Source organism: Hibiscus syriacus, unplaced genomic scaffold (assembly GCF_006381635.1).
Source record: "Hibiscus syriacus cultivar Baekdansim isolate YM2019G1 unplaced genomic scaffold, ASM638163v2 tig00110592_pilon, whole genome shotgun sequence".
Lineage (NCBI taxonomy): Eukaryota > Viridiplantae > Streptophyta > Magnoliopsida > Malvales > Malvaceae > Hibiscus > Hibiscus syriacus.
The window spans coordinates 1-72089 of record NW_024062793.1 but is presented as its reverse complement, the minus strand read 5'-3'; the positions used below and the strand labels follow the sequence as shown (position 1 = coordinate 72089).

The window sequence follows — 72089 nt, the reverse complement described above, 5'->3', positions numbered from 1 at the left end:
AATTTGTGAACTAATCTAGCTATCAATCTCCCCAATAATTAAAGCATTACCTTTCACAATTATTAAAGTAAAAAATAATATATATATATATGTGTCGGCCTATCAGATTTATAAACTTTTTTAATAAACTTAAGCATGTTTTATTTAATTTAATAAACTTTTAAAAAAGTCTAAATCTAATTATTTATTAAATAAGTCAGTCTTTATGTAGGTCAAGCCGTAAGCTCATATGGCCTATTCCAACCCTTATGTCACTATAGTCTTGATGAAATGCTTGCTTCTCACTTTGGCTTCAACTCTCCCAAATCCTCTTCAAACTTAGAATATCGTTCAGCTTGATAGTGGCGGGTACAAAACTAGATAGCTCTGACACATACTGCGCTGGTAGAATACCTCCTTGCCTTTTTTGCTTTGCCTGGGACCATTCACGCACATCTGCGGTTTACTTCTTTATTTATGAAACTTTTCTCCATCTTAAAAGTTTTTCAATAAGATGTACAATTCTAAATCAATCACATTTTAATACTATGAAGATGTAACATGAACCAAAACAAACATATCATTTAGTTCAGGATATTAATAAAAGGCGTAAAAATTAATTAATTAATTAATCCTGCCTTCTCGCGATCTACCCGAAACATAATTTATTAAAATAGGTTAGAGTAAATAAAACATAACCGCATATTATCCAATTCACATGCTTTCTACCTCCATGCATTTATTTGAGTAAATAAAATTTAATCACATGTTATCTAATTCACATACTTCTATTATAAAAGAAAAATAATAATTTATTCTATAACTTTAAAGCAACAAGAAAAGGTTAGAGTACGCTCCTCATTTGTGTTTACATATTTCGGTACCTACTAACGAATAGAGGTTCGACATGGCTCTACCTAAGGTAACCATTATATGGTTCACTATATGCATGGTTTTGGCTCAAAGGGAAAGAGACTTGAATTGTCATTGATGTTGGTGCCCCATTGGGCTACCAAACCCTCGATCCCCACCCATTACAGGTTTAAACAAATCAAGTTCAATTTGACGGGATCCACTTGCCTCTACTCATACGAGAAAATAAATTCCCACAGATTTATAAGTTGTGTATCCCACAAATAAATCGCTATAGCTCATAGGGAATAAATTCACCACGAAAACATATCGTTCTCCCTTACTTAATTGGGACGGGGCTTGGGTATATAGCTTATGTAATGAAATGTGCATGGTGTGTGAGGAGAAACATACAAAACTTTTACCCTACGTAATGATAAACACACAAGTACTTTGAAATAATAATCGATGAATCTGAAAACAAAAAAATAAAACATTATTACAATTATTGATAAATAATCTAAAATAAATTATTCAATATTGAACAATAAGGATTATAAGTTAATTAAGGACTCGAGCTTATAATTTTCACAACCACGACAACGTATAAGCGATTAACAATCTGACTCTCAAAATTAGAATCCCATTAGAGTCGCCAAGCTGTCATAACATTTTTTTTGTAAATATTAAATTTAAAAATATTATGACTTTATTTTAAAATTTTTGGATTTTCATTTAATTTGAAATTTAACGTCGCTATCGACCTTTAGATTAGGTAGATCGAATAACTAAAAAAGTCTTTTTAAAACGATTTTAAGAAAAATCATTTTCAGAGAAAAATTGGTCTGCATTTTCCAAAGACTAGTTTTTTAAAAGTTCATTACGCGTGGAAAAGGGTAAGCACCCTCAGTGCCCAAAATTGATACTTAGTCGCTTATGCATTGTTGTGACATCGAAAACCATAGATTCGAGTTAATAATAAAAGTACAATCCTTAATATTAATCAATTTCACTTTTCATTTGAATGTCATCGAATTGCACCACTTCGATCAAGTTGTGTTTTTCACGTCCATTCTACGACAAGTGTTCTTGAAATACATCAGGGTAAAAATGTATTTATAACATTAATAAATAATTAGATAATGAAAACTAAAATAATAAACACGACATAGTAAAATAAAATAAAATATATGTGTACATATTGTAAATACATAAAAAGTATAATATATAGATATATCACTAAAGTAAAAAACTTCTCTTTAACATATAATTTTAAAAGTGTGCTTCTTTATATATATACATAGTTTATAATTAATAAAAAAACTAAAAATTTATGTTATAGGTACAAATACATTTAAAGCATAAGAGATAACATAAGACTTAATCAAAATAAATAAAGAAAATAAAGAATCATTAAGTTATAATTCATGTTATTTCCTAGAGATTAAAAAAGTTTAACCATAATGAATTCACAGCAAAATTTTAGGGACTAAAAAGCATCAATTAATCAATCTCTAATTTAAAATAAACGGAGGACTAAAATGAAATGCAACTTCGAAATTATTGGGTGCGATCAAATATTAAACCTAAATGCCATTGTAAACGAGATCATGATTAAAATGTAAGCGTAAGGAAATTTAAAGCTCAAAGAAAAATAATTATAATTCGATTTAGTGGCTAAAATGTGAAGACAAAAATGATTGACTCCACGCGCAAATAACCCAAAAAAACTTAGAATTCCTCCCATTCTAAACTGTGCATTTAATGACCCAAATATAAACTTTGTTTTAGGTTTATGAAAACCCTAGTCCCATGTTATTCCTTCTCCGCCGCATACCACAATAAGAAATAAAAATCTCTCAACTTTCTTCTTTAGCAACCAAAAGAACCACCATGGGGCGCTGTTGTTTACGGCCACGAACAGTGGTCGGAGTTTACACTAGACCCTTCACACATTCATCGAAAGTCCTAAAGCTCAAAACCAAAATCTTTTTTTTAATCCAAAAACAAAACCTAGATCAAGAAACGTAAGAATACCTTCTGATGATCCTTCTCATTTTCGACGACCGTGACTATGCTTCCAATGAGATTCTCAGTCTGAAAAAGTAAGATTTTCTCAATTTTATTTTTTTTCCTTTTGAGCTTCTTCCCTTTTTTTTGGTCTTGCATGTCATATTTGATGAAGTTCTTGGTCTGAAATATTTGGTGTAACAGGAAGCCTTCGTAGGGAAATGATTTCCCTAAATCAAACAGTTGGACGTCCCAGATTTCTCGGATTTTTTGATTTTGCAATGGGTTTTTTGAATTTATTTTGTTTTTTTCTTTTGTTTGACTGATTGATCTTTGTTTTTGCTTATGTCACGGGTTAGACTTCTGCTAGTCGATTCGTGCGGCACTTAGACGATTTCCAGGTCGAAATGGCGCCTAAGTCAGCTTTATCCACGTCCTTGTGAGTCTCTGGCTCACTAAGCGACGAACAAACCCTCAAGGGTTAAACAACAATGTGGAAATGACACTTAATCGGGGCTAATCTAAGCCACTTGGGTTGAAGCGGATCTCCGAAGCACGAGCACTGTGGGAACTTCCTAAGTCACCAAGACTTGATTAACTTTGACACTTTGAAAGAACTCGGAAAAGAACACTCTCGAGGCTATCTCAGCCCTCACGATCGGTAACACAAGCCACAAAGGCTTAAGCACAAAGGAGAACAAGCCGACAAGGCTAGAAAGCTAGCAAGCTAGAAAGAATGAACTCAGAGGGAGTAAGAGTAAATGCCTGATTTTTATTACTCTGAAGAGAATAAATGAAGTGAATTGATTACAAATGAGGGGAGGAGCTCTCTATTTATAGTTGAGGCCCTCAAGATCCAACGGTCTAGATCAAAGTATATCGACGACTTACATTGAATCCTACCTTAACCAGAACTCTATCTCTAAGGTATTTGAATTCAAATAAAACATTATCCATAATTAAATCCTTAATTATTGGATAACAATATCCTTTCTAGAATCTTCCAAGGAACGGGCCAGGTCTGATGGTTCTGGGCAAGCCCAACACTCTGTATTATTCTTCTACAGAAATCTGCGCACACATGTCTCGGACCGAATCCACGAGCCTCGACAAAATTGCCCCCATCGAACATGTAACACCCTCGTCGCTTCTCTCGGACGCCTCGGACTTGATCCTTCATGAACCCAAGCCTTTACGGACTCGTAAGCATTCTCCAAGAACCAGGCCAACTCGCCATACCCAACAAGCCCAAAGTCTGCGCAACAGAACCCCTTCTATGAACCTTTACGCCAATTTCCATGGACCCAAAAGTTTAGTCCGTGACAATCTCCCCCACTTGATCTAGCGACGCCCTCGTCGCTAGGTGAGAACAATTGGTCTTGATCACCTTGGACGCTTTATCAAAACACTTTGGCTTCCTCGCCTTGGTTAACACCGTCATGTCTTATCACCATCTAGCACACCGTGGCATTCATCTCAAACGTAGGAAATCCATCATACCCATTTGCATTCACCCCGAACAAGGATACTTTTGATCTAGCGGCAAAGAATTGGATACTCCGGAAACATACAACACGACAACTCAGATTCGTCGGCAACACTCACTTATCCCTAAGAACTCTGAAAGTCTCATATGTCCCTTCCAACCTTTGATAACTCCGCAAAAAGATGGCTAGGTCCTCAACCTATCCTCATCAACGATGGTGAATCAAACTCAACACTTGGAATGTGTTTGAGATGTCCCTCGATTTCCCTCAGCACATTTACTCTATATGTCAGCCCTTCTTACTCCACGAAGTCTGGCACTCCACACACCAACACTTATATCCATAAGTCTGGTGTTTCTACTCGCATCGGCACTTCCTCTCTTGAAGTCCGGTGCGACTTCCACCCTCTTACATGGGTGGCAAGCTCTCGCTCATCATGTCTCTGGAAAGCTTGGACTCCATCAACCTCTTCTCAGTTGTCTGTTCAATGGTAGTCCCCAAAACAATATTCCTCTCACTTGGAACCTCTTCGAAATTGACAGTCTTGCTTGCCCCCTTCGATGGTTTGGCTTTCAACCCAAGATTGTCGGCATCCTTCTTCGACATGAATAGATCAGTTGCCCCCGTGTCTATTAAGGCAACTCCCGATGGTTCGGAAACGTTGATGTTCGCACACATCAACCCATTCTGCTTACGGCCTCCACTTGCCTTGGCAGAACTCGAAATAATTGAGCCAAGTCTCGCATCCTCTTTGACCTTGCCTTTACCCTTGTCCTTGGGTAAATCGATCCTAGGCTTGTCCATCTTCTCGGACCACTCGGCTTTATCCAGGCAAGCTTGCAACTCTTGTGGCCCCTTACTTCGGTGACCATTCGTCTGCTCCTTTCTTACCCTCGGTGTAAGGCACTTATTCGCTTTACTTGTGCCAACATCGTACATGTCTTTTCTAGACATGTGTTCACCACTTGAACGATCAGTGCTCAAATGTTCATCATTCGAACAAACTTCACTCGAACAAGCACTACTCGAAGAGCCTTGCTCCTCATCATTGTTGGACTGACCCTCATCTCGGATACTTTTACCATTACCCTCGGCTTTCAACTTTGGCTTGGACGTCTTCTTGACTCCAAGTTCTATGATGGACTCGACGGCTATCAAGGTTTTAGACAACTCCTTGATTCCCCTTCTCTCCATCGTCGCCTTTGCCCATGGCTTCAATCCATCTGTGAAGGTGAAGAATGCATCTTCTTCAGTCACCTCTGGGACTTTGAGCATGAGTTCCTCGAACTCTCTTGCATACTCCTTTAACGTCCCATCTTGTCTAAGATTCATCAACTTAGACCATGCCTCACTCTCGGCATGCACTGAGCTCAATTGCTCTTGTAACGTCTCGGACTCTCTTGGTCCTTTGCCAACACCAGCTTCCACAACAACGGCTACCTCCTCGGCATCCTTGGCAAGCTCCTTGGCAACGTTGGGTTTGGGTAACCCGTTCTGCTTCTGGTTTTGACTAACTTGGCAGTTGTAAAGATCATCGAACCAAGCCTGGCTGGCTCACTACTCTCGCCCTCGTCCTCTCCCTTGGACTGCTTGATTCGGTTTGGGTATTCTCCACTATGTGTGGACCTTTGCACCGGAAACACTCCAGACGCGCTCGATTATTTATCCTCGGTCTCCAGCTTGGCCCTTGACTTTCGCACCGACCTTTACTTCGTTGGTGCAATCTCGCACCTTGTGTTGTCCACTGCATTGGAAATACTTCAATGGCTCTCGCTTCTTTACCCTCGGCTTAGTTGCTTCGCCACTCGCATTGGCACCGAGCTTTGCTTTGTTTGGGCAACTCTTTGCCCTATGTGCTCCTCGACATAGGAAGAACTTCAGTGGGTCTCGCTTATTTACCCTCGGTTTTCCTGCACCACTAGCATTCGTGCCGAGCCTCGCTCTTGGCTTGACCGCTTTAACTCCCACAGTCGCACCATCTTTGGCTATTTCCCCTCCTGACTCATCTTCTCCTTTGACAATGGCAGCAAGATGATTCTTCTCGGGGCATCCTCTTATCAAGTGAGGACCATCACAGAAATAGTATTTAAGTGGCTTACTACGTACCTTCTTCTTTGACGCGGACTTGGCCTTGCCATGATTCCCTGATGGCTTTGTCTGACCACGATCAGTCGATGTCACTCCTTGGCTACTCGAAGAGCATTTGTTTCCATCTATCCACTGTCCCTTGCCATGGTCTCCCCCATTTTCACCACTATCTTCGGGCATAGGTCTGGATGACTCATCTTTGGTTGGCTTGGCTCATGCAAGCTCGCACCTTGACTCGGCTACAACTCCGGCTTCCGAACAACTCTGGGTATCACCTTGCTCACTGGCAAGCATCACCCCTGGTCTAAGTCCTTCGATGAAGGTATTGCACGCACCACCATCACTCATTGTTGTTTTGCACATGAGTATCTCACTCTTGAGCCCATCCATCTCTTCTCTCAAGGCCATCAACTCGACCCTGAGCGCATTACTCATCTCTATCAACAACCAACCGTGGAGACTCTGTTGTGCCATATCCTTGAACCCATCCCTCATGGATTCTAACTGTTCAAGACGGGACTCCACAACTCTTTGGACCTTCTTGGCTTCTTCCGCAAAGCTCTCAAGGTTCTTAATCCTCGACTCCAACGATCCTGGGATAACACTCACACTTTGTTTCTCTAGCTCAATCCCAACATCACGGCTCTCCGCGCCATTCTCTGTGGGAACAACTCGTTTTTGTTGTACCATCTCGTTTCCTTTCCACAACCTGCCTGGAACACTCGTTGAATCCACAACGGCTTCCATCAACTTGCTAAAATGCTTCTTGTCACAAGACAAGCTTGGATCACTGTTGAATCCACAACACCTACACTCCGACTTGCTTTGACTCGCTTCTACTAACCACGTACGCAGTGGTCGTTGTCTGCCTCCAACGATTCACTCGGTTACTTCTAGTAGCGGGGATATGTTATCCGGTAATGTAACACGCTCTGATACCACCTGTCACGGGGCTAGACTTCTGCTAGTCGATTCGTGCGGCACTTAGACGATTTCCAGGTCGAAATGGCGCCTAAGTCAGCCTTATCCACGTCCTTGTGAGTCTCTGGCTCATTAAGCGACAAACAAACCCTCAAGGGTTAAACAATAATGCGGAAACGACACTTAATCGGGGCTAATCCAAGTCACTTGGGTTGAAGCGGATCTCCGAAGCACGAGCACTGTGGGAACTTCTTGAGTCACCAAGACTTGATTCACTTTGGCACTTTGAAAGAACTCGGAAAAGAACACTCTCGAGGTTATCTCAGCCCTCACGATCGGTAACACAAGCCACAAAGGCTTAAGCACAAAGGAGAACAAGCCGACAAGGCTAGAAAGCTAGCAAGCTAGAAAGAATGAACTCAGAGAGAGTAAGAGTAAATGCCTGAGTTTTATTACTCTGAAGAGAATGAATTAAGTGAATTGATTACAAATGAGGGGAGGAGCTCTCTATTTATAGTTGAGGCCCTCAAGATCCAACGGTTTAGATCAAAGTACATCGACGACTTACATTGAATCCTACCTTAACCAGAACTCTATCTCTAAGGTATTTTAATTCAAATAAAACATTATCCATAATTAAATCCTTAATTATTGGATAATAATATCCTTTCTAGAATCTTCCAAGGAACGGGCCAGTTCTGATGGTTCTGGGCAAGCCCAACACTCTGTATTATTCTTCTATAGAAATCTGCGCACACATGTCTCAGATCGAATCCACGAGCCTCGACAAAATTGCCCCCATCGAACATGTAACACCCTCGTCGCTTCTCTCGGACGCCTCGGACTTGATCTTCATGAACCCGAGCCTTTACGGACTCGTAAGCATTCTCCAAGAACCAGGCCAACTCGCCATGCCCAACAACCCCAAAGTCTGTGCAACAGAACCCCTTCTGTGAACCTTTGCGCCAATGTCCATGGACCCAAAAGTTTAGTCCGTGACACTTAGGTAAGAATGGTGAGTGGTTGAAACAATTGAAACCATCAATATTGGTGCTCACGAACTCCGGCAGTGGGGGATCACACGATGGGGAAACCGAGGGGTCAAGCGCGTGCATTGCACGCGTGAATAGCACAATCTGATTTCTTGTATGACACTGACGGGTAGAACTGAACAACGAAACCAAGAAAACCGAAATGAACTGAGTAAAATGGTTTATTTTGGATTTACCTTTAAACTATTTGGTTTTGGGTTGATTTAAAGAATTAATTCTATTGATTCGGTTCGGGTTTTTCATATGGTATCTACTTGTTTCATATTGAACCGAATAGATAATATTTTGTTGAATTTTATAGTTTCAAGTGAATTTTTCATTGAAAACCCGACTAATCGAAAAATTGCATTATTGAACCGAATTGAAAAAATCGATTTCACATAATTCGATTTTTTAATCATTCGGTTTCGGTTTAAATTTTAAAAAATTGTTTATTTCGGTTCGATTCAATTTTTAGTAAAAAATTGAACCGAACCGAACTGAATATACCGTTAGCGACGGGTCTTGGTTGATTAGGGTGAAACCCTAATTTTGAGATGCATATGGATCATTGGACCAAGCACCGATCCAACGACTGATATTAGACAACAACTACGGGAATATGACAAAACCCTAATATGCGTGGGCTTAGTATAAACAGGCTTTTCTCATTGGACCTGTTGGGTCACTTGAATTTTGGGTTGTGATTGAGTTTTGTACTTTATTTTTTAATCTTTGTTAGGGATGTAAATGAATCGAGCTTGAACAAATAATATTAAGTTCATGTTTGTTTATTTATTTTTGAAGGTGTTCGTGTTCGATTCGTGTTTGTTTAAATCTTCAATATCGTGTTCATGTTCGTTTATTTATTTTTAAAGGTGTTTGTGTTTGTTTATTTATTGTTCACGAATATGTTCATTAAATGTTCGCGAATTTGTTTGTTTATATGATCATGAACATGTTCGTTTAACGTTCATTTTAGTGGTCGTTTAGATTGTTTTAGTGTTTGTTTATCGTTTGTTTATATATTCGATTTTTAATTTCATTTGCAAGCTAAAAAATGTTAACATGACATCATTAGTGCTTAAACTTTTTTTTAAAATTCATAGCTTAAAATACAACTTTTATTATGTGTTCTATTTAATCCTTATCTTCACCAATATTTAAAGCATAAAAAATAAAAGGAAAAAGAGAATCGGGTAAACGAGTTTGTTCATAAACATAAATGAACGAGTTGATAAACGAGCTCATAAATGAGTTTGTTCGTGAACATAAATGAACCGAATACACCTTTGTTCGTATTCGTTCGTTTATTAAATGAACATAAAAAAAATTCATGTTCGTTTATTTAACTTAACAAACGAACATATACGAACGCTATACAAACGATTCACAAGAGAATGGCTGAGAGACTGAAAGATGATTTGAATATCATTTCTCCTTTTCCCTGTAATGGTAAATAATTTCATATAAGGTGTGTTGCCCGTATTTAGAACTTTATAGTTCAAAAAGATTTGAAGGTAATTGATTCTTTTGTTATTAAATTACGTCAGATTGTTAAGTTTATTGATTCTTCTGACTCTCGACTTTGTGCCTTTGAATTAGCTATTAAAGACTGTGATTCTTCTTTTTCTGGTAAGTTAGTATTGGATGTTCATACTCGTTGGAATTCTACTTACTTGATGATTCATAGGGAACTTGAGACTATATTAGCAATTAACTTGTTTGTTAATATAGAAAATGAGTTAGATATCATTACTGATCATGAATGGGAAACAGTTCAAACAATTTATGATTTTCTTGAGCCTTTTTATGAAATTACTACTTTGTTCTCTGGTTCTAAGTATCCCACTTCTAACTTGTATTTAGCTAACGTTGTTGCAATTGAGAAATTGTTGTGTGATGCTCATAATGATCCTTGTGAAGATATTTCTACAATGGCAAGACTCATGCTTGAACTATATGAGAAATATTGGTATGATCACTCTATGATTCTGTCTTTTGCTGTTTTACTTGATCTTCGATATAAATTACAACTTCTGAAGGAGTTGTACAATGTTCTTTATGTTGAGGATGAGGTTCAACGGAGGGTAAGTCTCATTTATGATGAGCTTCTTGAGTAATATGTGTTTTATTCAAAAAAAAACTCTGCCTTGTGGTTCTTCCTCTTCTTCTTCTATCCAAAGTAGCACATCATTGGATAGAAGTGGCTCAAGTTCCAATTGGACTCGAACATTTAGAAAATTAGATTTATTTCAGGTTAGTATAATTTCTAGTTGAATTTTAACTTATTTATTTCTTGTTTTCATTTACTAATTTATTGTCTTTTGTTTTTCAGAATTTTGATGTCAATTTAGCTGCTTCAAGGAGTGGACGGTCTGATGTTGACTCTTACATCAGTTTGTCTCTTATCCCTCGTACTGAAGAATCTGACTTTGATATTTTGGAGTATTGAAAAAATCAAAGTGTTTCATATCTTGTACTTTCTCGCATGGCGAGAGATATATTGACTATTTCAATTACTTCAGTTGCTTCTGAATCGTCCTTTAGTATGGGGTAGAATTTTAAACAAATTAAGAGCTTCACTCTTACCAAAAAATGTTGAGATTTTTGTAACAACCCATAATTGGTTGTATGGTTTTGAGTCGGAGGATAAGGATGAAGACTACCTTACTGTGGTTAATGAATCTGCTATGTAAAGGTATGATAGAACTGTTTTATTTTTTATGTTAATCTCAATATTTTAAATTGTTTATTAATTATTTTAAATTTAATTTTAATTTTTCAGGTGTTGAACGTTAAGTGAAACCATTGGAATTAGGGATTATGTCTTGTTTCTTCCCTTTACAAGTAACTTCTATTTATTAATGATTTATTATATTTATTATGTTTAACAATAATTCAAACCAATTTTTATTAATGCTTCTGTTTTTTGTAGGATGCTTATGTCTATAGTAACACATCCTGATTATGCTTGATATTATTTCTGTTATTATAAATAATGTTGAATGCTTGATTCTGTAAGGGTTTGGTAAAGTGGGAAATGTTTGACGCTGTTAGCCATCATATTTCCTTTGGCTTTACCGCTGACTGCATGTTTGTTTAAATGCATTTGAAATGGATGCCTCGGTTATTATATAGATCATGAACAATACAGAAATGGATCGAGTAATCTTCTTCTTTATCCAAGAAAAAGTATTTCTAGTTTGCACTGTCTAATCATTGATCCCGAAAATTTCTATAATAAAATTAGGTAGGTCACTAGTATAGTTTCCTATCCACGATTCTGCTATTTACTTTTACTAGAAAAAAATGACTGAAATAGAGGAGACTCCTGATGGGTAGAAAGAATAAAGTAAGTACGACTTTGCATGCTTTGCTTATATAGAAAGTAATTAAAGATTATAATTGAAGCCTTGTAATTTATTTTGTTGGGTTGGCTTAAATAGATTGTTGTAATTTGTCATTTTTTTTCTAAATAGCTACTCATGTTAAATTATGTTGGTGGTTTTAAAAGTTGCCCGTAATTTAACAATGTTGGCAGCTATTCCGATACAAAAATTCGATGAAGAAATTTCTGGTAACAAAGTTAGGCTTTTAGCCTTATAAAAATTTTGTTATAAGATTTTAGAGCTTAAAAAAACATTATTTTTGTTCATTTTATTGTATTCAACTGTAATAACTCAAATGTTATTCAAATTTTAGATTAAATTACATTATCAATATCAATTAAATTTATCTTTTATATTATGTTTTATGTATGTTATAATTGTTAGATAATTTTTCTTTACAAAAATTAAACTTTATAGTTTACATTTATATTTTGGAGAATTAATCATGTTCAATCCTAATAATCATTTATTATCAAATTAATTATCATTTCAATACCAAACTTATTTGTATTAATCATGTTAAACTATAATATAAATTACATAATAAATGCTTACATTATTAATATTTTTTCTCTTTACATAAATTAAATTATATAATTTACATAAATTAAATTATATTAATTTACATTTAATCATTGTTTAATGATAATAAGTCTATTTATTAATTTAATTATCATAATAAATATTTTAATATAACATTTAAAAATTAATCATATTAATTTATTAATTATATCATAAACTCAAAAACTCATAATTTTATTAAGAGAAAATCGCCTCAGTGACCAAAAAAAAGTTATAATATACGATTTTAACCAACTTTTTTTGGATTTGCCAAAATGACCAACAAAATCGCAACGCGAAATAAAAATCGCAACGCGATCCCCAGAATCGCAAATCAGTTTCCAGAATCGCAAATCAGTTTCCAAAATCGCAACGCGATTCTTGAAAATCGCGATGCGATAGTACAAATTCGCATTGCGATTTTCCATAATCGCAACGCGAATATGAAAATCGCAACGCGAACACATAAATCGCAACGCGTATCCGTAAATCGCAACGTGTATCCGTAAATCGCAACGCGTATGGGTAAATCGCAATGCGTATCCGTATATCGCAACGCGTATCCGTAAATCGCAACGATAATACATAAAATCGCAACGCGTATCCGTAAATCGCAACGCGATATTTAAAGCGCCATTATAATCGCTACGCGTATTTTATTTTCAAATTACAAAAAGAATATTAAGACAAAATCCCGTAATCGCAACTCATAACCTAAAACCTAAAATCACAACTCAGTCCCATCTCCATCTCTCACTCTCTACGGCGAAGAAATCCGTCCCCATCTCCGAAGATTTCCGTCCCCATCTCCGGCGAAATCCCTCACAACCATTCACGGTCAGAAATCCCTCACAATATTCAGAAATGGAAAATCAACCTCCGAGGGTTAGTTTTTTTAATTATTTTTATTTTGAAATGTTTGCATTATTGTAGGTTTTTCATATTGAAACTGATGATAAGTTTACTGGTCATTTCAATAATAGATTAACCATTTCACTTAGATTTCATTTCGCGTTACGATTCTGTCGTTGCGATTTTCATTTCGCGTTGCTATTCTCTCGTTGCGATTTTCAAGTTAGTATTTGTCTTTGTCTTTGTTCTGTCTTTTGGTTGAAGTAATGCAATCCATTCAAGTTTCAATTTGCAGAAGAGTCGCAACGAGATAAATGAAAATCGCAACGAGAGAATGACTGTCGCAACGAGAGAATCGCAACGCGAAATGAAAATCGCAACGAGAGAATCGCAACGCGAAATGAAAATCGCAATGCGATTTTCATTTCGCGTTGCGATTCTCTCGTTGCGATTTTCATTTCGCGTTGCGATTCTCTCGTTGCGATTGTCATCTCGCGTTGCGATTCTCTCGTTGCGATTTTCATTTCAACCAAAAGACAAAACAGTGTTGCAAATTTTAGTTTCAAGAATAAACTACTACTTTTTATGTTTATTATTTTTGGTATATCTTCACAGTGTAGTTTTTGGTATATCTAACTTGGTATGTTTATTGTTTTTGTAGAAATTTTTTTCGGCTCAATTGACCTTGAGAAATAAAGTCAGCCTGGCCACTACAATTGCAAAGAAGCTTTCACCTGCTCAAAGACAATTGTTTGAGGAAACCTGCTTCGGGCCATGGCTGAGAGTACAGCATCCGGGTGGAGATGCTAATTTGACCCATTTGTGCTTCAGACCATGACATCAAATCTACCCGACAGTATACAACGTGGTGAGGAAGAGATATGGTTTCATTTTCCACCAGCGTATACTTGCTTTGGGCGGAAGGAGTTCTGCTTAATCACTGGTCTACGATTCGGACACGATGATGTAGGCCGGTACACTCGTCATATCGCCCGCCCATCATGGTTATCCCGGGTTTTTCCGGATGAGTCAATGGAGAAGCCGAACCTACATGTCGACGACCTGAAGAAATTATTTAATAAGAAAGCTGGTTTCACTCGGATGGAAGACGTCGATGTTGTCCGAGTATGCCTTCTACTACTTGTGTATGCCGGCTTTTTAGGCAGAGAGGCCAGACAACCTATTCATCGGGAGCTAATAATATTGGTAGAGGACCTGAATGCATGGAATCTGTTTCCGTGGGGTTCGTATATATGGAAAGCTACCTGGACTAAGTTGTCGTCTGCCTTTGATGACCGCAAAAGTTTGCGGGGCGATGGGTCCAAATACACTTTGTCAGGCTTTGTTTGGGCCTTTAAGGTAAGAATTTCTATATAATGTTTCTAAAATTATAATTAATTATTTAACAATTACTAATTTTGTTATTATATTGTTTGTAGATTTGGATATTCGAGGCTTTCCCCAGCATGCGTACATATGCAATAAAAACGTCAAATGATATTCCCAGGGCTATTTCCTGGAAGAGGAAAACTCTGTTGGATTGGGAAGACTTAATACCATATGCCACAATAAATAATGTAAGTTAACACAAATACTTTCATATAATATATAAACAAGTTATTAATAGTAGACGTTTAACTTTGTTTGAGTTTTTATATTTTAGGAGGCCAACATTCCATTACAAAGACTGACACCCACGGAGGAAGAGCTTGCCACTGATTGGTGGCAAGCTAGTCAGAATTTTTTTGATGGCACGGATGATGAGCAGCATCCACTTCCTCCAATTCGAGAGCCATCACCTCACCTAGAGCCATCACCCGATCGACCCGACTATACATCTCTAGAACGAGAGCCATCACCTATCCCGTCACATCATCGAGCCTCTTCTCCACCATCACCTCATGATAGGCGACCGGCAAAGATGCCACGACTCCTATCTCCTGTTCTCCACCTCCACCTCAACGGGATGAGTCAAGGGAGTTACGTGATGAGGTCAATGCCTTGCGTGAGGAGATCGGTACTCTACGCGATAACGATGGTGCATGGCGTGTGGAGGTGTCAACTTTACGTGGTGAGGTTGCCGCTCTACGTGAGATGATAGTATCGTTGCAGAATGAGGTTCATACTCTACGCAACGAGGTAAGTTTAAGATTTTCCATATTTAACTTAATGATAAATTTACTCGTAATTTCACTTAGATTAGCCATTTCACTTAGATTGCTTAGTAAATTTATTCGGTTGCTGCCAATTCTGCTAAACTGTGTATTCTTTAACACTGTGAAATAGTATTTGTCTTTGTTTTGTCTTTTGGTTGAAAGTAAATTTGTTCGGTTGCTGCCAATTCTGCTAAACTGTATATTCTTTAACACTGTGAAATATTTGTCTTTGTTTTGTCTTTTGGTTGAAAGTAAATTTGTTCGGTTGCTGCCAATTCTGCTAAACTGTGTATTCTTTAACACTGTGAAATAGTATTTGTCTTTGTTTTGTCTTTTGGTTGAAAGTAAATTTGTTCGGTTGCTGCCAATTCTGCTAAACTGTGTATTCTTTAACACTGTGAAATATATTTGTCTTTGTTTTGTCTTTTGGTTGAAAGTAAATTTGTTCGGTTGCTGCCAATTCTGCTAAACTGTGTATTCTTAACACTGTGAAATAGTATTTGTCTTTGTTTTGTCTTTTGGTTGAAAGTAAATTTATCCATTCAAGTTTCAATTTGCAGAAGAAGAAATAGTTTACTTTCGCAACACGAAACTTAAAATCGCAACGCGAAACCAAAATCGCAACGCGAAATGAAAATCGCAACGACAGAATCGCAACGCGAAACCAAAATCGCAACGACAAGATCGCAACGCGAAACCAAAATCGCATTGCGATTTTCATTTCGCGTTGCGATTCTTTCGTTGCGATTTTCATTTCGCATTGCGATTCTGTCGTTGCGATTTTCATTTCGCGTTGCGATTTTGGTTTCGCGTTGCGATTTTAAGTTTCGTGTTGCGAAAGTAAACTATTTCTTCTTCTGCAAATTGAAACTTGAATGGATTGCATTACTTCAACCAATAGACAAAACAAAGACAAATACTAACTTCAGGGTATTAGTTTGAAACATATTTTTCTTTGTTATCTGATGCATTTGTGAACTATGATAGAATAATGACTTGGGTGAATACAATGCAAGTTTGAAACATATTTGTCTTTGTTTTCACTGTTTAAATATCATGTCTGTTTATTTACTGATTTTTGTATTTAATTATTTAGCGGCCCGATAGAGTGGATGCTTTACGTCGGGTTATGCTTGCACGACGGAGTTCACGCATCAGACAGCGTGCACGTGCTATTAAGTCTCCGTACACCCCATAGTGCGAAGACACCGCAAGAAGAAGCCCGACTCGCCTGTCATCCCTCAAGAGTCCACTCCTATCGTTGAAGAGGCCCCCCATATCATTCCTCGAGAGTCCCCTCCCACCGTTCAAGAGGCCACTGTCATCATTGAAGAGGTCCCTCCCACCATTCAAGAGCCCGATTCACATGGCGTCATATGTAGGCTTCTTGAGAAACCCTCTGTCGTGCCGGACATGATGGATTCAAGTTGGCTCTCGTATGAGTTACCGGCCAGTACCATACCGGTATCTGAAGAGGAGAGGGAACAACTACCGGACACAATTTTGGATAACACCCTTTGGGCTAAGACCGCAGTTGATTTTTATCTACATGAGCGGAGCAAGGGGTGTTTCACTGACATATGCAAGCTCACCGATGATATCTTTTTGTTGCTTGAACGGCCTTGGTGGGGCGTATTATTAGGGGTCGAAGACAATGGCTATTTCGATGGGGGGGTAAGTCTTATATTTTTCTTATATTTCAATTTGATTAATTTTTTTTTTAAATTTATGTAAGTCACTAATATGTCTTTTTTTGTAAAACAGCATATCGATGCGTGGGTGACACGTCTTCTAATAATAAGAAAACTTAAGAAAAATAAAAATATACGATATACAATAATGCCGACGTCTTTTCACGCCGTTCACTTGAAGAATGCACGAGATGAATCATTTGATTTGGGCAATGGACAAGCTAAACTTTATCCTGCATGGTGGGAGGTCGATAAGGTTAGTATTTATTTTAGATTGAGTTTAAAGGTTTTATGAAATAAGTGCGCAAATGAATGAATTATTACTTATGATTGCAGGTGTTTATCCCTGTTTTGGAACGTAAACATTGGATTCTCGTCGAGCTTCAGCTCCCATCCCTTAAGACAATAGTGTATGACAGCATGATAAATTACATATCATTGGCTGATTTAAGAGATGTTATTAAGGGATGGAGCTCTCATTTGGCTAAATTCTTGGATGCGATCAATTATTGGACTCGTTCTGGAAACAAGAAGCCAAAGAAGCTCAATATTACAGTTATTAGAGACGAGACCGCGCCACAACAAACGAGCGGAGCCAGAGGAGATTGTGGTCCTCTCGTATGCTTGGCGTTGGAGCGTTTGACGACGGGAAGCATCAAGTATCTACCTCCCACCGATAGAGATAAAGCTGCAGTAGGCTTGTGGTTTCGGCATTATATGGCTAAATCGATATATACGAGACGCTGCCTACCTGCATCCGCGTTATAAAAATGTCCATAAACAATTGGTAAGTTTATATACTTATAAATGAAAATGTTTGGTTAATTAACTAGAATTCAATAATTTGCGTAGAAAGTGTTGTTTGAACAAATGTTGGTTTCTGCAGGTTAATCTCAGAAGTGAACTGCGTGAAAATGATGTCGAGCTGCAAAAGTTGATTCAATAGTTTAATTGATTGTTTTTTGATTGTTTAATTGATTTGTAAAAGTTGATTCAATAGTAGATGATCGGAAATAAGAATTATTGCTTATTTTTTGATTGTTTAATTGATTTGTAAAAGATGATTTGTAAAAGTTGATTTGTGTAATTGATGCGAACATAATTCTTATTTGTGCTTGTTTAATTGATTGAAATGTAATGGTTGATTTTGTTGATTTCAATCTGCATTATGTTGAAGGCAAAAATGACTATCGCAATGCGAAATGAAAATCGCAATGCGAAATGAAAATCGCAACGAGAGAATCGCAATGCGAAATGAAAATCGCAATGCGGAAATGAAAATCGCAATGCGTTTATAATTTCGCATTGCGATTATCTCGTTGCGATTTTCATTTCGCATTGCGATTTTCATTTCGCATTGCGATTCTTTCGTTGCGATTTTCATTTCGCATTGCGATTTTCATTTCGCATTGCGATTTTCATTTCGCATTGCGATTTTCATTTCGCATTGCGATTTTCATTTCGCATTGCGATTTTAATTTCGCATTGCGATTCTGTCGTTGCGATTTTCATTTCGCATTGCGATTTTCATTTCGCATTGCGATTCTCTCGTTGCGATTTTCATTTCCGCATTGCGATTTTCATGTTGGGATTTTCATTTCGCGTTGCGATTGTATTTTCCGTGTTGCGATAGTCAAATGCATGCCTAATAGTGATAACAACTGAATAACAAGAGTTGGTTAAGTCAAAATGGTTGGCCTGAGTCATTAATTCAACTGAAAATGTTAAAAGTTCACACATAAAATCCACATAATACAACGTTTGCATTTAAAAATCACCTAAGTTAACAGTCTCAAAAGGTGAAGCCAATCGTGATTGGGATTTTAAAGATGATTGCCTTTTGCTTGACACCATATGAGCTTTGGATTTTGATGAGGATCCATATTTTGGTAGAGGAAAAGATGATTTTGATGGCACTGGTGATCCACATGTCAACCTTGTATGACCACTTTCCTTGCACCGACTACATGTCGATCTCTTCTTCTCTTCACCCTTAGACGGTATACGATCGTGACTTTTTGGTCGGCCAGGTAGCCTTCTGTCCATGGCTGGTGGCAAAACTGTTTGTAAGTCATCTGGTATGTCCCACTCAGAAGGATGTGGAATAGGGTAGACAATCTCGGCATAAGTCTGTCGATAAACTTCTGTAGTGTAGCAATCCATAGCGTATGCGCTTGAATCATCTTGGTTTAAATGAATAGCAACTTTTATAACATGGCCACACGGATAACCAGATGTTTGCCATTTCATACAACTACACGTCTTTGCATTTAGATCGACTAGCCCATTTAAGTTATTATCCAGTACTTGAAACAAAGTGTTTGAACATGGTTCAACTCTCCATGACGTTGACTTCACAACACGTTTCGTTATCTTTTTTTCAGTCCATGGTGTAACACGATGTTCCAATGTTCCTGTAAATTTAAATAAACAATACTTAGTAAAATATATAAATATGATAAGTTACGAATTCAAAGAAATAATACCTGCATGGTTTCTTTTCTTGTAGTACCACTGTTGAATAGAGGCTCGAAAAAACTCCATTAACATAGTAATGGGTAATTTCCGGGAATGACGACTTAGAGCGTTGATTGATTCTGCACTATTAGACGTCATGAAACCATATCTTGCTCCAAGTTGATGTACTCTTGACCATCTTTCAAACCCGACATCTTCTAGTGTTTGAGCACACTGAGGCAAAACACGTCTTAAACAATTTATATGCTTATTGAAATCCACTTCCCGATAAGCTTTTACAGCCTTCCAGTATGTCCATTTGTGCTTTTTTATACCAGCAGACCTTGATTTTAGATTTCTATACAAATGAACACCACAAAGTCCATGAAAAGCATCTGGGAAACACCTTCTAACAGCGTTGTCAATTGAGTTTGCCCTATCGGATATGATTGTCAGATTGCTAATAGGACCTATGCAATCCCTAAGATGCCCCATAAACCATATCCATGAATCAGAGGTTTCAGATTTGCCAACCCCGTAAGCTATTGGCAATATCCCATTGTTAGCATCCATGGCTACTGCTAATAAGTTTACTCCAAGGTATCGACCTTTCAAATGTGCTCCGTCAACTATAATAACTGGGCGCATGCAAGTAATAAACGAACGAATCTACAAATAATATACACAAGAAATATAATCATTTAAATGTGAAATGCATGTAACTAACAAAATGAGTCAACAAAATTATATTGATTTACTAACCGTAGCACCAATGGCGATAAACAGCAACTCAAAGCGTCCATCTCTATCTGTTTTGATATGAGTTACCGACCCAGGATTTTTCAGCTTTAAATTGTGACAATAAGCCGGCAGTTGGGCAAACGATGCTTCTGGCGACCCCCTCAACAATTCCAAGGCATAACATTTGGCTCTCCAAGCTTGAGAATATGATATACTAATCTTGAACCGAGCATTCATGTCAGTCATAATTTCATGTCCCCGATATACCCTGCCATTCAAAAACATTAACTCAGCCAGAAAACCACCCAACACCTTTTTGTTTGCCTGTCTATGGTGAGGAAAAACTTGGGTTCTTGAACATGTATGTTTATCAATAAAAGTCCTAACTTGAAACATTTTGCAATCTTTTATTCTCTTTGCAATCATACGCCACGTACAGTTTTTGTCAATCATACACCTTGTTTCGAAACGATCTTTGCTTGATTTGTTAACTTTTAGTTGATAGCCATCTTCCACACATTTCGTATATAAAGCTATCTTCAAGTCTTCCTTTGTATCAAAACAATCATCTTTCTTGATACGAATAACTTTTGTGTAACAATCAACTGCTTTCTTTATCAACTCTTCTTCCGGTATCTGAAGTAATTCTGGCATATTCCAGTTATACGCCCGTGGCATTTTCTTTTCTTCGGGGACTTTTTCTTCTTCTTTTTCTTCTTCAGGATTATATGAATTACAGAATGGATGTTCAACATGTTCATTCACAGTCGTAACTTCCTCCTCATTATCATCAACATTACATTCTTCGGCAACGGCTGTTTCATCATCAAAATTCGGGTATTGACCAATATCAATATCATTACACGCATGGTCTGTTTCTTCTTCTGAAACATCATCAAAATCCGTGTATTGACCAATATCAAAGTCCGGATATTGACCAAGACCAAATTTCGAATACTGACTAGTACTCACAATTTTTTCTGTTGGCTCATCATCGTCTAACTGGTCAATACGAAAACCGGAATTTGGTGCTGAAAGTTGATTGGGATTTGGATTAGAGAAAGGTTGTGGGTTTTGAGAAAAACTTAGTTGATTACTACCCGCTACTGACCCAACAATACTACTTCTAGGTTCAACAACATACAATGTAACATCATCTTGTGAAACACTAATGTAAGCAATGAATCGTTCAACATCTTCATTGTCGGTTAACAAATAAACTTTACCATTTCTCTGATAAGATAGCCTAAATCCACTTAGGGGCTCTAAATTCAATTTATTTGAAACACGTAGCATTAGAGTTTCATAAGTTAACTTTTGTAAAGACAATTTTAGTTGAAGATTCATGGGTAAAGGCATATATTGTAAAACAACATGAACATTATCCCATGACCCTCCAAAACACAAATCTATCCAAACATGATCAACATTAGATGATTTCATGGTTGTAAATTAATTTACTAAACAGACGAGCTGCGAAACTAAAACCTGTTGCCGGATTGGGAAGGATGTCGTTGGATATAGGAACGGATGTCGCCGGAGAGAGTGATAGATGGAGATGGAATGAGTTGCGATTTAGGGATTTAGTTTATGATTTCAGTGTATATACCCAAAATTTAAGTGTTGTGATTTACAGATTCTCGTTGCGATTTACGGATTATCGTTGCGATTTACAGATTCTCGTTGCGATTTACGGATTATCGTTGCGATTTACGGATACGCGTTGCGATTTACGGATTATCGTTGCGATTTACGGATACGCGTTGCGATTTACGGATACGCATTGCGATTTACGGATACGCGTTGCGATTTACGGATACACGTTGCAGTTTACGGATACGCGTTGCGATTTACGGATACGCGTTGCGATATACGGATACGCATTGCGATTTACCCATACGCGTTGCGATTTACGGATACACGTTGCGATTTACGGATACGCGTTGCGATTTATGTGTTCGCGTTGCGATTTTCATATTCGCGTTGCGATTATGGAAAATCGCAATGCGAATTTGTACTATCGCATCGCGATTTTCAAGAATCGCGTTGCGATTTTGGAAACTGATTTGCGATTCTGGGGATCGCGTTGCGATTTTTATTTCGCGTTGCGATTTTGTTGGTCATTTTGGCAAATCCAAAAAAAGTTGGTTAAAATCGTATATTATAACTTTTTTTTGGTCACTGAGGCGATTCTCTCTTTTATTAAAACCTTATATATTCGTCCATGGTAATATATAAGTCATGTAAATGTCAAGTTAGGTAAATATCATATCAGATCAATAACAAGTCAGATCATTTACATGTCAGGTTAAAAACAGGTTAGGTTAAAAATAAGTCGGGTAATACTAGTTATTTACCAGGTCAATCTCGGGTTCAAGTTCATATTAGTCGGATGTAGTTCGGGTATCATTTTTTTTGTTCAATTCGGGTTCAGGTCGGGTTCAGATCTACAATTTCTCATGTTCAAGTAAACATCAGTTCCAACTCAATTTAATTTCGGATCGCTACAACGCAAGTTAAAAATAATTTTAACTCGAATTAATTTCAATAAATTTTACTGGGCGCATCAACTTCATACAGCCCTAATCACAAAGGCATCGAATTTGGGTTAAGAAAGTGATGTCAAATCAAGGAGCCCACTTTTCCTAAAACGCTCAAATTGTAACAACGGTGGAAGTTGAAATTCTTAAGTATAAAATAAGTTATCAAGCTATAAATATTTTTACGATTAGATGTATATAGTATTTTTTTAATTAATTCAATATTATAATGTTACAAAGGTTATTTATTTAGATGTTCAGACCATCAACCATGTTAATTTTCTTCGTTAAGTGACATGTATCATAATCTGATAATTTTAAAATTTACTTTTTTTAAAAAAAATATTCAAAATATTATTAAATTTATAAAAACTAATTTCTCTTAAATTATAAAATAGCCCCTAAATCCCCCAAATCTCCAAAACCTACAATTAATTCACTACCTCCGCCCTTTTCGGCCACGACCACCGCCACATGCATAGTCTTTTCCATTCTCTTAGTCATATATCGTCGTATTTGTTGTCGATTGGCCGTAGGAATCGCGTGGGATAGTGATTTTCAACATAGGGTTTGAGGGGTATAAAACATTGATTCATCGTCGATTGGCTATCGATCGCTCATGATTCAATAGGGGTTTTGATCGTCAGGGGGAGGTGAGGTCGGGTGGAGTTTCGTCAACGGGAAAGGGTGGTGGACTGTGTAGGTTTAGGGGTTGAAATAAATATTTTTAAAATTCCGAGTTTATTTCAAAATTTCTGTGTTTTATTTTTAAAAAATATATAATTTTATTTTTTAAATTTCATACAAAGATTTTAAAATTATCTGGTTGTGACACGTGTCACTTAATGAGAAAATTGATGTCATTAACGACCCAGACACCTAAATGGGTAACGTTTATAATGTTAGATACCTGGATGAGCTAAAAAATATTATAGGCACCTATTCGTAAAAATAAGTATAGTTTGGGCACTTGTTTATACTTAAGCCAAGTTGAAATTGTAATTCATGATAAATAATAAAAGATGTGAAATTATTTTTTACTGACAGTCTATAAAATAATAATCATTCTAACAAATGTAATAAATCTTAAATATTATGAATATGATCTTTATTGAATTAACTAATAATTAGTTGATCAAGTGAGATAAATTTTTAGACATTTAAAATACATTTAAAATTTAAATCATTCCATTTAAAAAAATTAAAAAGATCGATCCATAATATATATTTATAATATTTAATCTAAATTATTTAATTAAAAATTCAAATATTAATAATTGTAATTAATTATAAGTTTAGGGTTAATGATATCGTTAATAACAAAAATATTAAAAATTAAGAAAAAAAAACCTATTGAGAGACCTCGATGGTAAAATAAAATATTATTTTCTCTAGAGAACTCGAATTTCAGTAATTGTGTGTAAATTTTTAAAATAAATACTACTTTAAAATTATTTTAAATTAATTTTAAAAAATAAAGAAAAAAAACAACTAGGGTTATGAGTATTTCTTTGGTGTGAAGATGTTAGTACTGGATTATGACATGGGTGATGTAAGATCTAATAAGGATTAAGGCACTTGTTTTGTTTTGTTTTGGCTTTTGGCTTTGGTGTTGGGATCAAATCTACACGCCTCGAAAGTAAAAATAAACACATGTTTTTCTTTAATAAATTATAATTTATTAATCAACTTGGCCGACTTTTTTCCTTCTTTTCTCTCAAATTTCGAAAAGTCAAAGATTTTTATCAAATAGAATCTAATGTTCGATTTGATTTTTTTATCAAATAAAGATTTAAATAAGAAATAGTGAAAGAAAATTATTATATAAATTATCTCTATATAAAAATATTATAGTATTATTTCGGGTCTCAAATATTTTACACTCTAATTCCTAAATTTCACCTAATCAACTTAAATCAAATTCAAATTTTAAGAAATAAACCAATCTTACAAAAATAGATGAAGTAAAAAATTGTCCACTGCTATCCCTAAAAATAAAATAATATTTCTGAAGGTGTAGCTCTTTTAATTTAATACCTATGAAATCAAAGTATTTTTTCTTTTTATCCTAAAATTTATATATATTTTATTTAGTTAAACTGAATCAGATTAAAATTTAGTTTATTATTATTACTATTTTATTTTTAATAATTTTATTTATTTATTTAAATATATTAACTATTATATAAATTTGTAATATTTTTTTTATTAATTTAATGTAAGTACAAGATAATATATGTTTAAAAATAACTCTTAATTATTTGATATTATAGACTTATATCTTTGATATTCGTAATGCTCAAACTCTGATCCAAAGAATAAATTCCTGTAAATTTGTAACTCTCACGTATGTTTTGAGGATTATAAATATCTTCCTAAAATACATGTTTAATAAAGTATATAACATCATCTTTTAAAATTTAAAGACTTCTTATTTTCTTTTTAACATGAGATGTTATCTTTACATATAATTTAATTCTCTTCAAAACGCGAAAAATTATATTTTTTTTTCATCGTTCAATTACATAACATAACATTCTTTTTACGAGTCTATGTTCATGAATAATTATTTTATTATTATTATGAAATTTTAATTTGATTCGATTGGATGGGCAAAACTCTCGAGATAATGTTCTCGAAGAAATTATTTCACGAGATAATGCACTCCCCAAATTAATTGCTCAAATAGGGTGAAATCCACAGTGTTTTTCGTAGGTCGCAGTGCCATCCGGGCGAGCTACGAGAGAGATTAACTTTGCATGTGCCATGCACATTCCAACACGTTGGGCATTCGAGGCCATTCGAGCGAGCTATGCGAGAGCATCCGAGCGAGTCATCCGACCGAGGGCATCCGAGGGCAGCCGAGCGAGCGAACAAGGGTAGGTCGCCATGCACGCTGGGCGACATGGTAGGTCGCCGTGCACGCTGGACGACATGGTTTCCGCAAGATTCCTGTACCTACTCCCCGCTGCTTCATGCACCTTTATTCGATGCATTATCGTAGCATAATTTTCGCTGCTTCATGTAGCATTATTTGTTGCTTCATGCAGCAATTATTGCTGAAGCAACAAATAATGCTGCAATCCACGAGAATCAACGGCTCGTAATGTCTTCAATTATTGGTGCATGAATTGAATCAGCCGACCCTCTTTATTATATAGGGGGTATGATATAGAGTTAAGGAAGCATAAGAAAGAAAGGGAGAAGAGTGTCGAGAGAAAGGAAAGGAAGAAGATGAAGAGGAAGAAAGGGAGTCCGACAAACATCGAGGTAAATTTTCATTTTCATTTTATTTAAATTAGTTTATTATTTTAAATTATTAGTTTGTTAGTTTAGGGTTAGGGTTTAGGGTAAAAAATTTACTTAATTAGTTTGTTAGTTTAAGTTATATTATTGTTAGTTTAAGTTCTATCATACATAAATAAAAAATTATTTAATTAGTTAGTTTGTTTAATAGTTATATATTAAAAATAATTAATTAGTTTGTTTGTTAGTCGTTAGTTATATATAAAAAATAGTTAATTAGTTTGTAGTTAGTTAAAAAATAAGTTATATTTGTTTGTTGAGTTGAATTTATATTATATTAAAAAAAATTAGTTAATTAGTTTATTAGTAGTTTATGTTTTATTATAATAAAAAATAGTTTATTACTTTGAGTTTAAGTTATATAAAAGAATAATTATTTAAATTAGTTTATTATTATTATAAATTATTAGTTTGTTAGTTTAGGGTTTAGGGTAAAACAAAAATTAGTTAATTAGTTTGTTAGTTTAAGTTATATTATTGTTACTTTAAGTTATATCATATAGAAATAAAAAATTATTTAATTAGTATGTTTGATAGTTATATATTAATAAAAGTAATTAGTTAGTTTGTTAGTCGTTAGTTATATATAAAAAAATATGTAATTAGTTTGTGTTAGTTAAATAGTTAAGTTGACATATGATTTGTTGAATTTATATTATATAAAAAATTTACTTAATTAATTTTTTAGTAGTAAATTATAATTAAAAAATCGTTTATTATTTTAATTTATATTAAAGAATAGTTTATTAGTTGAAGTTATATTAAAGAATAGTTTATTAGTTGTTTAAGGGAAAATTTACGTTTAAGTTATATTTTAAATATTTTATTTTGTTATTTTATAAGTTTATTATATTATAAGTTATTATATTAAATTTTTTTGTTGTGTTGTAAATTAGTTAGTTAGTTACTTACTTACTTACTTAACATTAGATTATATTAAATGATTTTTTAAATATTGTTGTTTAATTTTTTTTACAGATTCATTCGAATGGCTGACCAAATTCCACTGTTGAGACTTGACAATGAATATATTTCAAGTCATTTGGGAATAATGGTGAATAAAATATATGTTTAATAAATTATTATTGATAAATATTTGAATATTATTTTATGATTGTGATAAATGTTTTGCATTATTTAATTGTAGGAGGACGAGCAGCGAGTCCTTCGTCACCGGCTACATAAAATGCCCAAGCCACACCGATTGATAGAAGAAAACCTGCAAGAGGCTGGATTTTGATATGTACATTTGTGCGAGATTACAAGTTGGTCTCAGGTTTGATCAATGTGTTGATTGAACGTTGGAGACCAGAAACGCACACGTTTCATTTGTCGTGTGGCGAATGTACGATTACTCTGGAGGATGTGGCAATACAACTCGGGGTCCAAACTAATGGGATGACGGTGGTAATGACACATGAGTTTAATAATGTGACACAACTTTGCAGTTTGTTTCTTGGGAAAATGCCCGTACCACCAGAGTGTAAAGGGTGGCGTGTGAGGTTATCATGGTTGAAGAATGAATTTCAGCTTCAACCAAATAGTACGGAGCTCAAAATTATATATGCAACACGAGCATATATATTGCAATTGATTGGGGGAATTTTGATGCCGGATAAATCCGGTAGTTATGTTCACACTCAATATCTTCTTTTTTTAAAGAAATTTTGATAATAATAGGCAATATAGCTGGGGATCGGCGATGTTGACATTCTTGTATCGTGAGATATGCAAGGCATCATTAGTCGTGAATGATAATAATACATCAGAAATCAGTGGATGCATGCTGCTGCTGCAATCATGGGCTTGGCATAGACTTCCGTTTTTGACACCGATTAGTCGAACTGCGGTTGCCTTTCCACTTGCCGGAAGGTAATATGAAATCTCTATTTTAATATAAAATATTAATTATAAATTATTTATTTTGATTAAAATTATTGAACAAAATGACCATATTTTTGTTTTGATTGATATACAGATGAAGGCATAAAATTGAAGGCACGAGGTTAGTGCACAACAACATTAAAGAGTTCACGCTGAAGATCGACATTAATGCCAAAAAGGAGGTATGTATAATTTATTATTATTATTTATTATTTAAATTAACTATATTATTTGATTTAAATCAATTTTATTGTTAATTTAATTGTACAGTTTAATTGGAGACCATACATGAATGAATAAATTTTGGCGTTGGTGTTGCACGATGTTTTAGATGGGTTTCAATATTGGTGTGTTGTTACACCATTAATCAATTTTTCTTTTGTTGAGATCCAATTTGGTGATAGAGTGCTGAGGCAATTCCACTTCCATCAACCTATTCCACGGAGTCCATGGGATCATGACCTTCTCCAAAACTTAGATGGTCGTTGTCAGGTGAATTGGGTTGAGACGCATGACCACCTGCACAGATTTGATGGTCGCCATAAAGAAAAGGTGAATTGAGTTGAGAAACATGCAAACTACATTAATGCTTGGAACAATAGGGTTTCATTTATGTCAACTCTTGACCTCATTCAAGACGACGACTTTAATTTTGAGACTTCGGCTTACCTTGCTTATTTTTGGGATAATAGAAAGTCGTTCTTAACAACAATGGTAGAGAGGCTATAGTTTTTGAGTTATGAAAAGATTTGGTAAAGCTGAATACTCTCTACTGAGTGGGAGTGGGAGTTCATCTCAACAACCTGAAGCGGAAATAACCGATGTGGATAATAGCGCACCACAACCGTTCGACGATACGGGATCATTGCATCACACATTTGATGATTCTACTGTCCCGACATACATACCAGAGTTTGTGCAGCCTGAGGCACCCATCTACTCTCTCATGTTTGAGTCGACATATGACTTTGACCAAATGACATCTATGATGTCAAATACCAGTATATGTCAGTCAACGTTTCCAAGTGGGATGGAATCGGAAACTGGTGGAATGACAGTTCAAATGCCCCCAATACATGAGGAGGATGGGTACCATACTCCTGAGCAAGCGCAATGGCCACAACGCATCAGACGTCGGCCCCGACATTATCATTCAACAACACCCCGGCATCGGCAACAATTGTAAACTCATTTGTTATTTTTTACAAATTAAATATTGAAATTAGACTAATTTTTTAACCTTAACAAATTCGACATATTTATAATGATTATTAGTATCAAATCATTAAATATTAATAATAAATTATTAAATATTAATAATAAATTATTATTATCAAATCATTACTAAATCATTATCATCATTATTATAATGATTATTACTAAATAATTATTATAATAATTATTATCAAATCATTACTAAATCATCAAATCATTAAATATTAAAATCATTATTATCAAATCATTACTAAATTATATAATTATTAAAAAAATCCTTTGTGTTTTGATTTAAATATGAAAATGATTTGTTATTTGCTAAAAATTAAATGGTTAACGTTCGAATCTCTTAAATATTAATATTAAATAATTAAATATTAATAATAAATTATTATTAATAATAATTATAAATATTTATTAAATTATTATTATCATTATTATCAAATCATTATTATCAAATCATTATTATTAAATCATTATTATCAAATCATTATTATAATGATTATTACTAAATCATTATTATAATAATCATTACTAAATCATTGTTAAATCATTATTATCAAATCATTATTAAATCATCATATCATCAAATATTCAAATCATTATTAAATTATTATTAAATCATTATTATGGTTAATTGAACCACACACCCATTATAATTTAAAAAGTCACTCAAATAATTTATCGACAAAAATTACATAAATTCAACTTCAATGTGAATATATAAAAATTTATCACCCCATTAAATATTATTATTCCATAATTATTAGTAATAATTATTAAATCATTACTATCAAATATTTAATTATTAATAATAATTTCATTATTACTAATCATTACTAAATCATTACTATCAAATAATTAAATATTAATAATAATTTCATTATTACTAATCATTACTAAATAATTATTATAATTTTAATTATAAAATCACTATTAAATCATGATTATCAAATCATTATTATTAAATCAAATCATGGATGGGTATTAGTTATGTAACGAAAATATAGTTAATTGAATCACACATCCATTCAAATATGTTCAAGTCCTCAAATTATAAATCATTACAAAATTAAATCCGGATAAATACATAGAAATACATATATGATTACTAATGATGAGGCATATATCTTGGTAAATTAGGACGATTGTTTTTTGAATGGCCTTCACCCCTACATAATCCATATCTCTTTGCTTGACCTCTCTCTCTAGCATGGAAATCCATATTGGTATGAATACAAGTGGACTCAGGTCGACCCTTTGGACTTCTGCGAAGTATTGGATTTGACAGCCATTCGTCATGATTCTTTTTCTGCCAATATGATTCATTCGGGATTTGTCTGAACGCATAGCTGTAGACATTTATTATCCTACGTAGGTGAAAGCATTCATAAACATAAGTGTATGCGCTTACACCAGTATACATACATGCAGCGACTGCATGAGCACATGGATATTTCCATGCCTAAAAACGACCACAATCACACAATTTCTGTCGTAAATCAACTCTAAATGTTTGGTCTTCTCCTCCGACATTATGACGTATACACGACACGACAAAAGTATGACCAACTCAGTCGAAATTATGAACAACCATTGATGTTGCCAATCGCTCATTTGCTTCCATTGATTCCACCACTGTAGGAGCCCAAGTTTTACCTCTATTTATGAGACTCTCAATTTTCTTGCTTTTATCGGACCAAACTTTAGTCAATCTAAAGTATGTATCTTTCACCACACTCGCTATTGGGAGATGACGTATACCTTTTAGTACTGAATTAATGGTCTCAGCAAGGTTTGTGGTCATATGTTCGTATCGTCGACCTTCATCGTATGCTTGCGACCATTTTTCCCGCGATATTTTTGAAGCCCACTTCCAAACACGCCGATCATCGTAAAATACCTTCAAATTCTCCAATATCTTGTCAAAATTTGGTCGGTGTAGTTCGTATCCTGTTTCATAATATATTGTGTTAAACCACAATTAAAAAAACCACGTAAGAAATGCTTAAATATTGAAAATAAAACTTACCCATGCTGACTATATCGCTACGAATGTGTGCGTTATGAAACTGGTCGATACTATTCTTACCAATATGACGGATACAAAATGTCAAAAATGCATACGGAGATATCCAACGACTTCCTGGTCGTTCAATTGTCGCCAAAATACACGTTCCTCTATCGGATATCAAACAACCTCCATCTTCACGAACGACATTTTGATGTAGATTGATCAGAAAGAAATCCCAAGCCTCTGTTGTCTCTCCCTCAACAATGGCGAATGCAATTGAGAAGATACTTCGCTCACTATCTTGCGCAACTGCCATCAAGAGTACATGCCTATATTAATCATACAGCCACGTACCATCTACTTGGATCATACGTTTGCAAAATGGAAATCCTTCGATACATGCCTTGAGACTTCACTATGGTTTCTGGGATAAATCGCTTCATTGCTTATAGCAAATGTGGTAGCTCATTGTACGATGTATCCCAATCTCCATACGTCAGCTTCATTGCCTTCATCTTCGCATTCCACACCTTGCCATATTTTACTTGATATCCAAATTGTCTTCGAATAGATGCAACTAACACTGAACAACATATCATTAGATCATTTTCAACCATCACCTTCACGTATTCGCATATTACATCGGAGTCCAATAGTCGGTGGTCTTGTTCGATGGAGTTTCGCAAATATGTGTGCGGACCATTGTACCCCGTGATGACCCAAGCATTGTGCCTTTGATTTTTCGATACTCTGATCTTCCACTTGCACTCTGGGCCATATTTTACACACTTTGCGTATAGGGTTTTCTGGTTTGACTCTGCAATATGGACATCAACATGGCATTTGATGCAGTACTCTTTAATCGCCCACGTAGCTTCATTTTTTCCTCTGAATTGCACTCTAACTGAAAATTCACCAGAATTATCGAATGATTCAATCATTTGGTACAGAGGTAAATGTGGCATGTTTGGGAATTCAGGTACCCTCATCGTATCATAGTCTACCTCGTACATATGAGGAGTAGCTTCATACGGTGTCAAACTTCATCAATTGTACCTCCACCGAAAAAAATTTCATCGTCGCCCAAAACGGGTTCTTCGGTTTCTTCATCTTCGCTTGAATCATCATGAATTTCTCCCAAACGATTTTCAGCATCAATATCAACAACCAATTCTAGTATGTTTCTCGTCTTATACTCTGCTGATGCAGACGTCCCTCCGACTTCATTTCCACTTTCTAATAGTTCCATAAAACTGTTTTGGAACCTGTATGTCAGGTACTCAAACTCACTATCGAAAGTCATTTCAGATGGATTTCAAGCCACATCTCTTGATGACCCAGGAACATCACATATGTTACGCACATCAACAAATAATTCAATAACTGCTATATTGGTTTACTCATGTAATCCAATCATGGTTCCAATATCATCATCTGCTTCAACTGGTACTGCAACATATCTGACTGGGTTGGGACATATCATAAACCTGTACCTCAAACTATTAACTACAGCTCGAATTTTTCTTTCAATCTTCTGCTTCATTTCTATAAATGTGATGTCTTTTTTAACATCATATTTATTGGTTTTTCGGATTGAAAAACAACTCCGACCTCATTTTCCATAATCTGTCCATTATAATGGACAATCGTGAAATAGTTGTTGCTCATTTTCCCTACAAATAAAAAAAAATATAAATTTAGATTAAAAAAATTAGATAAGATATTTTTTTAAACGAGATAATTAAATAAATTAATTTTATATAATCTAATATAAACTAACTAACTAACTAACTAACTAATTTACACATACACAACAACAAAAATAATAAATTACCCCCGTATTTATGCCTTCTTCCTTTCTTTTCTTTTCCTTTCTTGTTTATTTCTTCGAATCAATCTGTACGTGGGCAAATGTTATGGAATAATGCACTGTAAGTGTGAAAAAATGTTCTTTAAACAACAATAAATTAAACAAATTAATTTTATATAATCTATTATATTATAATATAACTTAAACTAATAAACTATTTCTTTATTATAATATAAGTTAGTTTAAATAACAAACTAACAAACTAATTAAGCATTAATCCATTTTTTATAATATAACTTAAACTTCAACAAACAACCTATTATACGTTTAAACACACTAACAAATTAATTAAATATTTTTTTAACATTTAATAACTTAAACTAAGAAACTAATTAACTAATGTTTTATATAATCTAATATATACCTTAAACTAACAAACTAATATAATATAACTTAAACTAACAAACTAATAATTTATACTAACAAACAAACTGACTAAATAATATAACTTAAACTAACAAACTAACTAAATAACTTAAACCATAAACTAACAAACTAATTATTTCATATAATAATCTAAATTAAACAATAAAAAATTACCTTACGAACGATGTTTGAGCCTTTATCTCCCTTTCTTCTTCTTCCTTTCCTTTCATTTATTTTCTCTCGGCAAATTTTCTTTCTTTCTTATGTTTCTACCCTAAACCCCTCATATCCAATATATAAGTAAGCTGCAATCAATTTTTGAGCTGTATAATTGACGTTGAAGGCTGCAAAATTTTCAACCATTCAACGCTGCATTAATACAACACTAATTGCTGCATGTTTTTCAATCGTTGAACGCTGCAATAATACAACACTAATTGATGCATGCAACATCTGATTTTACGCTGCAACAATGCATCTATGATGGTGGGAGGGGACAGTCTCGAAGCTATGGCACGAGGGAGCAGCGGGAGCAGCTGTGGCACGAGGGAGCAAAGCTAGTGGCGTGCATGGCGACCTGGGAGGTCGCCCGGAAGCCATAGCGACCTATGCATGGGAGTGTTGGGACGTGCACGGCCTCGCTCGGATGGCCTCAATCGGATGCCCTCGGATGCCCAACGTGTTAGGACGTGCATTGCACATGCAAAGTTAATCTCTCTCGTAGCTCGCCAGGAAGCCATGACGACCTAGTAGGTCGCCCGGATGGCATGGCAATCTACGACCAACACTGTGAATTTCACCCTATTTGAGCAATTAATCTGGGGAGTACATTATCTCGTGAAATAATTTTTTCGATAATATTATCTCGAGAGTTTTGCCCATTGGATGACCCTATAAATATTCGGTTGAATAAATCTACGTACAAAAACTATAATTGGATTATAATTAATTATTTAGATTAAATCGCCTGCATAATATGTTAATTGATCAATTTTCTTTTGGGTAGAATTTGTACGTACTTATTTTCACAGTCACACAAGAAATCTAACTGTCGGCAGCAGTTAGAATCCAACACGTGTTTCTACAAAGGACAAGCAGATTATTTAATATCTCAAAGTGGACACCCACCAGATCCCCTATCTTCTCTTAAACCCGACTTGGCAGGATCTTCCAGTTCCACAAGACAATAATAATAGTAAACCTAATGGTATAACTAGAATTTAGTCTCTATATTATTCTAAATATTATAATTTGGTCTTTCTATCTTAATTTAACTTAATACGGTCCCTATCTTTAAGAGATTTATTAATAAATCCAAATTGACAGCACCGTTAATTTTTACCTTTCAGTATTGATGTTATTGTATTCTTTTAATATTATCCAGTCATATAATTATTACTACATCAAAATTGAATTGATCTTATCTAATTAATAATAAATAATATATTAATTAAATGTTTAAAATTGATTTTAAAAAATTATAACTAATCACCTTAAGGATGTTGATAGTTTGAATCCATTTAATGGTTTTAATGATCAAGAGGAGTATTATTTAATTTTAAATTTTTTTTATTACAACAGCGTAGCAAGGAAACCTAATTAGGATCAAACAGTCCTTTTAAAGTAGCACATCGATTTCTACGGAATGTTATTTTCTTTAAAATTTTTAAATTCAAACAGTCATGTAATTTATAAGATTTTTAATAACTACGTAAAGATGTATTAATTTATAATAACCATATTCAAGAAAAATATTGTTATCAGTTTGACTATAATTTAAAAAAAAATCAATTTGACTATACTGATAATATTATAAAGGCATTGATCAAATTATGCTAAATTTAAACAAGGGATCAAGTTATATATTTTATATAATAAAGGGACAGAAACAGAATTAAACCTCAAATAAGTCACCGATAAAACTAAGAAAAATCCTATCTTCCTTTTCGTCTTCTGCTTCTCCTCCTCCTCAAACGCTTCCTGAAACAAATAGAGTTAGTGTTCCATTCCACTGCAACCATGCATATTTTAACCAAACCTTAAAAACCTTCCGTCGGGTCGAATTTCTAAGGAAAAAAAACTAAAAAACCACGAAAAAATGTCAGCAAGAACATCACCACCGCCGTCGTCGGCGTTCATGCTGATTTGTCTCCTCCACTCGGTCATCGCCCTATCAAGCGGCGCCCTCATGATGTTCCGCATGAAGGAAATCTACACCTTCACCCACGGCATAGAGACCGCCACGAAGCTCCTCGGCTCCACCCCGCACGACCAGCTCTTAATCCGGACTTCCGATTCCTTCTCCGGTCTGCTCCTTTTCGCCATCGGACTGTTTCTGTTCATGGTCTCCTTCATCGAAGACATGGATTTCCAGTCGTTCTTCGCCAAAGGCTGCATCTTTTTGCACGTTTTCATGGCCGTGTGGCGGTTCTGGTTCGAGAGAAGAGTGGAGGATTTGGCTTGGGACTCGGTTAGGCAAACAGTTGGTGATATTTTACTGTCTCTTTCCTGGGTTTTCTTTTTGGTTTGCTCTTGGGGAGAAAAATACGATTAGAATTTACAGTTTAGAAGGTGTATATTTTTGTGAATTAGCAACTTGGGTCATTTTAAAATGTATAATTTCCAACTTTCTGTAATATATATATATTAGATTGTAAAGTTATAATTTTCTTTCTTTCTTGCTGTTCTTTGTGGGAAAGGTTTTGTTCAGAAATTTAGAGTTCCGCATAAACATGATTCTGCCAAAGAGACAATACCAGCTTGCCTGTTTATATGTGTAAGTTAGAGATCATGGTTGCTGTAAAAGAAGAGACAAGAAGCTCCCATGGTACTTATTTTAAGGTGGTGTTATTTTAAAACCCCATAAATTAATTATTTAACAGTACATCTAAACTAGATTTTTAGAAAAATACTTTCAAATTACACAAGTAAAGCTACCTCATGTCCTAAAAATGTGAGTAAAGGTCTCGTTTTATATCAGGTGCGAGCTTTGTCCAACGTGGACACTTTTTTGAGGATGTAATTTAATATTAAAATAATGATCTCACGTTATGTAGAAATTTAGATTCTTGTGATATTAAAACGTCTCAAAAAATTTATCACGAGCACTATTTAATATATCTTACGTTTTTTAATACCTCATTTTTTTAGGGGATGCAATTTAATATTGGAATTAATAACCTCACGTTATGCAAAACATAAAATTCATGTGATATTAAAACGCTCGAGAAATTTATCGCGAGTGATATTTAACATATCTCACGTTTTTCAATACGTGAGTTTTACGGATGATGCAATTTAATAGTGGAATTGAAATTAATCGTTACGCAGCATGTGAGATTCTTATAATATTGAAATGTCTCAATAAATGTATAACGAGTGATATTTAACATACCTCATGTTTTTTCAATATGCGAGCTCATTAATTTCAATATTAAATTGCATCATTTGAAAAGTGTGTCCACGTTGGATAAATCTCACTTCTAGTATAAAATGAGACCTTTACTCGCGTTATGTAGAACACGAGATTCCGTTGATATTGAAACGTCTCGAGAAATTTATTGCAAGTAGTATTTAACATACCTCATGTTTTCCAATATGCCAGAAATGTAATCTTTTTTTAATTAAATTTAGTCATTTTATTACATAATATATAATAAAATAATAGAAAAACTAGATAGTTATAAATAGACAATACTAATTAAAATTCAATATCTATGTTAAATGTCACAAAATAAAATTGCTTCATAGTTCCAAAAATAAGAATCATAATATAGTGATATTGTCCATTGCCAAACTTGGTGGTATAAATTACGCAGACAATTGGTATGACAATTGCAGATTTCGATTTGTTCTGGGAAGACAATGTCGTGACGGGTGTCACCACATTGCCCCTAAAAAAGGATTCATCTCCGTACAAATAACTTATAAATTTATTTTATCTATCAAGCCATGTTAGCATATTCTTATGTAGAAAACTAAGCTTAGCAACCATTTTGAACGCGATTTTTACCCCCGCTTACAATGTCTCATATATCTCGATATTGGCCTCAACTGAAAGATAAATTTCAATAATACGCCTCTAATCTTATAAATTACAAAAATTTTGATTAAATACTCGAAAATACCCTTTGAACATGCCTATAAGCACTTGCGATTTGAGCTTGAAATAATATTAATAATATATTACATTTTTAATATTATAATAAAATAATAAATTATATTTTTAATATTATATTTTAATAATATAATAATAAAATATTATAATAATAAAATATATTATATTTTTATTTTAATAATATATAATAATTTATTAATAAATTTTTTATTATTTATTAATTCATAGAAATAATATTATTAAATTATTAATAATGAATAATATTATTTATATATATTTAGTATTAATATAATAATCTAATAATATTTTAATAAAGATATTTAAAATATACTAATTAATATTTTTAAAATATAATATAACACTATTACTTTAATAAATAATTAATATAATTTATAATATTTTTATTTCAATAAAGTATACCAATATTAATATTTTTATTAATAAATTATAAAAATAATATTTTAGTAATAAATAAATTATTTTAATATTTTAAAAATAATAATATTAATTTTTATGATAAATTATATTATTTATTGTATTTAATATTTGTAATAAATAATTTTTAAAAAATTCATCAATTAGAGGAAAAATAGTTTAAACAACATCTTCCAAACATCATAAAACGTTTTCCATAAAAATATTTTTCAGAAAATATAATTCATTTTACGGAAAACATTTTCCGAAAAACGTTTTTAATAAACCAACAGACCCTAAATACCTCACATATTAGAAAAATGCAAGGTATGTTAAATATTAATCACGATAAATTTTTTGAGATATTTAAATATCTTGGTAACCTCGCGTTCTACATTACGCGAGATCATTAATTCAAATATTAAATTGTATTCTCTGAAAATGTGTCCACGTTGGACAAACCTCATGCCTTGTATAAAGTGAGACTTTTACTCGCGTTTCTTAGGACGCGAGGTAATCCTACGTATGCAGTTTGAGAGTATTTTTCTAACTAATTTGGTTTAGTTGTACTTTTAAAAAATTAATTTATAAAGGTTTTTAAAATAATAACGTCGGATTTTAGAGTCCAGGTTGTAGGTAGATATTATTATTGGTATTATTATAAAACCACCCCTAAAGTATATCCTATATTCATTTTAAATATCTCAAGTTTTCTCTAATAAGAATTATCCTCTAATGTTCTCCACAAGTATCACTTTCACCTCACCTAATCGAAACTGATGATATGACACTTGGGGAGAACATCACACGCTACATTTTAATAATGTCACATTTAAAAAAGCAACATGCCACTAAAATTTCCAGAATTATTCTAATTTACTCAAATGATACTTTTATATTTAAAAATTTGCAATGAAGTCCCTATATATATTTTTAGGACCATTCAAATTCCACCCCTAAATTTTACCAAATTTACAATTTGGTTTCAAACAACTTTGCAACTTAAATTTCCATCATTCAAATACTAAAAATTAACATTGAACACCCCAAATATCACATTCTTGCAATAATATCCCACAACTCTCAAAACTTGTAAATTAGCCCCTTTTTCTTTTTCAAGCTTCCAAATTGATCTCCAAGTTACATAAAACACTTCTAATATCCATACAAGACCATATGAATTATTTCAACATTTCCCCCCAAATTTCCCTAATGGCTGAACCTATATAGTGCTTTAGGACATGGTTTTCATTCAATTTCATGCATGAATTCAACTCCCTTAGATCAAATCCATGCTATTCTTACCATTACACCATCAAATTGAATCAAACTCCAATCAATCCCTAAAACCCTAAAGTGTTCAAATGCTTTAGATCACTCTACACTTGATTTTAAACATCATACATGCTTGAGAATTAATCTCCAACATTAAAAACACAATAATCTTTCATTAATTCTTTAAACTCCATAAACCCTACATAACCCTAACTTTCAATATCAACACATAAGCTTGTTCACCATGTAATACTTATACCAAATGGTAGAGAATTTCATGTAGATTAATTCTCTATTTCGCAACTTAGTCCAAAAATTAATCACGTAAGCTTAAAAATAAAAAATAAAATACTTACCTAGAAGCAATGGTGGTTTCGGCCTTGAACTTGGAGATGGCTGAAATTGTGCTAAACTTTTTGATTATTCTAGTATAAATTAAACTTAACATATGGCACTTTAATAATATAATTGAATTTAAAATTCAATTAATTAGAAATTCCAAAAATACCATCAATGAATCTTAAAAATTACCAATTACCATTGCATTATTTTACATTAAAATATTCCCTAGTCAAAGATGAACAAATTTGAATTTGACTTTCTACTTTGGTCATACAATTTTCAAAAATTACATTTTAGTCACTAAAATTTCCATTGTTCAACCAAATCCAAAAAAGTACATTGATCTGAGCTAAATTTCTCTGATCTAAAATATGAAAATAATATTTCCAGCCATCCTCTAACCTCCTTCATTTTTTGTAAAATTCTGGTTCGATCCGATTATTCGATTTCTATACCGAAATTTAATGCTTTATAGCTTTTCACATAAATCCCTTATCGAAAATATTATTACCACGAAAATCCTTGTTTTATTCCAAACGATTAATTTAAGGGATAAAATATATAACTTTTTAAAATTACATTTTTAGTCCCTAAGTTTTTCAAAGTTTATACTTTAACCACTAAACTTTCAAAACATACATTTTAGTCACTAGACAAAATTTGGGATATTACAATTATTCCCCCTTAATGAAAATTCGTCCTCGAATTTTCCATTCGTAATTACATACATGGAGTAAAAAGATGAGGAAATTGTCTTTTCATGTCTTCTTCTCATTCCCAAGTCGCTTTCTCAACTTTATGGTTTCGCCAAAGAACTTTCACTAGTGGAATTGACTTATTCCTCAGTTTTTTGACTCCATGAGCTAAAATCTTTACTGGTTCTTCTTTATATGATAGATACGGTTGAATTTCAATTTCCTTTGGTGTAATGACATGCAAAGGATCCGATCGATACTTCCGAAGCATCGATACATGAAACACATTATGAATCTTATCCATATATGGAGGTAACGTCAACTGATAAGCTACCGGAAAAACTCTCTTAATATTCTAGCCAATGAACCTTGGACTCAACTTTCCTTTACGCCTGAATCTCTTAACCTTTTTCTATGGTGATACTTTCAGAAACACTTTATCGCCTTCTTGAAACTCAATCTCTTTTCTTTTCAAATCATCATATGATTTTTATCTGTCAGCAGCTATCTTGAGATTATCTTGAATTACTTTCACTTTGTCCTCCACTTCCTTGATCAAATTTGGACCAATTATATCTCAATCTTTTAATTCATACCAATTCAAGGACGTTCATCATTTTCTTCCATATAAGGCTTCAAAAGGAGTCATTTTGATACTCGACTGATAACTGCTGTTATAAACAAATTCTGCCAAAGGCAAATACTTTTCCCATGATCCTTTGAAATCAATAGCACACGCCCTTAGCATGTCTTCAAGTATCTGAATGGTTCGCTCCGATTGACCATCTTTCTGAGGATGATAAGTTGTGCTAAATTTCAGTCTAGTTCCCAAGGCTTCATATAGAGACTTTTATAATCTCAAAGTAAACCTCGGGTCTCTGTCAGAAATTATCAAGACATGTACTTCATGAAATCGTACTATTTCTCTGATATATAATTTAGCATACTTACCCATCGAATAATTCTCTCGAACTGAATTGAAATTTTATTTATGATATTTATTAATTTCGAACGTGAGTTTTACGTATTCGGTTTGTATTTGATGTAGAATGGTTGTGGTTTCTTTCGATGGCTTGAAAAGGATGAAGGGTGTGGGGACGTAGTTGATGAATTGAAAGCTCAACTTCAAATATTATTACATGAAAATCGAGAAATTCGTATCGAAAATATCGAGTTAATGAAGATTGTGAAAACAGATGAACTTCAAAGTTTAGTAAGATTGACGATCAAAAGAATAAAATATGAGCATATAAACTCGAAGTGGCAAAGAATAAAAAAGATGCGTCAACGTTTGAGATTGTCTTGTTTGCATCATGGATTATATTTCTTATCATAACAAGTAATTTACTCTTTTGTTCTTGAATGTTATAGAACACTCATATTCAGAAATAAAAGTCTTTATCTTGAAACACTCATAATCCCCATCAAAAGAAGCATAAATCATGAAAGGACATCTTGTAGGAGTTCTGGTTCTTCCACTTTCATTTCTTAAAAATTTAAAATCAAATCTATGAACAACGGCATATGCATATAAAGATTCTTTAAATTGTTGTGGGCTCTCAAATACCATCCCCATTTTAAATATGTGCTCAACACTAAAAGCATCAAAGAAGACATTATTTTCTTGGGCAAAACCTCACCATCGGAATCACTCTCATGGCTATTGGCATCTTCACGTTCCAAGTTTCTTTCCCGTCACCCTCACTGTCTACAACATCTTCATTTCTAACTGTAAAAAGATTGTTAATTTCTAGATATGGTTCTAAGTCTTCATCTTCTACAGATCTACTGTTAGTGTTTTATCTTACTCTTTGTAACGAATTTATGTGTTGCATGCAACTATTTTTTTGTAACACTATTTTTGACCTGAGCAGAAACTATCTATGTCCGTGCATACGAAGAAAGGATGGATCTACTACGAGCAGCCCTTGTCGGTGCTCCTGGAACGCCCTACCATGACGGGCTGTTCTTTTTCGACATTTATCTTCCTCCGGAGTATCCCTATGAACCACCTGTAAGCTCTACTTCCAACCTTGCTACTACTAATTGCAGCTTTTGGAATGCAAATATAAGTGGTCTCATAAATTATGAAAATGTTATTATCCTTAAACATATCTCATGAAACTCGAACTTTTGCAGTCGGTGTACTACCAATCCGGGGGGCTACGCCTCAATCCCAACCTGTATGAATCAGGGAAGGTTTGCTTAAGCCTTCTAAATACATGGACAAGTTCAGACACCGAGGTCTGGAATCCCGGAAGCTCCACAATTCTACAAATTCTCTTGTCCCTCCAGGCTCTTGTGCTTAACGAGAAACCATATTCCAATGAAGCTGGATACAATAAACAGTTAGGACGAGCTGGGGGGGAGACAAACTCTGTGAGCTACAACGAGAATGTGTTCCTTGTAACCTGTCAGTCCATGCTTTATATTCTGCGCAAGCCACCCAAGGTAAAATCTTGCAATCTAAACATCTTTCCGGCTCCATTCGATGAGTTTGTAAGTATTCTTTAAGATAATTGATTGGTCCTAAACATCTTTCTGGCTCCATTCGATGTTTGTTACAGCATTTCGAGGCACTTGTCAAGGAGCATTTCAGTAAAAATGCTGAAACGATCTTCTCGGCTTGCAACACATACATGGAAGGTGCACGAGTAGGATGTGCTCTTGAATGCAGTGGTAACGGGCATGACGAACACATCGAAGGAAGTTCGACCGGTTTCAAAATCATGCTGGCAAAGCTCCTTCAGAAGCTTGTGGAGGCATTTTCGTATCAGGGTATCGATTGCAGCCGGTTCCAAGGGAAGAAGTGAATCTGCTATCATATGAATACCATTGTACAATATTCCTCACCGGAATTCAAAACACGAAAAATGAAATCGAATAATGATTCCTTTAAGGAATCCTCTGTACTTATATCCAGGTGTGATTTGGTTAGAGATTGCTATGCTTTCCTAACCTATTACAGTGGAAAGTATGACTGTTATAGAAAACTATTGTTTGCAGACAGTAAGAATGTGAAATAAGAAGTGATGTTTGGGTTGGTGTGCTTTGAGATATGGGAATGTACCTTATGTAAATGAACTAAAATGACTCCAATCCGAGATAACTTGAATCTAAAACGATCATTTATAAATAAATAAGATGAAATTACACGAGCTTAAAATGATCAACCTTATTCATTCGATAAACTCAAATAAATCGAGTTTGAAATAATTTTGAAACCAAAATTTGCCATTAAATCCTTTATGCTTTATGGTCAAAAATCAAATTAAGTCTCCAAACATGATGGAGATAGCTTTAAATACCCCCACTGATTTTAACACTGTTTCTTCACCGCTCCGAATCTCTTTAAGATTCGCCATTTTCAAAACCAGTTACGATGAAGCCACCGGAACCTCCTTTTTACCCAAGAAGCCATTCAAAAACCCATAATTTCCAACCAATTCCCTTCCTTTTCGTCGTCATCGTTTTTCTTCTTCAAATACCAAAGACAATCTCCTCAATCGCCGCTCAAATACCATTAGAGTACATCCAACACTGCAATGACGTCGTCCTGGCATCAACGGCGGAGCCTAGCGCTCTCTCTTCCAGCCCCTCCTTGTCTCACAGCCTCGACTTCAAAATTGGGTATTACTCCGGCGGAGACTTCATTTTCTTCCAACCGAATCTCGCCACCGATGTGCTGAAATCCGCCACGTTTCATGCTCGTTTCTCGCAAGACTACCTCGATAGTAATAAATCACGAATCTATAAAGTGAATGGGAAGCTCGTTTTACAAATTCCCAAATCACTTGTCATTTCTTCTTCCGGTGGCGGTGTATTAAACCCCCACCGTGGATTGCGGCGGACGTTCCGGATCAGGGGAACGAAAATTCCGTCCGTGGTCGATAGAGAGATGCGGAGGTTTTCACTTGGCGGGTTTTGGTCGGAATCGACTGGGAGGCTTTGTATGATTGGATCAGGGATGAGTAACGGAAATGCAGGTAAATTTAGGACCTTTAATGTTGTTCTTAAGCTCAATTATTCGACTAGTTTTAATGTTTCCGGTTGTTTAATCTCTGGGGTTCTTCAAAGTTTGGATTCTGAACATAGTTCGAGTTATTTTGAGCCTGTTTCCATATTGGGTGTGAGGAGCTTTGGGAATTATGAGTTTAGTTTGGTTGATAATGGAAAGGAAAGTTCATGTTTAAGTGAAGGAGAGAACTTGGATGTTAGCAAAGCAAATGGAGGACTTTGTTCAGTGATTGTTCACCGTAGGATTAGGTTTGGATTGGAATATGAGAAGGACTGTGATCAAGTTAATTGTAGTTCCATTATTAGAGATGTTAAGGATGCTCCAAGTATCATGTTTTTTCGACAAATGAAGTGTGTGGATGAAGGGAAAATGCTGATTTTGTTGGATTTTCGAAACTCGAGTTCTATCAGCGCTTTTCCCCCTTTTGATCCCAATACGACCCTGATCGCTGAGGGAGCATGGGATGAGAAGAAGAATGGTGTCTTTGGTGTTGCTTGTCGAGTTTCGAATTTCAGGGATTCTTTGAGTGTTCTATTAAGTTTAGCTTGAGATACCCCAAGGTTTTTTCACTGAGGAATAGGGATTCGATTGTGGGGAAAATTTGGAGTGATAAAAGCAAGGATGATCCAAGTTACTTTGATATGATTAGACTCAGGAGTGTTTGGGAAGTATCACCTGGGTTAAAGAATGTTCCGGGTTTAAGATACGAGTATACAGAGGTTGACAGTGCTCGAAGAACATTGCTGAAAACAAGGGAAATACATACCCTAACGGTGATTCAATAGACATGAGGTTTGAAATGATGTTGATAGATAGTAAAGGAGCAGCAGCATGGGGTGTTGCAAACCCGCTGTTTGTGGGTGACCAGCCCTACAAGTATCAACCTTATGGTCTTTTACCAATGTCAACTGTGTCAGCAGTTCACTTGAGCAATAATGACAGCAGGCTATTGAATATCAGCTACGAAATTAGCTACTCGTGTCGTTCGAGTGATGGTCGTATTTTGGACAGAGGATTTCTAATTTCTTCTGAGGGAGTATATGATGGGCATTCCGGTATTCTATGCATGGTTGGGTGTAGTCAATTACAAGTAAGATACGAGAATCATAGTTCGATAAAAAATGATTCACTGGATTGTGACGTTTTGGTTACTGCTCAATTTTCTCCGTTAAATTCTGCAGAAAAGTATCGTGTAAAGGGGACAATTAAAAGCACACGTAACAAGTCAGACCCTCTTTATTTTGGACCCATTAGTTTGTCTTCAAAATCATTCTACGCCGGACAGGCAAAAGAATCCATTTGGAGAATGGATCTGGAGATTACCATGGTTCTGATTTCCAATACACTCGCATGTCTTTTTGTTGGATTGCAGCTTTTTCATGTTAAGAAACATCCCGAAGTGATTCCCTTTATCTCTGTCTTGACGCTCATTGTTCTTACTCTGGGGCATATGATTCCTCTGTTGTTGAACTTTGAGGCCTTGTTCGTACCAAACCATAATCAGAAACAAAATGCTTTTCTTCAAAGTGGTGGATGGCTTGAAGTAAACGAAATAATAGTAAGGGCAGTAACAATGGTAGCTTTCCTTTTACAGTTTCGCCTTCTCCAACTCACTTGGTCTGAACGGCAAAGTGATGAAAGCCTAAAGGACTTATGGGAGGCCGATAGAAAGGTTTTATACTTATCCCTACCTTTATATCTATCCGGTGGGTTGATTGCTTGGTTTGTGCACCTACGGAAAAACGCTCACTGGACACCATTTCTACAACCCCATTAGAGACTTCTTCCGTTCAAGAATCATTTCTACCAGCAAACTTCTTTCTGGAGCGACCTTAAATCTTATGGCGGTTTGGTCGTCGATGGGTTTTTGCTTCCACAGATAGTGTTCAACATGTTCTCCAATTCGAACAGAACTGCTCTTGCTGCTTCATTTTACCTAGGAACCACCCTGGTCCGGTTGTTGCCTCATGGATACGATCTTTACAGAGCTCATAGCTTTTCAGGATATCTCGATTTATCGTATATGTATGCCAACCATAAGATGGATCTCTATTCCACGGCCTGGGATATCATCATACCTTCTAGTGGTCTGCTCTTTTCCATCTTCATTTGCTTGCAGCAGCGATTTGGGGGTCAGTGTTTACTACCTAAACGGTTTAGAACGATGCGGTATATGAAAAAGTGTCTGTAGATAACAGTGAGGAATTGCAAGGGGAATCAGTTCAGAAGAACTTTTATAGCTTGTGATGCAGTAATGGCGGAAACAATATTTTCTTCTTCCAGAATTCAAATATATAGTAAAATCGTTTCAGTCACCATGTTCGATAGCTATGGGCTCTATATTCTTTTGCTTCCCAGTTCTGGTATGTTAACCTCCAAACTTGTTGAAATCAAAGAGTGATATACTGAAATAAATGTTGAAAGTAATATGTTTTACATATAAATCAATTTATTTATATCCTGAAGCTTCAATATCCATGGAACTGGAAGAACATAAACCAGGCGAAAGGGAAGGGAATTGTGAGCTTTCAGCAAACCCAGGAGACAATCTCGATCAATCCACGACAGTATTATCCTGAGAATACAATAGCTGATTATTAATGTTCCGACATCAAAAAGTTCCACCAGTAAACTCGGTTTAATCGAATTTTGTTCACCTTAGTTTAAAAGAAACGAACAAACAAACTTTGATTTGGAAATATAAGTATTCTACCAGCTCGCTTGGGCCTTTGTTCAACTGGTCAAGAATATGTAATGCCATAACATATGTTCATATGAACTCAACAAGAACTAAAAAATTGTCTTGTTTCCCAGTCTCAACGGCTATTGATTCAGACAGATTCAAGCAAGATACACGTGATCGCTATACATATGAGAAGTCGTATTCAAAGACTGGAGCATTGCTTCCCCTCTTTGGTTGAAAACGAATGTGGATAAACCACCATTGCTCACATCAATCGACCTAAACCTGAAACATGAAAAAGAAACCGTTAAGAACTGCAGAAAATCGAGCATGGACCATTTACGAACAACGGGTGATATGCAGATCACGATTTTCCAGTTCAACAAGATGTCTAGAAACACATTGACAAGAAAACGGCATACCTCTCGAGGGGGAAGCCCTAAAGCTGAGCAGATCAGTGCCCTTAACATTGATTTCTGAGTGACAACCAAGAAGTTTTCTCCCCGATCAATAATAGACCATTCTTACTAATCAATCAGATCAATTTGACAATTCAGAAGATGATAAAAGTTACAGAAAAAATGAAAACAGAAGAGAGTACACCGGCGAGAACAAGATTTCCCTTCAAGATTCTCTAGCTGTTGTCCACAGTTTCCGAAGAGGGTAGATGCCGTTTACGTAGAAATTCGCCGGATCCTTTCTCCATGTTGTGTACTCCTTTGGATATATCATTTTAGCATCCACTGCCTCCAAATTCTGAATATCATTTAGTCTAGTACTGGTAGTTTTTGCATCATTCCAAACCAGAATGAGCTAATTAAGTTAATCGGTGTTCGAAACTGACTAGATGACTTCTACATAGACCAAGTTAGTAATGTACTTAGACAAGTTGCGAAACAAGTAAACAATAGTTAGAAACAGACCATTTTTCATGCCTTCAAGGTAAAAGAGATGGCACTCCTTAAGTGAATCAAGGAAAACCAGTGGCTCTTCCCTGCCTTGCCATAACACTTCGGCAGTGGTCTGCATCAAAGAAAGATTGTCCGATATAAAAAAGAATCTTGTCTGGATAACTTTAAACGTCAGTAGTCATACCTTAGCACGTGTTATCGGACTCGAAAAACATTGATCAAAGTGCATATTCGCAAGGGCCTGACTACACCTATCAGCTTGCTTTATCCCAGCTTCTGTTAGAACAGATAAGTTTGAGCTTCCCTGTAACTCAAAAGATAACTAAGTCAGCAGTTCAGTCATTCAATTTCATGGGATTCTGATTCAAATGGAACTAACTTCTGTTATGCCCTAACTCTTCATTACGCTAAAAGTACTCAGATCAGACGCATGTATCAGATTATATCCGTGTTTGAGACACATCCAAATCCAAGCAACATAGTCTAATTTCGTATATGTTCAGTTGTTAACAATGAATCGGGCACCTGTATCGAATACACTAGTTTGAGCTTCCATGAAATTCAATGCTCACCAATCACATTCACATTGACATAAAGAAGCTCTCATTTCTCTCATCCAGGGTGGGAGGCACGTTGTAGGCGGGAGAGGTAATGGCCTTCCAACTTTGATGATTTAATCACATTTTAAGAAGTTATTGATATCCTTTTCACATATTAATGAAATTAAAATCTAAATAATTTAATTATTTAATTCCTCGTAGTTCATGCTATATTATTGCAACTAAACCCCACCACCCACAACATAAACAAAAACTTGCAGCAGAAACTAGTTTACAAGGGAGCTGGGGGCAACAAACCTGAACTCTACCCTCTTCATTCCAAGAGCTGAGGCCATGCCTTACAAGAGTTACCTTCTTTGGGGACGATAAAAACCCACAAGTAAGTGATATGGTAGCTCTCTCAAAATAATAAGCAGTACCAGTCAAGGAATAATCATTCTCAAGCTTATCTGTGTCACACACACACACACACCCCATAGCAATCAACTTCAAATTACAAAGAAAAAGGGGAAACGGAGAAAGCAGTGAACTTACCAGCAGTTACGGGGCCCTCTGCACTAGAACTCGAGCATCGAATCCTAGGACTCCAACGACAAAGACTATAGCTTTTACCAGCTAATTTAACATCCTTTTTGGAGGCTATATTTGAGAAGAAAGGGATGGTTAAGGACAGAGCTTCACAAACAATCTTGTACTATCTATGCATTTGACGTTTATGGACAGTTTCTTGTGGGTTTCGGAGGTAGTTAATAGCTTGGTGAAGATGTAGAAAAGAGTCTCTATGATCAAATCTTTGATTATTAGGAGCTTGGCCACTGTAATCCAACTTTGTATGGTAGTGGTAGTGGTTTGTTTTCCTGTGATAAGCTGAGGTTTTGGGTGATTGGGTCAGCTATTCTTATCCTAAGTTACTCTGATATCTTATACTTTTAATATTTCTTTTCTAGAAAATATCAATATTTATTCGAAAATGGAACGGAAGATTCGGTTTTGATTTGATTGGATGAATTTTTTTAAAAAAAATCTTAGAATCAGATTTAGGAAAATTTCTCATTTTATGATAATTTTTTTTAAAGGGTAAACTGTGCAGATAGTCTCTTATGTTTTTCCTCTGATTAACTTTGGTAATTAATTTAAAAACTAAAGGGGAATGATCCCTAACGTTATCGATCAGTTTGATTTTAGTTCATAATATTATCAATTCGTTCGATTTTAGCGTTTCAGTCGTTAACTCTCGTTCGATTTTAGTCCCTCAACCATGTTAGAGACTTAAACAAAAAGGGGTTAATGAAAATTAATTACTGAGGAACTAAAATCAAACAGAACGATAACATTAAAGATCATTTCCCCTTAATTTTTAAATTGATGACTAAAGTCGGTCATACCCTAAACATAGGGGAATATCCACATAGTTTACATTTTATTAAAAATTATACATTTATATATTATTTATTAAATTTTAATGAGATGTTTTTCATTTTAATAAAATATTTTTATTAAATAAATATTAAATCGAGTTGGATCAAATTTTCAATTAAAATTTTGGATCGAGTTTAAAATAAATTAAAATATCTTTAAGTTCGAATTTAATCAAAATAAATTTTTATTGTAGTATTTGATTCATATTTAGGACTATAAAAAACTTACCTCTTCGTAACTATTCTAAACTCAAGATTTGATCCACTCAAATTAAAACTCAGCTAATTTTTTTTTGAATAAATTAAAATAAACTTAATCCTCCAATCGAATGATGTCATGTGTTACTGATACCATGTGTCATGCCACGTGTCATTGGTACCATGTGTCACCATTCGATTGGAGGACTAACTTTTCAAAGTATTGGTGGAAAATAAATACATTAAATTAAAATAAAGCTAGTCCTCCAACCAAATGGTGCACCATATCTCGAACGGTAGCTTTTACATTAGAATTGTTTAATAGAGCTAGCAGAAATAATCTAATTTCTTAATAACAAAATTTTGATGATAATTATTTTACGAAATTAAAAGATTGTGACTCATAAAAGTTGATATTTAATTCAGTAACCTACAATGTAAATCATTCCAGATTCAACTGGATTTTCATTGTTTAATAACCAGTTTCTTTTTCTTCGACTGTTCCAACTGAGCAATTTTATCAGCACAGAACTTCTCTTGCTCAGATAACCCACAAGCTTATGACTGTTATGGTTGAAGTATTTCTATAGTCTCTAAATCTTGTGGGATTGTATTGGTCCTCGTCGTTCGAACTCTTCTTATTTTCGAGTGATTTTGGTTCGGGGTATTCTTTTCCTCCAATTAATATTAGGGAGGTTTTTTAATGAGACATTGACCATTGTCATTGTTTTTGTACGTTTTCACACTTCAATTACATACAAGACACCCTTTTTAAAAAAAATTAGGTTAAACTATAGTCGAAACTAATTATATATCTGGATGATTTTGGGATGAAATTGGAAGATTCAAAAGTTTAAGGGCTAATTTAAAACTAGAGCTATAGTTTGGGAATGAAATTAAAATATTTAAAACTTTAAGGATTAATTTAAAATGAGAATCATAGCTTGGGGATAAAATTAAAATATTCAAAAGTTTATGGATTAATTTAAAGTAAAGGTTATAATTTAGGGACATAAGATATAATTAACACTAATATTAATATTCGGAGCACCCAGGCCCCTCAACGCATTTGTGTCTTTCTCTGGACTCTTCTTCACGATAGACTTAAGACCAACATGGAGCGATTCCGGCGTCTACTCTCCTCTGATACATCTTGTACCTTTTGTGGTGAGCATGTTCTGAGAGATTGTCTGTCCCGAGACCAAACAATTATGGACTCGCATCCTCCCTCCAGCCTTGCTTCCATATTTTTTTACTTAGGACTTGAAAGATTGATTACTCTAGAACATTCAGCTCGTATCCTATCATAGCAGATGGTCTTGTCAATGGCGGTATTTTTTTACTTCTCTCATATGGCAACTCTGAAAAAGACAAAATGATTTTGTCTTCACCCAAAGTTGCTCCACAGCAAATACATGCCTCTCTATTGTTGCTACTTGGGCAACGTTTTTCTTCGATAACTCCAACCCAGGGCTCTCCCCTTCTTCACACATTCCCCAGGCTATTCAATGGACGAAGCCTGCTCATGGTTGGATTACTTTAAACACGAAGGTAATTGACTTCTTGATTTCAACGGATCCACTGGTTTTTGCTCTACCCTCAAAGCTGAACTCTGGGGCATGCTTCTAGGCCTGAGACTTGCATGGGAAAATGGCTGCAGACACGTTTATCTCCAGTTTGATTGCCTTGAGGCAATCCCTCTCGTAAATGACGATCACTATGCAAATTGCTCCTTGGTCCAATCAATCAACCATATTAGGGAGCGCCAATGGACAATAAGAGTCGAATGGATCCCTCGAGAAGCAAATAGGATCGTAGATGCCCTTGCTCACTCCCAAATTGATATTCTTGCTGGTATGTACGTTTACACAGAACCCCTGGTGTCTATCTTGATCTGCTTAATCGTGATTGCAATGCCCCTTACATGAGAGCTTAATGTAACCTTGATGTTTTTACAATTCAAAAAAAAAAAAAAGATCAAATCATAAATCATAAAATAGATTAAACAGTTATGCATATGCTGCACTGTTTATCAATAATGGAACGGTATTCTGCTATTAAATGGGCCTCTTCGATAGACACGCTTTTTTTCTCCTATAATTCGCCCTCTTTTATATTTTTGGTTTCTCTTTGTAAAAGACATAAACACAAACTCAAAAGTTTGTCGAGTTTCCAGCTCTTTGATTTGGTAAGTTATCGGTTATTGATTCTATTTTGTTCATTAGTTTTCATTTCGATTGATATCAATATCGCTCTCCTTAGATCGAATAAACTTTGTTTTTTTTAAAATAAAATTGAAATTGTCTCTTTTATAATTATCGGGAAATGTTTCCTTCCGATTCCCATGGATTTCTTTTTGACAAACAAGTTAGAACTTTGCCCTTTGGTTTGTGTTCGAGAAATTAAAGAAATTAAAGAAACCTAATTATGCAGAAACAAGAATCAATGGATTAATTGCTCTCGAATGCTAGTTTATGATTGCGCAACTTTGGTTAAAAAATCATGCTCCGATAAGGAAATTAAAAACTTAGTGTTGTAGTTTTCGATTTTGTTCTTGGAAATCAATCAATTGATTTCTTTTTAGAATAAGAAAAAAAGATCGAGTTTGTGTCGGCCATGCCCCATTGACAACTAAGGGGACGGTATCGGTGGTGGATGGTTAATAATTTGATGGGTTTCAAGGTTTCATGTTTTACGCAATTTTGACCTGAAGAAATAAAGAACATAGTAAAATGCAGTCTGCTGTTTTTTGCTTCATATGAATCATTGTGTCCTGGGGCAGACTTGTAAATTTTATGTTGGATGGGCTACCTTATAAAATTTTAGAATAGAAAATACAAAGAAAATATCGAAACTCCTCGGTCCGTCCTTGATTGTGTCTTCTCAAATCGTTGAGTTTTTTTTTAATCTCAACTCCCAGTGAGTTTTGGGCCAAAATGAAGGAGTATTTGGATTTGCAGCTAGTGGGAGTTGCTGCAACTTGCAACTAAGGTTACGGGGAAACCCTGAATCGGAAAGCTAGGTGTTGAAATTGATCAGTTTACAAACACCATAGCCCGGAGTTACCGTGGGAAATATTTTTTTTGCTACCTGGACTCGGGGGTAAGTGATGGGTATATCAGTATATGTATATATCCATACTTATGTTTGAATATGCATCGACCAATGTTGTTTTTACCCGGGGAACTGATTGTTGAAAACTAGTACTTTTTTTCATAAACCACTATCTCAAGCTAGTTACTATTACCTATAGGTGCTTTGAGATGCATGAATGTAATTTGTGGTCCCTAAAATTTGCCTTGCCTTTTCTTCTTATCCATTTGGTAGAAAATGTGAATCAAGCTATGCGTTTCTACCTTATCTGTTTGGTGCTTATCATAATTTTGGCCCCTCACATGTTCCTGCATATACAGCTGCTACCTGATTGCTGGTCTTTTGTATTATACATCATAGTTATTGTCTTTTTTCTCTCTCTTTCTGTTTTCTAGATTTGTTGCTTTGCTCTGTGTCTAGTTGCTTGATTGTTGATCCTAAGTGTCCTAGTTTTTAAATCTGAGTTTCTTTTTTCGAACAGATCCATGGATTTTGAGCAATATTATGCTCGGGAATGGAGGGCCATCCCCGATGCTTCAAGAACCGAGAATTTGAGTGGTAACTTTGACTGCAATATCTGCCTAGACTTCGCTCACGAACCAATTGTCACACTCTGCGGTCACCTCTACTGCTGGCCCTGCATCTATAAGTGGCTTCATGTCCAGAGTGCCTCCCTTGATCAAGATGAGAATCCACAGTGTCCGGTTTGCAAAGCTGATATATCCCACACCACCATGGTTCCCCTTTACGGTCATGGCCAATCTGAATCCGAGTTTCGAGGCAAGGCACTTTATGGGGGTATGGTGATACCCCCTAGACCGCCGGCTTGCGGCACACAGCCTTTTCTATCGCCTACATCCCCAAATGGTCAGCAGCTTCCTTATCGCAACCCTTATCAAAATCAAAACTACAACCCCCATGCTTACTATGAAGATGATCCATCATCACCGTTGCTTAACGTCGGGGGCACATTCCATCATCCCCTTGTTGGGATGTTTGGAGACATGGTATATGCAAGGGTTTTCGGAAACTCGGAAAGGATATACGCGTATCCAAACTCACATCTGGTAACGGCAAGTAGTAGCACCCCCAGGTTGAGAAGACATGAGATGCAGGCTGACAGGTCACTAAACAGAATTTCAATCTTCCTCTTCTGTTGTTTCCTTTTGTGCCTGATTGTATTTTGAGCTTCTTATATGCCACTTCTGTGTTTGTATAAATTGTAAAGAATCAAGATGTAAGCTTGTGGTATAGCCGCTTAGGCAAATGAGATCATACTGTATGATATGATATAATATCAGAGTTTATCTGAAAAATTGTCATTTTTTTTACAACTGCCTCTACAGGCCGATGGTGTAATTAGAGAGCAAAGGGTGTTTAGGTGACTTGTGTTAGATTTGTCTAGAAATTAAGTTGACAAGTTGAAAATTTTATCTTGGTTGGTAGCTAACTTATTGGAAATTTCATCTTGGTTGGTGGTCAAACTTTGAACATATGAATTTCATATTTGGTGGTTAACTTATACACATTGGAAAATTCTTAGGTAGGTGGCCAAACTTTGAACATATTGTTCTTAAAACTTAATTATAAATAGGCTTAAGTATTTTCATTAGAAATCATCCCAAAAAACAAGTTCTCTCTTCCTATTGTATTCTTCATTCTCCCACTTTGAGAATTCTAAAAAATTCTATTTGTTGTAATATTGGCGATATAGTGAAGTTATCATCCAGTTTGGTGCCCGAGGAGTAGACGATATTCTCGTCGAACCTCGTAAATTTGGTGTGTTATCTCCTTTATTGTTTTTATTCGGTTCTTTTCCATTGTGTTTCAATATTCAATAGTTTGACAGGTTTATCTGTTGTGCAACCTTTGGTGGTTTTAATCTTGACATTTTAAGTTAATTTTAAAACTACGTTCGTGTGGGAAATAACCCGTTTTCCCCCAACAACTTGATCCCACGTCAATTACATCATTTGGTCCTTCAATTTTCACTAACTCTACAATTCAGTACCCACTACAGCCAAGCTCTTAATTGAGTCATCATGTGGTGTCTTGACGTTGGAAGGTAAATAATAGTAAGTGATTTACACCCTAAACCAATTTCAAATTGTACCCTCTCTCTTCATTGTGCTCCTCGAGAACTGTTATAGGGATATGAAGATAAAATATCAATCATTTCACCAGGGGTTAGGTCACAATAAGCACTCGATGCCCTACATAATCTTCGGATTGTGCCTTCCTCTTACGTAGTGCTCCTTGAGTCTTGTACAAGATAAAGAGAGAAAATCCCACAATAATATTATTTTGAGAATATAATAATTAATTGTTGAATGTTACAACTAGCCGTATAATGGAGAGATCCATTAACAAAAATAATTGTTTTTTGGTAAACAATAAAGAATGCTATTAGGCAGCTACCGGAAGCGCTTGATCTTCATGCAGCAACGATGACGGCATTCCTGGGGGACCATCCACTTCACACGCTCATTCTTTTTGGCCAATTTTGCCAAGTAATCTACAACCTTATTTCCTTGTCGAGACACATGATCAAACTGCACCACCCAATTTTGTTTCAATAACTCCGTTACGTGACTCACAAGTGTTACCTTGCAATGCTCATTTTCAGCTGCCTTTAGCGTCTCTATAACTTCCATGCTATCGACTTCAACGATGATTTGATTACGCCCCACTTCTAAGGCACATATCAGTCCGGGATACACACCCCAAAAGTTCAGCTTCCAGGACAGAACATATTCCTATAAACTTGGTAAATCTCATTTTCCATTCACCACCATGATCTAGAATAACTCCACCACATGAAGTTAGACCTGATTTCTTATGCCTGGCACCATCCGAATTCACCTTTAACCAGCCGGAAGAGGACACTGCCATACATTCACACGAGCTGGACCTCATGGTTCCTGACTAGTTTGCTGCAATCCGATTGTTGAAGCTTGGTTCATGATCTCCATTAAGTTTTTTCTCTGTTTCTATAATCGATCGATCATCTTCAATTGGTGAATCAAACACAACCGAGTTGTGATATAGCCACATGTTCCACACCATGTAACCAACAAGAGTTCCTAATTTTCAACGTTACTTACAAAATCATTGCAATTGTTGAGATTCATAGTTATTCAAGCTTTCATGTCCATAGATATAAAAGCTTGTAGTTTCTCTGGTTTCATCAACGCCACCCATCGGGAAAGCGCACATGGACAGGCTCTCAACAAATGATGGATGTCTTCCTTAGGGACAAATCGGGCAGCTAGTAGCTACTATCGGTGGTAAGATGCGCCTCATACGTTCAGCATTTATCAACAAATGATCATTACCAATTATCCAGAAGAACATTTTAACTTTCGGTAAACCACGATATTATTGATAATTGCCCAAACCTCCTACCTTAAATAAGTGGGATAACCAACGCGAAACTCATACCCAGACTTAACCATGAACAGACGATCATCACGCAAGCTCCAACCCACAACATCCATTCCAAACTGATGCGCTAGACATTTCTTTGTTGCGATTTTCAGCAGTATATTTAACGGAAAAAATTGCTTGAGAAGTGGCTATTGTCGGTTTCCATCCTCGTTGGTCATTTATGCTACAGGAATCGAATGCATATCAATCGCTCCAGCAGACATAACATGATTAATTAGAGGTCCACAATCGTCCAGCCAAGAATTGAACCAAAAACCAACAGATTGTCCATTCCGAATGCACCAATTAATATTGTTTCGAACATCATCCCAAATGCACGCCGAACTCCTCCACAAAGTAGAACAATTAGTGCTTTGGACTACCTCTGGAATTTCCTCGTTACATTTGTATTTGGACCGAAGAAATTTTACTCGTAGGTGGTCTTTCTTGGTTAAAATGTTACACACAATCTTCATTATAAATGCATTATTTTGTTGTTCAAGTTTCCGAAAACCAAGATCACCATGGTTGATCGGACAACAGACATCCTTCCAGTTAACAAGATGAACACCTCTCCTACCATCATCAATACCCCAAACAAATTGTCATTTAATGCTGTCTAAATATAATATTGATTTGAAAGAAAAAAAGGTTAAAATTTACACTTAAATTTTAATTACTCAAATATGATAATTTAAATATAAAATTAACCTAAATCTAATATGATCTAATTTAAAAATTGATTTGAATAAAAAATATTTGACTCGATTCAAAATGTGATGGAGCCAATAAACATGTACATATGAAATCATATCTATTTTACGCCAAGTGAAACTTGAGATTAATTGATTAGAAGGGCATAAATATGTTTGATAAAATGTGGTGATGAGGGAAAATGAAGTCACAGTCACAGCCTTAATGAACCCCAAAAACAGGTGTGGTCACACGATTTTGTCAGCGAGGATCAGTGAGGACACGTGTGTAGAGCCAGAGGCTCCGTTCTCAACTTCATTTACCACATCAATGGCTTGCCTAAACAATAAGGCAAGGATCAATATGTATGGACGACTTTTTAAGGGCCACGGCTCAAAGTTCGACGAGTACGTTATTCTTGAAGAAGTAAATTTTTATGCTAATAGAACAAGTTTAAATTTATAAAATTTTAGGAGGGATAAATTCGAAGTTATAAAATTTTAAAAGAAAAAAATAATTTTTAATGCAAAATACATAAAAATATAAAAATATATAATAATTTTAAAATTTTAGATGTCTAAATTTATCCCTGCTTGAGGATCGGTTCAAGTATCAGAATTGCAGCAACACTATGGGCTTGAACCGAGCAACAGAACCATCGGGACTGGATTGATCTTAGCCGAGCTTTACATGGACAAAGCCCAATTCTCTATAACAATATGAACAAAGGGTTAACGTTAATCTTGAAATTGCAAAAACCCAAGCTAGACAAAATCATTAAGGTTGCGTTTGGTTGGCATGAATCCCTTCGAATTAAAGGGAATTGGAATCCAATTCTACCACTTTCTCATGTTTGGTTCAAGTTTTCCAAGGGAATTGGAATTCAAGAATAGATAGAATTCAATTCCCTTGTTGGTGAAAATTGAAATTTGACCATATTACCCTCATCAATCTTTTGGTAACTTATTCATATATTGAATAAAAATATTTTTTTTATTTCGGGTCGGGTCGGTTTCTAATTCATATATTCGGGTCGGGTCGGGTGAAACTTTATTTTGGTTGGATCGGGTCGATTTTTTTAAGTGTGATATACGACCCTAAAATATATATAATTTTACCTTATATATTTACGAATAATTACAATAATACCCCTCTATATATAATTTTTTTCAATTAAGTCACTGTTTTTATTGAATAAAAATAATTTTTTTATTATTTCGGGTCGGGTCGGGTCGGGTGAAACTTTATTTTGGTTGGGTCAGGTCGATTTTTCTTAAGTGTGATATTCGGGTCGGGTTCGGGTTTAGGGTGAAAAATACTCGACCCGACCCAAAAAATACATAATTTCACCTTATATATTTAGGAATAATTACAATAATACCCCTCTATATATATATTTCTTTTCCAATTAAGTCACTGTTTTTATTGAATAAAAATAATTTTTTTATTATTTCGGGTCGAGTCGGGTGAAACTTTATTTTGGTCGGGTCGGGTCTCGAATGGAGGTTCCCTTGTTCTCGGGTCTGGTCGGGTGGACCAAAAACCCGGCCCATGACCATCACTAATTGGGATGATTTTAACTTATGATGTTTATTAGCATGATTTTTATAATTTATTAAAATGAATAATCAATCAATAAAATTAATTTTTTTTTAATTTTTATAATATATTGCTACATGTAATTTATAAAACAAACTAAAATTAAGAAAAAAACAAGAATGGCAATCCTATCATTTTACATTACTGAAATCAAATTCATCTGACATGTCTGCGAACCAAACAGAATATGGAATTGGATTCCAATTCAATTTTCTGCCAACCAAACATAATATGGAATTGAATTCTAATTCCTGACAGATTTCAATTCCTTCACAGATTTCAATTCCCTCATAAATATTCCAGCGAACCAAACGCCACCTAAGGAGCTAATTGAAAAATTAATTTCTAAACTATAATTCTTTTATAGGTTTTTAAGTTTTTTTATTCAAGTATTTAAGAATTTATTCTATTTTTATTTTCAAGTAAAATCTATTATGTCCGTTTAAATAATTTATTTAATTAATACATGACATGTGATCTTATGTGTTTCTTTATTATTCGAAATTTTATTTTCTCGCTATTTATTTCTTTTTATCTTATATTTTTATTGATAAACAAATAGAAAAACAGAAAGAATTAAATAGATGGAGATAACAAAAATAATCATCACTTTAGCTTCATAGTTTCTTTAACCTTCATCACGTTTTTATTCACTATCAACATCAATTTCGATCTATAATAGATAATCGTTTCTAATATATATAAATAAAAGTAATCACATAATATAATGTTAAACATTTAATTTGGTAAAAAAAATTAAACTCCTAATTAAAAATAAATAAATTACTTATTTATCAATTGAACTATAAAGACAATTTGAGTTTCAAACCCAAATCCCTGAATGCGCTTCAGTTGGACACCCACTTAACCAAAAACAATGATTATTGATTAAGCAGCAAGCAAAGCATGTGCTTAGTGAATGGTTATTAGCCATTTTCTTTGTAGCTAATCATTATTTACAGATCCCCTCTATCCATATGTGAAGTTTTCACATATAACTACCGTAACTTTTAACTGACTCACATACGAAAATGTACACGTTGTCGTATGTAATACCGTGGCCGTTGCCTGTTTTATTGGATAAATGAAAGTCAAAAATAATCCAACAAGAACATATAACAAGAAATTCAGCCGTAATATATATAAAGGAAAAAGTGTAAGGAAAAGGAAAGGCTAAATTATTGAAGGAGTGGGTTGGGTTGCTTGCATGCAATCTTGTTTGAACGCTATAGGTGAAACCCTAACCCTCTATCTAACAGTCAAATCAAGTGTGCCACCTACTCTAATCCTATCACTCTTTTTTTAGATCTTAATCATATCGAAGGATGAGTGTGTTTTCAAATTCAATCTGTTATTCTATTTGATTTAGATTTAAAGAAATTTTATCAATTTAAAATTTGATTTAATATTTTAAGTGAAAATCACCACATATATAATTAACTTTTATCAGGTCAAATATAATATTTATTAAATATATATAGAAAAGTGTCTTCTAGTAAATATTCACATACATGGAGATATATATCAAGTATACTAATATACTATTGGTCCCAAATCAAGTTAAGTTAAGCATATGTTATATTAAGAATGAACCGATTCGATCTTAGTTTTTTAAAAATTTAGATATGTCTTAAATTGAAGTTTTTAAAATAAAATAACTCTATCCTATATAGTTGGGTTTTATATACAATTACTTAATAAGTGTGTGTTTAAAAAACGTTTATTTAAATACTTAAAAAATCTCATACCCAAATAAAATCAAGGACAATTGTTTCCTACTAGAATGTTTAGATGTTAATAATCAAAACATTATAAATCAATAATGTTGGTGACTAAAGCATTAGTGTATTAAATTCAATACCAAAAAGTAAATACTTAATGAAACAGAAGTGGTCATTTGAATAATTTATCCAAATTTGAAGAAAATCAAAGAAACCAGTCAATGCAACACATCACATCAAATGGGACAAAATTACATTTTCTTCATAGGTGGTAAAACAAAGAAAGTTCTGGCAAACCCTTGCAGAATGGTCAGACTTTCACGGCCATTAATTCATTATTTGTTTTTTAATTTTTCATCTTGTCGGTATGAATGATTTGAAAGCTTCGTATATTTATTTATGAGTATATATATATTTGCATTATGTATATAATAATAGATGTATAATTTTATATTAAATATGTAGATTTTTAAAAAGCTTTATAAAAGTTGGATGTAAAATTATTAAAATTTAAGAATATAAAATTAAATTAATAAAATATTTAAACTATATAAAAAGTGAAAATTTTAAAGAATATAAAATATTCCTGTATACATGCGTTATGCACCCAAACCCTAGTTTTCTGCAAGTATTATACATGTTTATAAGGAAAGAAAATTAAAAGAACTGTAGAAGTGTCATGCATTAACGTTGAAATTCTCAATTAAATCAAACAATATAAAATCAATTTCTTTATTATTTTAGACAAAGTTCTTGATAAAATTAATATCTAAAAATATTGTTAGAAAAATATCTTAATCACATTCAGAATAAATAAACAAGTGTATTATTTAAAGTAATCAAAGAAAAATTATCGTGGCAAAGTTATTATATACTCCTTGTATATAGTCTAATAATTTAATTTGGCCATTGTCAATTTTTATACTTTTTTAATTTTAATTTTTCGATCTTAACCTAATAATAACGATTAAGTTTCACTATTAGTTTGTAATATGTAAGTTATAGATCTAATTTGTATTCTCCAATTAGTCATTTTAAATATATACAATTTAATCATATTATCCCTTTATCATTTAAGTTTACAATAATAACAAATTTAAAATTCAACACATGTAAAAATTATAATGGGCCAAAATAAAATATAAAAACTAAATTTAAAATTTACACAGAAAACACGTGTATTATATAATGATGTTATAATTTTTTAAGAAAAATTGTATAACTTATATTTTGATATAACAAATAAGGGTAAAATATTTATTAAACTAAATTGAATTTATTCAAAGTTTTTAAAAATAATTCAAAGTCCAACTAAATTTGAAATATATGGGTTCAATGTTTTCTAAACTTTTCCAAAACTTTAAAATGAGTCTTTTAAGTTCAAATTATATTAAAAATATCTTTCAAATACTTTAGAATCATTTTCAAAGTCTTATATTTCTAAAAAATGTCAAAAACTATTATTTTAAACAAGCTTTGACCAGAAGTTTTGAAACTTCTACAAGACTTTCGAAACTTTCCAAGATAGAAGCCCAAAAGTTTCGTTACTTTCCTATAGTTTCGAAACTATCTAAAGAGTTTTGAAACTTTCATTAAAGTTTTGATACTTTGGGTCCAACGGAATGATTTTTCAAGCGACTCTTTCGAAGATTTTCGAAACTTTGTGTGCAGAGAGTATTCCAACGGCTCTAAACCTTCCCAAAAGGCTAGAAAAAACTAGTAGCTCATTCCAACATATAAAAAAAAGTTCAAGACACTTGAATAAGGATACTAACTCTTAGCCAAGCAATCAAATACAAAAGAAAAGCTTTTCATTCTTTATTTCTCTTTTTCTTGTAAATATTTGTGTTTTTGTAAGCTTTAATTTGTAAACACCTTCCTTTTTAGAGGTTTTCTTGTTTACAATTCTTTTTCTTTGTAAAGGGGTTTTGATTCTAGCTAAGCCTTTGAAAAGTTAGGGAGTTTGTAAAGGTTATCTCTTTATCATTGAAAAAGAAATAATAAATTAGTTGATTTATTGGAAAATCCTAAGTGAGGAGCTTAGGTAGTGGATGTAGATTTTATTGAGGGAGTTGAACCACTATAAATCATTGTGCAAATTTTCCTATCTTTGTACTCCTTACTCCCTAAACTTCAAAAAGTCAATTCACCCCATCTTGGCATATTTCGGTTAATCGAATCGAGCTTTATCAAGCTTATCAATTGGTATCAGAGCGGGTCACAAATCGAAGGTCTAACAACCTTGTGAAGATCTTTGAAAAAGCTCTATCCATTTATGACACAACCGAGAAGATGGCTTCCACATCCGGCTCATTCTATATGGAAGACTCTCAACCGATCGACAAGTCTCCATACTTCAATGGAGCTAACTAATGAAGCTATTCATCCAATCCAATGATCTTGATGCGTGGAGATGATCGAGAACGACTACTCTTCTCCAACGAAGAAGACGAAGGAGTGGAGTGACCAAGAACGAAAAAAAGCCTAACAAAATGCCAAGGCCATGCACATGTTATTTTATGCATTTGGTTACGATGTCTATGAAGGCGTTTATTCTTGTTCAAATGCCAAGGAGCTTTGAAATAAGCTCGAAGAACTTCATTGTGACAAGAAAGAATAATCACCAAAGGAAGTGTGCTTAATGGCTCTTAAAGAGCCCAAAGTATCTTATAACTCTAGTGAATCTAATACATATTCTTTTAATGAGTTACAAGATGCATACAATGAATTATTTTTAGAGTTTGAGACCATGAACTCCAAATACAAGAAAATGATTTCAAATTTTAAAGTTTAAAACTATTTTCTTTTGAATGCAAAATTGGATTTTGAAAAACAAAACGAAATTATGATTTAGAGCTTTCAAAAGTAAAAATTGAATATTTTGAAAAATAATGTTTTGTTTTAAAAGTTAAGCTTGAATGCTTAACAAAAGAAAAGGAAATCATTTTAAATAATTCATCTAATTTCATAATGACAAAATGTTGACATTGTCATTATCATGGTCATATTGAATATACTTTGTCCTTTAAAGAAAGGAAAACATTTTAAAATTAAACGAGTATGGGTTCCAAAAGGGAACAAGGGGCATTGAAACTAACGTCCAATGATCCAAAGCAATTTGGATACCAAAATCCAAATAAATGTCTCTTGTAGGTGTGGGGAGCAATGGTGACAAAAATGAAGATATTCAAATGTTCTAACCACACTTGATATGAAATGTGTAACCTCTAAACTTATTTTGATTTTGTATATTGGTTGCCTATTGAGTTTTATACATGCATGAGTATCGAGCATGAATGATTACACATTGTTTATTATCTCATGTATGTTGAAAATATGTTATGATGAACATGTTTTTGAAGTATTTTTTTTAGTTTTTAGTTCATCGTAATATTTTTTTATGGTTAAGTTAAACTTTAATGTTTTAATGAATTTTGTGCCTTTATTGAAAACCATTTTTAAAACAAGTTATATCCTTGGTTTATTGAATAATTTTAACATTTGGAATCAATTTAACCTTATGATGCCAAATTTGATAATATTTTTCAATTGGTGTCATTTTGGATGTTTATGCTATGTTCTTACTTGCAAATGATATCTCTCTAACAATTGATATCAATTTTTCAAATGCATAACATTTTTGGATAGCTTTATGCACATGCACTTAAATACAACAATTGTCATTGCATAAAGTATATTAGACTTGGATATATTGAATTTCTTGTGCTATTAACTTGTTTGTTCATCTTTGTTGAAATTCAATGTCTTTTAAGTGTCAAGATTTTAAAGTCAAATTTTTTTTTTTGGAATGCATTTGTTGAGGGGGAATTTTGATTTTTCAAATGATTTTAATGTTAAAATTAATACTTACTCTTCATTGTTATTTTGTAACTTAAAGTTTGAATTATTTTTTATATAACAAAAAGATAGAGAAATATATTTTGAAAATTTCAATTTCAATAATAAAAAGGGGGAGCTTTAATATTTTCCTAATAATTCTCTTTTTCATTAAATATTTTAATAAGGGGGAGTTGTTTGTCAAAAATTATTTTTTAAAGGTTTTGTTATATTAAAAAGAGAAGATTGTAGAGTTTATATTTTGATATAATAAATAAGGACAAAAATATTTGTTGGACTAAAATAAATAAAGAACTCAAAACCCTGTCATAAGAGCATCTAAACTCTACGCACCCAAGACCTACTTACCACATGCACGCTAGGAGTAATACATATTTCATATTTACAAGTAAAAAAATTAAATTAAATTAAAATAAAAGTGTCATGCAACTTGGAATTTCTCTTAAATCAAACAATCAATAGTCAAGTTTATGGGTGAATTTTTCTTTCTTTTTCATCTCCATAACTTTCGTTTGATTCATTATTGATATTTTGGGTCTGGAATAATTGATTATAGTTCATGCTACGGTAAACCAATAATTAAAAAATAAACTTATAAACTTCACGTAAAAAAAGTTTAGAAAGAAAAAATATTATATTAACCATATATATATATATATATATTTAAAACTACATCAAATCTTAAAATTCTATTTACATATATAATTTTAAAAATATAAACTCTAACTTAATTTAATTGTATCATATATGTAGCTCTTATTTTTAATCTTCGTACCTTAAACTTTTTAAATCAGATTATTATGAAAAATAGATAAAAATCTTTAATAAATTAAATATAAATAATTATATGATGATAGTCCATGTGCTCAGATGCATGGAAGGATGCGTTTGTTTCATGTAAATAATTTTACGGAAAATGTTTTCAAGTATCTGGTTTAACTAAAATAAAAAATCAATGTAAAACAAATTATTAATCAACTGAAAAAACATGCTATTTTTCGTAAAATGACTTGCCCTTTTGTTTTCGGTCAATTGTTTTACATCCCTTCTCACTTCATTTGGAGAGCATCTGCTACTTCAAAAGCATTCAAACTCTTGTAAAAAAACCACAACTGTGTCTCATCCTTTTTATGACAAGAAAATCAAGTGATAAGATTTCTTCTTCTATGGAGATTTATTGTTTTTACAAGAAAAATCTATTATTTCTGCTTCCTTTATTAGCGGTTTTCCCCCAGATTCTTCATCTTTATATTTCCTTTCCTTTTCTTTTTTAGATTAGGGTTGATTTTTATTTTCGATATTCGAATTAAGTTTCGAAAGTAAAACTTTTGTGGCATCCTTGTATGGTTTGAGAATTTTACTTTTAGATTATTGATTCCTTTGTTAATTGTTTTTAGGTTGGCGAGTTTTCTCAAATTGTGAAATATTCATATTTGTATTTTAGGGATTTTAAAGTGTCTACAAGTATAAAGGAAAATTTCTTTGTTTTAGTATTTTTTTTTTTGTAAAATAAAAAATTATTAGAGATTGAACTTTTGAGTTATAAGATATGTAGATGAACTTTTAAAGTTTTGATTTGATTATACAATGTTTTCCAGGTTCTCTCAATTTGTTAAAGACATTGTAGTTTCCTTGCATTATTTTCAGAGTTTGTTTCTTCACACTAGTAGAAAAAAAACCCCTTTAATGACGCGTATTGAGCGTCATCTATGGGTGCGGATGCCACACATTTGTCTGTTGTTAAAGCCACCGACATGAATTTAAGATGACGCGCAACTGTGTGTCATAATTTATGACGCGCATTTATGGCGCTCATTGCGCGTCATTGAAGCCCCCGTCATAAATGAAGACGACACACATTTGTGTGTCATAATTTGACACGCATTTATGACTTACATTGCATGTCATTGAAGCACACATCATTAGAAAAGATGACACATATTCGTGATTGTATGTCGTAAATTATATATATATATATATATATATATTGTAGATTGACAAATAATCAAACTAAATCACATTTAATGCCTCATAATACTAAATATATATATCATATTATATATAAGCAATCAATTTGCATACAATATATAAACATTAAGTTATAAAAAATATTGTAATCATATGTCGATACAAAATATCATGGCATAATAAAGTTTTCCACATAAGATACTCATTCTTTGCGAATATCAAACATGTCGACGTTGCGGGAGATGCATCTCTTCTACTAGCTTCTTCTGCAATTTTGAAGTTGCTTCTTCAGAGTCGAGAACTCTTGAAACAGGCTACGAATGAGCATTGGCTTCAACTGAACTAGTAGGAACATCAGATGCACCAGCTGTTCCTGAACCCTTCCCAAAATTAGAGCTGGTCACCTTTGGTTTCCACTCCTTATTTGAACCAACTGCTGATGACATATAGGAATTAATACTTTGTATATATTAATCAAGCATCAACTATCTTCAGGTGAGAACATAAAGTAGTCCAAACATTTGTAAAGAGCAAACATTTTCATTTATGGTTATCAAGTCATCACTCATAACTAAGTAATATGAAAAGAACGAAAAATCAAGTAAATTTATGGTAAAGGTATCTTAAGTTTTAAAAGCTTTACTTTTCATTTCTCACAGTTACACCGTTATTTAAGGGGATACTTCTATTTACATATGGGTAATTCACCCATCTTTCTCGGTTATAATGATGATTTTCATTCAAACTTGCAACAAACGTGCTACTGAATTCTATTTCACTCAGAGGAAAAGGTGATTGATATCCATTTACCAAAATTAGTTATAGATTCCAATTATTATAAGGAGTATATAGTGGTCTGAACTCTGAACATCCTTAATCAATCAAACAAAGGAGGGCATTCAACTAAACTTTCATAGTCTAAGTGAATTTAGATAAATCCCATCTCTAACAAATAACACACATATCTTGATAACTTAAGCATCCATGTACAGTCAAGCAAAAAGCCAAAAATCAACTTTTTTTAAATATAAACATTCACATAGACTGCAATAACTTTCATTATATCAGTATGGGATGGGAGATTGTCGAGTGCAAGCTAGACATGCATCATAAATCTTCACTGGACAGCTAAAGATTCTGGAACCAATTAACTATTTTTTAAAACTGATATCCACTTCATTGATGAGGCCAAATTGGACTATGTAGCTCCAAACTATCCATCTCAACCCCAATATAAGTAACAAAGAGAAAATATTGAACAAATATCAAGGAATGAACACCCTTTTAAAATATATGTTCCAATAAAGAAAGAAAGGCAATAGATGCATGCTTGCAGAGAAGTAACACAACTAAGGAAAAGGAAGAAACTTAAAGGGAGATTAACATATACCTTCGGATGGCTCTGGTCTGTATCTAGTTGTTATGTATTTCTGCAGTGAAGAGATCGGTTAAAGGGTAATCAAATCCAAGCCTTTGTGCACACATTTAATATATATATATATATATATATATATATATATTAATAACTAATAGAAAAGTCTATGCACCTGCAAATGACTTTTAACATGATAAATTGTCAAGCCTTCAACTTTCATAAGCTTCAACACGCCCTTTGGAGTAGCTCATGTAAGTTGAAAATACAAAACAAATTAAAACATATCATATTTTGGAAAACGTTTCATGAGAAATGAAAGTAACACACTTTCACTGCCTCCCAATTGGTTAACAGCTGCAACAAAGTCTTTATGAAGTTCTGGTGTCCACTGCATTCGTGATTTTGCTGGGGCGTCCACTAACGCTGTAACTAATATTAAGGCTTATCATAACAGTTGCACTTACAGCAACAGAGATAATACAAAGACAAGACAATAGGAAACCTTATTATCATCACAGTACACATAATATCCATTTGCATTCTCTTTATCCCAAGCCAGCCAAGTCTCACATTAAGCTAAAATCTAAGTGATTTAAAACCAAACAATATGAGAAAGGATATATGGACCACCAAATAGGTGCATTGAGGATGTAAACTAGTACTGTATTGACCACCTAATCTCTCCGTTGCCTCCACGACTTGTCTACTTACTTCTGCAAGTAAAAGAGAAACATCGACATGTAATGGCAAAACATGATGAGTTCAATCAAAATTCAAAGTACCCAGACTAGAAATCATACGAGTTTTTATCAAACTCAGACATTAGTACATTGTAAAAAGTACCCCAAAACAATCAAACCAGAAAGAACCAACCTTTAGATAAGCCAGTGACGTAAATAACCAGACCAGAAAACAAACCGGGGGATTTAACCGTTAAAGGTTCAGAACAAAGAGAGGTAAGGGCAGGGGACATTGGTTCAAGGAAACATTCAGACATATCAAATTTTCAAGGAAACAAACATAAGTTCAAAAACGAACAAAAATCAATCCAGATATAAATAACCTACTTCACAAAGCTTTTTAGTTAGCTTAACGACGACCTTTAAATTTTCTAAAGTTTCATGATGACACTTCGGATCATGCCACGAGAAATCGAACCTAGCCACTGAAGAAAAACAAACGAATAAATAAATATTGCTTCCAATAACACAGTAACTAAAAGAAGTGAGTCCGAAAATACAGTACCAGACATTCCAGCTTTAAGACAACCAGAAATAACATCAACAAATCGAGACCTTGGACCTAAAGTTCCCACTATCTTGGTCATTGCCAGGAAAAAAACCCTGTAAAGAATACGAACGAATCAGTTTCCAAATCTACTAGGATCCGATCAGATTCCCTGGAAAATTGAAAACCCTAAATAGATTAACTTGGAAAACAAAAGGGAAACTTACATCCTTAGATGGCTCCAGGATTGAAACCGTCCTGATTGGCTAGTCTAAAACGCAATTTCCTTCAAATCTAACATAAACCCAGAAGAATTTATTCAAATCCAAGAAATCCCACAAGTTCCCACTTCAGAAACATTAGAAAGTAGCAAATCAAAGTTCTACAACCAAGCGTAAAAAATATGCGTACGAGAGGGGGAATATGGGTGTTATAGATGCATAGATGGAGTGAGCTTACGGTGCAAAGTGGAAGGAGAAGAGGAAGTAACGTAATTGGAAGGAGATGATTGTTCTTTCATCTCCACATCTTGAGTCATTTTGAGAACCTGAAACAATTTCAAGGTTCAAACTTATATCGAGGGGGAAGAAGCGGGAAGGATGAAAATAATGGGGGGAAAATTAAAATACGACTCCTAAAGATGACACACAATTAAACTATACTCCGTGTTTTGTAAATTTTTTGGATTATGACTATTAATATGACACATATTATTGTAAGTCATAATCGTTCAGATTTTAAAAATCATGACATTTTTTAATGACACACATGTTTTGCAAGTCATAAATTAGCGTGTGTCATCGTTCATGTGTCATTAAAGGTATATTTTCTTGTAGTGTCAGTACATTTAGATATATAACTGATGTTAGTAATTTTTAAATTTTTTATCATTTTAGTAAGAATTGTTATGTCCTTGCATTCACTTTTATATATGCAAATTCATCTTTTGAGTAATCCTAATATTGACGAAGTTCAACAAGTCATTTGATTGTCAGAGGTAAATATCTGTTTACAAAAAAATTGAATGTTGATAGTGAAGAATCGATCATCTGATTTGTGAGATATGACTTATCCACTCCAAAAATTTTGTTTGGACTCTTCAAATTTACAATACATATTACTATTATGAATACATGATTATGCTATTACAATGATTTTGTAAGATAGTTTCATACATTATTTTCCTTTTGTTTATACTTTACTAATTTGTTAATAACAATGTTGGCTTGAAGTTTGTTATATTTTAGTGGATTATGCTTGTGCATGTTTATTTGAAGACTTGCAGTGATGATCACAAATTGAATAAAATTGTTATAATTTATTTCATACCATCAATTTAATGTTGAATGATGCTTCTTTTTAAAATTGAAAGGCAAAAGTGAATTAAGTTGTACAAATAAGTTAGAATATAAATTCTTTTACTAAAAGTTCAATAACAATCCCATCTTTACATTTTAAGATTTTGATTAGTAATGTTATGGAATATTTATTAGCAATGCTCAAAGAAAATAAATTGTCTTATTAGAATTGTTTAGGAATGTTGATTAAATTAACATTTTTTGTTGGCAATGTCTAACTTTTTTGACTTTTTGCAGCAATTGAAATATTTATTGAAAATATAATTTATTTATATTTTATTTATAATTATAAAAAAATGAGTGATATTTAATTTTAATTTAATTTAATTTACTTTAACAAAAACATTGTAATCATATACAAAATTTGGTTAACGAGATAATTTTATAATTATAAAATTAAATCAATAAAAAATAAAAGATAAGATAAAAATAAGATTTTAAGATGAGTTTATTTAATGAAAGTTAGATGTTGAAAATATTTTCAGAAATTTTACCAAACAAAGGAAATGATTTACACAGTTTCATCCAAACAACGAAAAATAATATTTGTAATTCATTTTCTAGGAAGCATAATTTATTTTTCAGAATTATTTTTTAGAAATTTTTTCAGTAAAACAAACATCATTCATCTAAAAACAGGAAAATAATTTTTATATTTTATTTTTCAGAAATCATTTTTTTTTAAATTATTTACACAAAATATTTATCATTCGAGCTTCTGTGAAGATGCTCAACCCTTTCGCTTTGCCTAATAAGTTAAAGAAAGTTGATTATAGAAATACATATATGTTTCTTCAAGCTATTCTCTACGACAACAAAGTTGCCTTGTCTGAATTCCAAACCCCCCAAAAAAACATAAAAAGTTACTAAAGAAAGTAAAAGAAAAGTAAACCACTTTCCACGGCACCAGTAGTTTCCAAGAGGCGTGGCATAAATATACACCAACAACGAAAGAAAGTTGTAGAAAACAAGGGCAGCTTTAACTCTTCAGGATATATAAATGAAAAGGACTCGGTAGTCATTAATTATCATTCAAAAAGCTCGTGATTATGAGCTGCGAAATGAGTTATTATCCGACGAGCTCTTCTCCCGGAAAAGGGCCAGCTCCGTTTCTGTCCAAGACTTATGCTTTGTTAGAGGAAGGGTGGTGGCGGCGGCGGCAAGAAAATAGTGTCGTGGAACGATGAAGGGACGGGGTTCGTGGTGTGGTCGCCGGTGGAGTTTTCGGAGCTGACTTTGCCTAGATATTTCAAGCACAATAATTTTTCTAGCTTTATTCGCCAACTTAATACATACGTGAGTTGTTTTCCTTTCCAAAGCCGAATTCTTTTTCTCCTAACAATATTTGCAACTTTAATTTCATACACGGCATTTTATCCTATTAGGCAAGCAAAAAGTTCTTAGTTTTAATTGATATTTACATAAATTTTGATCTCTGCTCTGATTGATCTTAAATTATTATTTTTGTATCCCTACATTGTTTCTTAAAAATATTTGTGAATTATGGTGCTAAACGAGGTGTTTTTAAGAAGAAGAAAAAATATTAAAAATTAATTGGAATATTTAGTAACGTTCAATATAATGTTATAAAATCACAGGATTAAATTATGTTAAGTTAAAACATAGAGATTAAATTCTAAATCTTAATATGGTAAGGGGACCAAGTGGTTTTAAGAAAAATTCATGATAAATTTTTAATTGAAATATGATGTTAAATAAGGATATTA

At 33.9% G+C, this 72089-nt stretch overlaps 6 protein-coding genes across 9 annotated transcripts; 5 read left to right on the top strand and 1 right to left on the bottom strand.

Moving 5' to 3' along the window:
* The first annotated feature begins 35344 nt into the window (after positions 1 to 35344).
* On the top strand, positions 35345 to 36033 carry LOC120133737. The gene has a single exon (XM_039150257.1). It carries the CDS (start codon positions 35512 to 35514, stop codon positions 35965 to 35967), a length of 456 nt encoding a protein of 151 aa, XP_039006188.1. The 5' UTR covers positions 35345 to 35511; the 3' UTR covers positions 35968 to 36033.
* A 6074-nt stretch (positions 36034 to 42107) lies between these two features.
* On the top strand, positions 42108 to 43054 carry LOC120133736 (probable ubiquitin-conjugating enzyme E2 24). Its single transcript, XM_039150256.1, has 3 exons — positions 42108 to 42270; positions 42396 to 42776; positions 42818 to 43054. Exons 1-2 carry the CDS (start codon positions 42163 to 42165, stop codon positions 42768 to 42770), a joined length of 483 nt encoding a protein of 160 aa, XP_039006187.1. The 5' UTR covers positions 42108 to 42162; the 3' UTR covers positions 42771 to 42776; positions 42818 to 43054.
* Positions 43055 to 43638: 584 nt separating this feature from the next.
* On the top strand, positions 43639 to 44823 carry LOC120133740. Its single transcript, XM_039150261.1, has one exon. It carries the CDS (start codon positions 43639 to 43641, stop codon positions 44821 to 44823), a length of 1185 nt encoding a protein of 394 aa, XP_039006192.1.
* A 238-nt stretch (positions 44824 to 45061) lies between these two features.
* Positions 45062 to 46853, top strand: LOC120133739. Its single transcript, XM_039150260.1, has 4 exons — positions 45062 to 45946; positions 46052 to 46443; positions 46558 to 46637; positions 46741 to 46853. Exons 1-4 carry the CDS (start codon positions 45062 to 45064, stop codon positions 46851 to 46853), a joined length of 1470 nt encoding a protein of 489 aa, XP_039006191.1.
* Positions 46854 to 47022: 169 nt separating this feature from the next.
* Positions 47023 to 51537, bottom strand: LOC120133738 (probable 2-carboxy-D-arabinitol-1-phosphatase). Its single transcript, XM_039150258.1, has 8 exons — positions 51436 to 51537; positions 48963 to 49122; positions 48726 to 48877; positions 48053 to 48172; positions 47881 to 47980; positions 47561 to 47700; positions 47380 to 47460; positions 47023 to 47242 (listed from the first exon to the last, which is right to left on the bottom strand). Exons 1-6 carry the CDS (start codon positions 51535 to 51537, stop codon positions 47582 to 47584), a joined length of 753 nt encoding a protein of 250 aa, XP_039006189.1. The 3' UTR covers positions 47023 to 47242; positions 47380 to 47460; positions 47561 to 47581.
* LOC120133734 (E3 ubiquitin-protein ligase RMA1H1-like) lies at positions 51530 to 54432 on the top strand. Of its 4 annotated transcripts, none has more exons than XM_039150255.1 (2): positions 51530 to 51898; positions 53619 to 54432. In XM_039150255.1, the coding sequence occupies exon 2, from the start codon at positions 53623 to 53625 to the stop codon at positions 54322 to 54324; it is 702 nt and encodes a 233-aa protein (XP_039006186.1). In that variant the 5' UTR covers positions 51530 to 51898; positions 53619 to 53622; the 3' UTR covers positions 54325 to 54432. The 4 variants fall into 4 exon arrangements, with proteins under 4 accessions (XP_039006186.1, XP_039006183.1, XP_039006185.1 ...); XM_039150252.1 differs by lacking the exon at positions 51530 to 51898 and adding an exon at positions 52130 to 52232; XM_039150254.1 differs by lacking the exon at positions 51530 to 51898 and adding an exon at positions 53128 to 53146.
* Positions 54433 to 72089: the final 17657 nt, after the last annotated feature.

Coding starts and splice junctions, on each gene's coding strand:
- LOC120133737 (XM_039150257.1), top strand. CDS start 35,512: ATGTCAGCAAGAACATCACCACCGCCGTCGTCGGCGTTCATGCTGATT.
- LOC120133736 (XM_039150256.1), top strand. CDS start 42,163: ATGGATCTACTACGAGCAGCCCTTGTCGGTGCTCCTGGAACGCCCTAC. Junction 42,271..42,395: donor AGTATCCCTATGAACCACCT/GTAAGCTCTACT, acceptor GAACTTTTGCAG/TCGGTGTACTACCAATCCGG.
- LOC120133740 (XM_039150261.1), top strand. CDS start 43,639: ATGAAGCCACCGGAACCTCCTTTTTACCCAAGAAGCCATTCAAAAACC.
- LOC120133739 (XM_039150260.1), top strand. CDS start 45,062: ATGAGGTTTGAAATGATGTTGATAGATAGTAAAGGAGCAGCAGCATGG. Junction 46,444..46,557: donor AAACGGTTTAGAACGATGCG/GTATATGAAAAA, acceptor TTCTTCTTCCAG/AATTCAAATATATAGTAAAA. Junction 46,638..46,740: donor TCTTTTGCTTCCCAGTTCTG/GTATGTTAACCT, acceptor TATATCCTGAAG/CTTCAATATCCATGGAACTG.
- LOC120133738 (XM_039150258.1), bottom strand. CDS start 51,537: ATGTGTGAAGAAGGGGAGAGCCCTGGGTTGGAGTTATCGAAGAAAAAC. Junction 48,173..48,725: donor ATGAAGAGGGTAGAGTTCAG/GTTTGTTGCCCC, acceptor TTTGAGTTACAG/GGAAGCTCAAACTTATCTGT. Junction 47,701..47,880: donor CCTTGAAGGCATGAAAAATG/GTCTGTTTCTAA, acceptor ATTTGGAGGCAG/TGGATGCTAAAATGATATAT.
- LOC120133734 (XM_039150255.1), top strand. CDS start 53,623: ATGGATTTTGAGCAATATTATGCTCGGGAATGGAGGGCCATCCCCGAT.